The sequence below is a fragment of the Cryptomeria japonica genome, chromosome 7, assembly GCF_030272615.1.
Source record: "Cryptomeria japonica chromosome 7, Sugi_1.0, whole genome shotgun sequence".
Taxonomy (NCBI): Eukaryota; Viridiplantae; Streptophyta; class Pinopsida; order Cupressales; family Cupressaceae; genus Cryptomeria; species Cryptomeria japonica.
The window spans coordinates 112,631,488-112,703,576 of NC_081411.1; the positions used below are offsets into that span (position 1 = coordinate 112,631,488).

The 72,089-nt window shown below is 35.9% G+C and overlaps 1 protein-coding gene across 2 annotated transcripts; it reads left to right on the plus strand.

The window, feature by feature from the left end:
* Positions 1-4,084: 4,084 nt before the first annotated feature.
* LOC131061218 (uncharacterized) lies at positions 4,085-46,966 on the plus strand. Of its 2 annotated transcripts, none has more exons than XM_057994754.2 (4): positions 4,085-4,429; positions 4,760-5,687; positions 12,215-12,441; positions 46,465-46,966. In XM_057994754.2, the coding sequence occupies exons 2-4, from the start codon at positions 5,464-5,466 to the stop codon at positions 46,470-46,472; spliced, it is 459 nt and encodes a 152-aa protein (XP_057850737.1). In that variant the 5' UTR covers positions 4,085-4,429; positions 4,760-5,463; the 3' UTR covers positions 46,473-46,966. The 2 variants fall into 2 exon arrangements, with proteins under 2 accessions (XP_057850737.1, XP_057850736.1); XM_057994753.2 differs by having other exon boundaries at positions 5,079-5,687.
* Positions 46,967-72,089: the final 25,123 nt, after the last annotated feature.

The window sequence follows — 72,089 nt, forward strand, 5'->3', positions numbered from 1 at the left end:
ACTCAAATTTTTATGGAACCAAGAAAAGATCATCAATTATCCAAGTCACTACAATAATATATAGACCCATTTTAGCGTTCTTTTCATGAATGCATACAAAATTAAAGATGACATCTGCAAACCCATTTCAATTTTTTTTCATGAATATATACTCTTCTCATAAAATATTCTTTTGATGCTTTTGTGGATGGGTTGTGCTTGCAAGTCCAGAATTTGAGTAAATATCATTAAAATGATGTGCAACAATATATAGTGTATCCAATAGTTTCGGTTTGTAGCCTTTTTCCCTTAGAGAGATAGTTATTGTAGTCTTTCTTCTTCTTTCTTCCTTATGCTTGTATATGGACTATTTTGCATTTTAGAATCTGTCTCTGAAATCAAAAGTTACAAAACAAAAGGCAATTCCATCAAAACAATATATGTTGAGTTTTCTTTATTTCTTCATGCAAGTACAATATATGAGGTACATGGAATGCTATGATTAACACTTATTACAAAACGTAAACATGAGAAACCACATAAATAAATATATACACATTTTTATACATATACTTTTATGGAGGTATGTACATAGGTTTTTTACATCAAGATGTAACAATCTTTGTACATACTTGACTTCACTTACTCTTAATTAAGATACCTATGCTCTGAATTTCACAGTCGTATTTTATACATTTACATATTTTTTTTACATGAAAATATAACAATCACTATACAATCTTGACTTTACACATTTTGAAAGTAGAGGATATTGTCCTTGATTGAATATGTACATTTTGTTATTAGTCTCATAATGATTGTTTACGTTTAAGGTTGGGCCTCCTTTCCATTATACATTGATTTGATTTGTTCAAGTAAGGTATTGCTTTCTGCAACCAAACCTCATTATTATATTTATCATTGTTTCATGGTAGTCATTCCTCATTATTATATTTCTCATTCTTTCATGTTAGGCTGAAGAGGTATTGTTTGTTTAATACGAATCTTATTACTTCCTCAGTACTGCTTTCTAGATCTGGAATGGCATCTTGTGGTCTTGAGGGGTTGGTGGATTTTGAGGTAAAGCACTCAAAATTGTAATTATTTCAAGATCTTCATTAGATTGAACCATGACTTGTTACTATGTAATAGAAATATATTATATAAAAATAATTAGCATGTAATAGAATTATATTATTTAAAAAGAATTACTTAATAATAACTATATATTGGTGAATGTTTTTCATTGAAGTTATGAATTCGATAGAGATGGTCCAAACTGTTAGTTGGGGGAAGATCAATATTATTTTGATTTCAACATTATTTAGCCATAGCAATTTTGTTTCATGGTTTGAAAGAATGATGTAGGTTGAAAGATTATGATATTCATTTTCAGTTGATTTAGAATCAATCTGTGATATGTATTTTATATTCACTATTCCTTTACTCATGTTTATATAGTGGTTGTTGCATTTTTTTGTCACAGCTTGATTTTTTGTTTTCTGCAACAAACTAGCTATTTTATTGCTATGACTTTTGTGCCAACTTTTCAACCATTTTTGGTCATGAGTTAATTTGGAAAGAGGCTATTTTTGGTTTTGGTATGCATAATAATGAGATTGATGATTCTATTAGACAAGTCATTTTAAAGTACATTTGGAAAATGAGATGTAAGGTTGTGTTTTTTGGCAAGTATTATTAGAGAACTGTTATTTTGTGGCTCTATTTTGACATCTACCTTGAGGTCACTTCACTTTTTTTTGTAGCTCTAGGTTTTGTGCAAAAAATGCAGTGCAATGGATAAGCTTCAAGAATCAAAGAGCAAGTTATATGATTTCAAATTGCAAATAATATTGATCAAAATCAAGGAATTTGTGAATTTATGAAATGATTTGTATCTTTCTCTCAATTATTCCTTAACTATGTTGTACATTTGATAGTTTTCTCTCAATTATTCCTTAACTTTGTTTTACATTTGATAGTCTTATTAGTCGATAGGCTATATATGATGGGCATAGCCCACCAAAATCTAGTATCATCACATCGAAATTATGATGTCGAATTTATTTTGTCAGTCAGTTTTCATGCCTAATTTCCTTAATTTTTAAACTTGACCACCTCTTTGCAAATTGGCTTTCTCAACTAGCATGCCCCACATCCTGCAACCTGATAATTCTAGATTAGATTTTTGTGACTAGTATAAGTAGTGCCTCGCCCTTTGAGAACTTTAAGTTTCTTCCTGCTCATTTCCCCTTCTCTTCCATCAATCGACATCTTGTATCTTTCCACTATGAAAAAAAAGTTTATATTATTTGTGTACTTAATCGCCCATAAGCAAGGATGTGATTGGAGAAAAATGTGAGGCTGCTCAATGCCACTATATTCCCCTTCAAAAATTATTTCTAGACTATCACCCCACCAGTTCCCTTGCGCCTTTGAGTTTACTCGAATCTTCATTTGTAGGAGAAGTGATGGAAGACTCCTCATCCACTTAAATTAGTGTAGGAGAAGGGAGTAATTTATTTTCCCTTTTTTAGCACACAGTTGGTTGGGTCGACTAATTTAGTGGCTACAACAAAAAGCTTCAACAATATTTTATCATTAAATTACACAAGAATATATAAATTGGAAAAATTTGTTCACTCTATTGTTTGGTTAAGGATAAATATTTTTATAATATAGAATTTGCAATAAATGTTTTTTTAGAGTGATCATTGTCAAAGGTAAGATTTATATTTATATATTTTTTCGTTTAATGTCCTATTTCTTTATAAAAAGACATATTTTGAAGTAAAGGTTGAGCTCGCATAAATATAGAAAATCATCTAGGAAGGATATATAAATTAAGTTATAGATGGATTTATACGATTATGGATCTGTTTATAAATGGTTCTTCAAAGTAGATCTAGAACAAAGAAAAGTGTAATTGGTTCTCATAAAAATTTATTTCAGGCCAGTCAATAATATGATTAAGTAGTAAAAAGAGAATATTGTTGTGTTATTGAGGTCTATTTTGTTTGAATGATTCTATTCTTGATCGACATAATGCATACAAGTAGAATGACCTCAAATTAAAAACTTTATAGAATTGTCATCTTCAATAGAGAATGTCGTGGATAGATAAATGCATGCATCATTTGACCAAAATCAATGACTAGTTTATAAACAACTACCATCTTTTGTACTCTAGATCAATTAGAGTATCAACTTTGTTCGACTCTTAAATAAGAGTTAAGGTATGGATTAAACAATACAATCGCTTTACACATCTATTTGCAGTTTATCTATAATAGGATTGATATTAACAATGTCAATGTGTAAAACAATACGTATTGTGACCTGAATTATGAAGATAATAAATTTACTACAAGATCTTTATGCATAGATGCGGGATGAAGTTGTCTCAAGGTGTATCTCCAATTGCATTAAATACTCCCTTCCTTTCGGGAACTATTTGAGAATTATTCTAGATGTGAGCATTCTATTTGAAAGTAAAAATATTGTTTCAATATTTAAATGTATTAATTTCAAGAGTGCGAATGTGGAGGATATAAAAGTTTAGTTTAAGATTGTTATGGAATATAATGTTGATCCATTTCAAATTCTTTCAAATGCAAACTTACATGTGGCTTTATTGGTTGGACTATACCACTATCAAATGTTACATTTTAACATATAACTTTTGAAAATTAGAACATAGATATGTCCTATGATAGTCTTTGACGATTCATCAACAATTTTAGCAATGCAGTTCTCATTTTTCTACTCATAGTGTGTTGATCTATAAATTGAATTGATGTATCTTCTCTATACATGTAAAATCGTACTCTCTAACATTAACTTATATATAATTATCTATTGGCATAATCCTTGCACCTCCTTTCGATACAAGTGTTAATTTTTAGATAGCTTCATTGTTAAATTTATATTATTGAATAATTTAAAAAAAAACCTTCTCAACAAATCTTAGAAAGAAGAAGATTGTGGGAAACAATACAATCCAAGAGACCAGCGTTCCATGGCCCTGATTTTAGACGATTGAGGGGAAAAAGTGCCTTACATCATAAATATTATATAAATACGCATTTTGCGGTTCTATGGGCATGTGACCACGCGATTCATCCGTTAAAACCCGAATCTGTTAAGATGGTGCTTAGACGATACTTTGATTTTCCTTCATTAAAATGCGAAATATAGACGCCTGAAGAAAACGCCAGTATCGTAGCTTCTCCCGATCTGCATATTCAAAGATAGTCCGTGACGAGGGAAGAACCTCATAGATCAGACGGCTGATGCAGGTGCAAATCTGCTCGAATTTTAAGTCATCTATGCTGGAAAAATCAGAACGAGGTTTTGAGGAGAAACATGGTCCCGTAACGGTCATTCACTTTACAAATCTTTCCAGCTTTGGTCTATGAAATTTCAAATTCGAAATTCACAAATATTCACTGTAAGTATTGTATATCTGAGAAATTTTGAACTCTTAACTGCAGGATATCGATTAATTTAGAGGATTAGGGGAGGAGTCAGTCTAAATAAGAAGTCCGTTCATTATGGGAACTTGTGCTGAAAATTAGGGCTTGTTCGAAATACAGTGTAGGGTTTTAGGTGGAATTTTCTGTACATTGCTGTAGAATTTGGTTTATCTAGGAGGAAAATCGCATTTGTTTTTTCTTCGTTTCAAATTCTTTAAATTTCGCATCTTCAAGGCTAACAATAGGCGAATTGGGAAAAAAAACTGAAAATTTAAAGATTGATCCTCTCAATCGAAATTCTGCAGGCATTTCAGGGCAGGTAAGGTTAGGTCTCAAACATTAGTTGAGAAGCTGCATTATCGAGTTAAGGCTTGCATACGTAGGATTTGTTTACTTGAATTTTTGAAGGATATGAAGCGGTTTTCGTGAAAGAGGGTGGATGTCAGTCATTGGAAGAAAACAAACCGAACTATTTAGTATTTGACATTGAAACCATTGAATTTCAAACACTTGCTGGGACAGGCCTAGAAATGTCAAGCTTTTCCCGAAATTCTACGTTTTCACGTCAGAAAGGGCTAATCATTTACGGTTTACCAGACTAAGGGTTAAATTTTTTCCATGCAGTTGTCGAAAAAGTGGATTTAGGCCATTTGTGATGCTGAAAAGCTGGTTCAAGTTACTCAATCACGAGTCTTCGCACAGAAGGGACGAATATTAGAGCAGAGATTTGTTGATGCAAGCACAGAAAGCACCAGACTACATGGCAAGCTCTTTGGAAAAAAATGTGCAAGGCTAGTGCCACAGTTGTCTGACATTTTGAGCAGGTTGCTAGATTTTGTGCGCAAGCTATTCTGTACTATTCTGTTCAAAATATTCGCTGGATAAGATCAAGTCTCAACAGGATCAAAAATTGAATTTCAGAAAGGAAAGGAAGGGCCACAAGCCTTTGGGTGGCTCTAAAGGTCTCAGGATATATATTCGTGATTCAGCTCGTAAAAGATTAAACAGGATGTTCTATGGAACGGTGGTTTGGGATCCATGGCTGATAGTCTCTCAGATTGTCTGTCTACAATGCCTCTATTATCTCAGTCTTGGGCTCTTTATGTGGATTCTTGTGGGATCAAGGGTTCCAAGATTGACACTTTTCTATTTCTTCGATTTCACAGCACTGTCAGTCTCGACAGTCACTGGATGGTGCATATTGGGTGCTTTCTTTCTCAATGCTCTTGCAGGGTGAGTTTTATTTAGAAAGCTTTTTATTTATTATTTTTTTCTGATTTTGTAAAATATAGAAAGAAACATTTTGCAGTTCAATTTTTTATCTAGTCGGGAATATTGTAGAGAGATAGTTGCTAGTTACTTAAAAAATAGAATTTGTGTGGGATTCTGAGAAGAGGATAAGTAGCATATATGTATCTGCCACAATTGTTGCAGATTTTATGCCCCACATACGAAATTTGAATCATTTTAAAAAACTTAGAAATCCCTTGACGTCCTGGACAAGCTTGCTATGTATATCATATATATATATATAGATATATATATATATATTTTCTTCCACTCCAAAGTAAGAAGTATAGGACCATTCCAAAACCCTACCTAAGATGATTGGCACAAAGATGCATGAAGGCGTATTATCTTCGTGACAAGTCTATTTGCTTGATGGATTACAAATCTTTTATATGCACTTTCAGATATGGTTTAGGTGTGATGAGTTGTATAGGCCACCTTCAAGCAAATTTAATTATCACGAAGATTTGTGACCAATCAAGCAAATATAATTATCACTAAGATTTGTGATCCATCAAGCAAATAGAATTGTCACTAAGTTTTGTGACCCATCAAGCAAAATAGAAATGACCTGTTATTGTGATCCATAAGCCTGACTGCAGCCTGCAATGCCTTTGATAAGAAAAGCATTTGTTGTGTGCATATTGTAAATCCCTATAGAGGTCCTTTTATGGACTTGTTAAACTAGAGTGGGTTTTACCCCTTCATTAGTCCAGGCAAATATTAAAGAATGTTGGGATTTTACAGAAAACCTGCATTCTTCTTTCAGTCTGTCTGTGGCAAGGGATTGGGCCATACAATGCATGTTATTGTGTGACCTTGTCTGGCAAGAGTCAGGGATGTTCTTCATCATTTTTTGATCTTATTATTGAGGGGTCCTTCATGCAAATGCCTGACAGATTTGGTTCCTTTCACCTGATACATTTCTGCAGTTCTCTGTAAATTTCTGTCTCCAGTTTTTGGCAGTGTGGGGAGGATAACTAGTCTTAGATTTGCCTTCTATCACCATATCTACCTTTGGAAGCAGTGGGGGCTGCACTATTTCTAGAGGAACCTTGATCAGGGGGAGATTGTCCTCCAGTTTACATTTCTCTCTCTATTTGGAGAGATTATTTCAAAATGATTACTTCTTAAGCTTGTCAAGCATCCTGTTTCTTAGATACTAGGATTGATATTTCTGCATGAAACCGAGCTTCTCTCCTCCTTCATTTACATGGGGTTTCATCTCCTATGGATGGACTAAAAGATATAGAATTACTGAACTTCAGAAAACTAACAAAACTAGCAGAGAAAGAGCTGTTGAACAAACCAGCTAGGAATGAACATAAGCTAGCCACAAGATCATTGAATTAACCTGATAAAGTCTAAACCAGAGCCTATCGTTGAAACACATGAAAAATAGAATGCTACAGGTAAGATTGTTGTACAGGAAATGAGACTGAAAAATAATATTTCTACGCAAATTATTAACGAGGCTTTGGAATGTAAAAATTGATTGATATTGGCATTCCAAAAAGTTCTTACGACATCTGGAGTTGTTTTCAAAGAGTGATTAAATTTTCAACCCTGCCTAGGAAATATGGTTGTACAGGACAGCAGGAATTTGAGGCTGGAAAAAGGCTCTTGTGTCCAAACCATGGGGAACTTTTGGGCTATAGCTAGCACAGATGCATTGCAATATGGATCTGATACATGCCGAGACATATCTTATATTCACGGTTACAATACCTCTGTTATTATAATTTTTGCTGGACTGTATCATGTATCCATCAGGTTTTGACATAAATATATAATCAAAGTTTGATTTTAAATTTTGGCTGCATGCTTTATATTTTCCTCATTTTATTATTATTAAGAGTTACGTATCTATAAAGATGTTGGCTATCAATGTTCTGCAGACATCCATATAACCATTTGCAACACAAATCCGAGTTGCTGTAAGGTGCCTCATTTTCCATAAATTGCAATTTATTAAAGGTAAATCACTGCTCAGCCTAGTTGGCAATACAATCTGAATCAGATGGCTAATTTTTCCTCTAATTGCTGGCACAATTCCCAGGTCTAATCACAAACAAATTTTGTTTTTTGCATCTGGTTTTTCATTTTTGAATTCAGCTATAAAATCCTTTTTTTTAAATTAAGTGTCAAAACCTCATTTTTAGATTGCAGATTTGGGTTTTGCTGAAATAAATGAACATTGGACCAATCAGGGTGTGCTTGAGGGCATTCATTCATCAGTGAATAACCATTTTATTTCCATTTAGTTAGGGCCTAATTACTGCTTTATGGCCTTGACACCTGCATTTTTTTGAAGGGTTTGGAGCTTAGTAAAGTGATAAAATTATGGAAATGGTATGTGCCATGAATGTCCAAGTAGGGTTTTGGAGGCCTTAATTTAGGCTTTATGGCAGGTGCTCTGCTCCTTGACCCTGCTATATATTGCAACAAGGAACACACAAAGGGTGCCTCTTGATCTTGCAAGGGGCTGCTGCTCTCAGACTTTTTTGGTTTTCGAATGCAAAAATAAGAATTATTTTGGGCTGTGTGGAATGGAAAAGCAGCATTTTTTCCCTTGATTTGATGTGTCATTTAGAATACAGGATTTAAATAATATTGAGTTAAATTGTTCAACAATCAATTTACAGCATCATAACGATTTTCTATAATCGACACTAGCATCATCATTGACATTAGATGATATAGGAATATTTGAATAACTAAAAGCAGTATCACTGCCACTTGCACTGAAGCTCACTTTTCGAATTCAAGTGTAACATGTTGGAAAGTGGAAGCATCCAAGTCAGTTTGCATTGGCTCCATAACCCACAATTTAATGGGGGTTTGGGGGTAGTGTCTCCAGCAGGGTCAATAGGCCATGCCCCCTGCATGCTCCTTGTTGCGATATAGGGTGGGGATGAGGGGTAAAGCCCCCACCACCAAGCCCAAACAAAGACCTTCAAAACTATATAGATTTTCATAATTTTTAAGATGCAACATCAAGGTGGAAAAATAAAAATAAAAAAGCTAAATTGCCGGTACGGGCAATTTTTTTTGCCTTTGGATATGGTACATTTAGTTACGTGTGTGTGTGTGTATACATATATATATCTACAAATTTTAAAGGAATACATAATTGTAAAACTAAATACTTTTAATAGTATGACACTTCATAATTGATCAATGCCAAATGCCAAAATGGTAGTGATAAAGATAAATATTAAATGCTAATTGATAGTAAATCATTTAATAGTGTTAATTTTAGTTGTCTAAGTTCTTGATACTGGTCTCCACCCCCAAACCCCTCATTGTAATCAAATTTCTTATATGACAAGAGATCCCTATAACTAGTGTAAGTTTGGGAGTGGAGACCCTAATGGGTTTGAGGGGCAGCAATGATAAGCTGCACAAGGTGTTAGATGTGAGAAAAACCCAATGATAGAGGGGGTGTAGGGGTTTGTTCCCATGTGGGCCACAAGTGGGGGTTCAGCGGGGGCATAGCCCCTGAATTTTTTTTAAAGAAAATGAGAAAAGAGGGATCAAAATGATCTTTGTATTGGGCGAAATGAGGCTTTTAGGGTTTTTGGATGCAAAAAATGAGAGTCAAAAAATGTCTTTTTTTGTTAATTTTTGGCGCTGAGCACCTTTGGGTACACCTGGTACATACCCCGGGCAAACCTGTACCCAGATGTACCTGGTACGGGTGCAGGAGGCCTTAAGGGCATACCCTGTAACATAGAAAAAAAGGCAGAAAATGGATTGATTTGCCTGGGTTCTGTTGGATCTTGCCCATTATCCCACATGTTGACCATATTTGCAGGTGGATCAAACAGTATCACAGATCTGGTTCGAATTGGATCAGGATATGGCTGGTCTACAGGTGGATGCAGTAACATAAATTTGGAGGTTTTTTGAAGTTATATATAATTCAAACATTCTTAAGAAAAAAATGGTTGTACAGGAAAACAAAAATGTGAGACAGAAAAAAGGATCTTATTGCTAAACAATGAGGAACTTTTATGCTGTGATGATTAATTCACATTCTTTAATGTCAAGATCAATCTGCAGATCTTTTTTCATGCCATTTGATATGTTTTGAGAGGCTTGCTTAGTTTGTTATAGAACTGGCTGATACCAATATGGTGACAATTTTTTCTTTGTGGGACTTCTATTGAGATGTTCTACCATGTTTTGTTGGTTCCCATCTCTGGATTACATTAGTTTGTATTGAATTGGAGCAAACAATGATTTGCTTTGATTTAAAGGAATGCAGAATTGTAAAACTAAATACATTTGATAGTATGATACTACATCATTGATCAATGCCAAATGTCAAAATGGTAGTGATAAAGATAAATATTGAATGCCAATTGATGGTAAATTATTTAATATTCTATCTTTATCAAATGGCATTTAATAGTGATAATTTTAGTTGTCTAAGTTCTTGATTCTGGTCTCCACCCCCAAACCCCCTCACTGTAATCAAATTTCTTATATGACGAGATCCCATTGACTAGTGCAAGTTTGGGAGTGGAGACCAGGGGTTCGTAAAAACTTCTAAAAAATCATGGAGCAAAAAAAATGAGAGTACTTGGCAACTTGGTGAGTACTCGAAGAGTTTGCAAACTATGCATAGAATGATTACTAAGATATTCATTAAGGAGCAAAAGACTCCTTAAATAAGAATTACAAATGATTTATACATAAAGGATAAGAGCAACAACTACAAAGGAGAGGATAAGAACTTAAAAAAAAAAGAACAAAAATATAAAAGAATTTTCCTAAAGTCTATCCTAACGACTTAATTGACCATTATAAACTAATATTACAATATTATATTAATACAAGTATATTTAAATTTGGTATCATTTCCCTAGAGAGTTCAGAAGGGAGTAGTGGTTCTTGAATATGTTCCCTGAGATTTGTAGGTTGCTAATATTTTTGACAAAGCTCATATCAAAAGGGTATTTTGAGGTATTGGGCTTGATAGAGAATACCTCACTCACAAAGATGAGTGTTGGTTTTTTGTAACTGTTGCTTTGCAGTTGTTCTCTTACAATAAGGCACACTAACCAATTTTGATGGAGCACTCAGTTTTTTTTTCCTTTTTTCAGCTGGGCATAGTTCTATAATCTTTTAGCATGACAACACTTTCATATTTGTTGGGTTCTAATTTTGTCAACAAGCTGCTGTCTTTATTTTGTAACAAGGCGCTTTTTTTCTTTAGTTTTTTTGACAATAGGGTTTTTTGAGTTCAGATCACTGAGTGTTTTCTGTTCATATTTTTATCAGTATGTGTTTGTAAATTAGTGTATTCAGATCTTCTTTTGATTGGAGTTTTTCATTTTAAGCTACTTTGCAGTGAGGGTAAATTTTGCAGGGCAGAATCTGCTTACCATGTTTTGAAAATTTAACAATTCCCCCCCCTTCTAAGTATTTCTTAGTGGCCCTGAGACGCTCAAAAAATTGATCTGCTAAAACATGGCTTCTTTTTTGGATTATCATTTTTAGTGTAATAATTTTTGAAGGCACTTATTTGCTTTGACTGAAGTGGCACTTAATTGTTTTCCTACATGCTTAAAGGCAAATTGTCAGTATTAGACATTAGTTTCAAATACTATGAAAATTAAAACTTTGGTTTTTATCTATTTAGTTCGCCCCAACAAATTTTAGATGTGCTTCATCTTGGATTAATTGTGATGCTTAGAATATTTTTTATCCACCCACTGCTGGTTGAGAATTTTTATCAGTTTACATTAGTAGAATGAGCTTGGCTATTTATCTTTTCAGTGGAAAATTAAAGACTTCTGGCTTGTACAAATACTGATAGAAAAGTTGCCAGCAAGCACATCCATCCATATGTTTGCATGTTGGAATGGATGTTGGATGCGCTATATGAGTATTTTATTTGAATATGCTTCAAAATGGTCTAGGCTTGAAATTGTGTTATCATTCCACATTTTCTTGCCCTGAAAATTACTTATTTTGTTAAAAAATTTGTTAGTAATTTGAACACTGTACCTAAAACATAGCAAGGAGCTTGTTAAATAAGCAACAAATATGCACTGCGTCATGTTCTGTTTGGAATACCTCAGGTCTCATTTGTAATTGTCACATTGACACGCTTCAGTCCTTTTCATTACAAGTTATGTTAGTTACCAATTACATAACAGGACTGAAGAAACATTTAATCATTGTGGTTGCAAATAAAAGAGATAAATGGCAAAAACAATTTGTTTTGATTTATGTTCTTAAGTTAAATTGATAGTTGCGTGCTCGTGATTCAGATTCATATTTTATTATGTTCCAATGCATTCATACAAAAAATATTAAAGTTTATATTTTTAACTTTTGTATTTTGATTGAACATGCTTTGTGTTCGTTTTTCTAAGCAGTGAAAATGTAATGGAAAACATGTATTATACAAGACCACCCATCATCTGCTAAGATTTTCCTCTTGCCTGTTTCAACAGAGCTGGCTACATGTTTCTGTTGGTAGAGAGGGCTAAAAAGTGCCTGGATTTTTCTGCCACATTGTATATTATCCATCTTTTTTTGTGCCTTCTATATGGAGGTTGGCCATCTTCTATTACTTGGTGGGTTAGCAATGGCATTGGTCTTGCACTTATGGCTCTGCTTGGTGAATGGTTATGTATAAGGCGTGAATTGAGAGACATACCAATCCGAAGTTCTCGTGCAAGTGAGTACAGTCTTCATAGACATTCTTATTTTGTTACCTTGATTTTTGTAAGATTTTTCCAGATACAAGTCCTTGCTTTTTGATGAAATTTTTGACCACCATCAGCATAGATCTTAACTTTTCAAATAAACATTAGCCATCAGCATGTGAGACCTCTATGGCTTAGAATTCATAAGATTCATAATTTCTAGTTGTGATAGTGCTTATTTAACTTAATATAACAAATAAAAACAAACTCGAGTAACAAAAAGTTTTTTTTTCTTGCATTATCTTTATTTCGCTATTTCTGTCAACAGAAACATTGTTTGCAATTGCACAATCAAACTAGAAAGAAGGCAATGATTAAGGATATTGATTCAGAATATGTTGAATTTGGTCTTAATTATTTGAAGTTGCTGAAAGCTTTTCTATTCAATTGATAGCATGTTAAATGAAGTTGACTACAAGATTTTTTCAAGCTCTGCTAATATGCAAATTTCTTAGATGCATTTTTATCACGGGAATAGCCATGGCTTTTTCTCATGCAACCTTTTACTCATGAAGTGTCATAAAACTAGATTTTTTTTTTAGATGCATTACTTGGTTTTGTTAGAGATACACTTCGTGGAGGTAAGAGGATTAACATTAACATGCATGGCTGAGAGGTAGGCATCTGTAAATGAAATTGGAGAATTTATTTTTCCAAACTTCTGCTCTGGTTTCTCTGTTCAGTTAAAAGACCATTTACTTGTTTTAGCTATTTTGCAATAGCCATTTAATTTGGTGCTCTTACGGAATTTTAATGTGACTTTTCTTTGTTTGGTTAAAATATGTGTAAGTCAATCTAGCTGCATGACTGTTGACATTACTAAGAGTTTCAGCCAAACTGTTTAATGGTGCAGACATCTGCAAGATTTGACGCTTCTAAGAGACCATGTATGTTTTGGTTGTGGAGAATTTTCAAATTTTATTCTGAACATAGGTGGACCTTTATCTTTTAGGAATTCATTGTCCCTGTTGGTGTAGTTATACATTCATTACACCTTTGGTTATGCTTATTTAGGCAATTTATTTTAGTAGGTGTAGTTAAACTTATTTTTTTGGATAGTGAGATGTCAATTTATGGTCTTATTCCATGGAATAATCTCTCGATTTTGGAAAGTAAGTTGTCATCCTCATCTCCTTATATTTTCTATAAATATGATTTCAGTGCATTTATTGATTATACTGTATGAAAATAATAATTGAGATATGTTCATTGCATGCTAGTAAGTCCTTTTATTGGTAAAAACAAAAGATTTTATAAATCAAGTAAATCAAAGGTGGTTACAAAATCTTGAGGCTTTCTAAGCAGCCATGGAGCAGGATATCCATAGCTGAACCCAGATCCGCCGCTTATTCCACAGGTCAGCAAACATACTACCACAATTCCTAGGCAAATATAACCAAAAAGGTCCGGACCAAGAACTCGTAGAAAAGACCAAGAAATGACAAACCAAAAAGAGGTCATAAATGAAGGCCACCAGGAACATCTTCATCCCAATCTTCATCTATAGCTCCTTCTGTGTTTTTAGCCTCAATTATTAATTTGTGAAGCTGATCATTGCTTGACTGGTTGATATAATTCAAATTATCAGCAACGCTTATTTTTGCGTAAAAATCAGCAACATTTGTTTCTTCTCTAGGTATATGGGAACCATCACTTTTCAAATCTATTCAGGAGGTCCCTGATCTCTTGTAGACAGGTATTAGGATGCCAATGGTAGCAATTTTAGGGAGATCCTCACTTAGGAGTTGCACCAAAGTCATGGTCCTTTTCAACCCAAACCCATTGAATGCCATGATCCAAGGTAAATCCAGTCTGGATAGCAATTTTAGGGAGATCCTCACTTAGGAGATCATGGTAGCAATTTTAGGGAGATCCTCTCTTGTAGAAAGGTATTAGGATGTCATGGTCGCAATTTTAGGGAGATCCTCACTTAGGAGTTGCACCAAAGTCATTGTCCTTTTCAACCCAAACCCATAGAATGCCATGATCCAAGGTAAATCCATTCTGGATACCCAAACCCTCAGCTGTGTTATTAGAATGTATCCCAATATATGCAGCCCTCAAAGCTAGGCACCGTCTTCATAATTTTTGGCAATGAAACCACTCCCAGCCCTGCCTGGGTTACCTCTTGAAGCAAAATAAAAATTTATGTCAATATGAGGATGGTTGGAGTGTTTCATACACCAGACGTGTCCACACCATTAACAACTATTTCATTTGGAGAGGAAATCCAAGGGTTAATGATATCTTTAAGCAACATGGTTATTTATGAGTAGCTTCAAGTCATTTGTTTTTGGGTAGATATTTCATACAATTATCTGAAAAATTTTTAGTTGCCAGTTTGTGTACTAGTTTGAAGTTTAGGTTTGCAATACAACAGCTTTTTTTTTTTTTTCTCTTTCTCTTGGCTTTGTATTGTCAGGTAGGCTGTAGATATATATACATAATATATACATATACATACACACACAGAAACATATTGCCATGCACATGCAAGCCATTGTGGGAGGCCAAAGATCATTGTTAGGGCATAGGTGTATAGGGGTGGGGACTCAAGTGGACTTGGAGAAGTTTGTTGTTATTGTAGGGAAGGTTACATCTTCGAAGAGGAACCCAAAATATTTGTGGACAATGCCTTAGTGGAGTCCTTGCTCACATATGAGGGTAGGAAGAGCTTGAAACAAGTAAGGGGCAACCCAAGTTGAGTGATATGCAAAGTGCTAACAAGATAACTTTGTTTTGAAACCTATAGTCAAGCATGATCTTCTTGCATGCTATATGCCATTGGATAATAGCTCTTAGTTAAAATGTCGCACAAGCCAGCTTTAGCGCTTTGAGTCGAACCACGAGAGGAGAGGCTAATTCTCAAGGAAGAAGAATGAGCACCATGTTGGAATTTGTAATATAATATGTAACATAATTTTAAATAGTGAAACATAATAAATTTAAAGCATTATTTATATATTTTTTATTTGATTTATATAAAGTATAAACTTCTGTATAATCAATAATTACATTCATCCATTATATATCATTTAATGTAAACATTGCTAACACATACTATGATTTTTATTTGTGAAGTATAATAAAGATCAAATTATTTATTATTTGTTTTATTTCATTAATATAAAGTATAAACTTTCAGATATAATTAGTAGCTTGATTTTTTTTTTTACTTCATTTTTTTATAAACGTTGCTAATGCACGAGTCAACAAGGGTAATTTTGAAGATTCACTCATTGACAAATTATGATAGGATTGGTTACGGAGTGTTTTGTAGCTTTCACTTGGATAAAAGGGTTTTTTTGTGTGTGAGGATGTGCATCTCTCAGTGTTCCATATTCTTTATCTATTTGATGCTCCAATGTCTCACTTGTACCATCCATGGTACTTTTGTGTTTATCACTATTGATGATCTAGATTTCCATGATGTAACTAAAGTGGTTCATTCATCCACATTTATTTCATTAATATAAACTTCACATTGTAAGTTGAATCAGTATGCATTTTTCTTAGGTGCAGAAAAATAATTGTGGTTTCTTTGTTTTCAAAATCATGTCCACTTGGTAGGCAATTTATGTTTGGATGAGGATTTACCAATATTTTTGATTTTGACATAGGAACTCGATGGGTTTGCCTAGGTGTGGTCTACTGGATCCATAGGGAATCCATGGTGCTTGGGTTGGGTTTTGGGTTAACCTAAGGCTGGTCCATACCTGAAGTGGTGACTTCCTTTTGGAAGCATGTTGGGGAAAATGGGTCTCCCATTCTCTATGGAGTGCCTAAAGCCTAAGGATCATTTGTCACATCGTTCAAATTGAACATTTTTTCTAGAATTTGCTATTTTTTATTTTCTCTACTTCTGCTTCTATGAATTGCACATAATTAAATAGAAAAAAATGAGTTACACACAAACTTTGCTTCTATGCCACCTACTCATGCATGACTATTGTGCTACTTGTGCTTTGTTGCCACTCCACGATCATTGCTATATTGCCATTACTCAACTTGACAGAATATTTTGTCAGCAACTGACAAAATAGTTGGTCAGTTGAATGTTCTTTGCCACTTCTACAACCAATTAACAACTTGTACATCCTTTTTTATGTCGTCACTTTCTTGAGGCACATCCTACCTCTAGGGATTTGCACTTTGATCTATACTTGAGCTTGAGAAGGCCTATTCTCACTTTTATGGACTTTGATTGATGTTAAGTGTATATGGTTTTGACTTTGGCAATTTTTTGATTGTAACTCGACGATAATTTTCATTTTTGGTAAGTATCACATTTTTGGAATTTGGAAATTGGAATTTTATCATACTTGTTGAGTCGTTCTTATTTTGGGAATTTGTAGAGCTCTATTCTTGCACACAAAGGATCCTTTTTGAAATTGTGATTTTTAATGTACTTAATATTGGTGCAGTTGATTCACTTAAGCAATGTATTTTCAATTTCTTGTTCTGATTTACAAACTGTAATATTTGAGATCAAATTCATTGCATGCCTATAAGTAGTTTTTTTGAGATTGCACTATTTTTTTAAAGTGAGATTTTTTTTCATTTTTTTGGTGAGGTGGGGGGTTTGACTGGGTTGTTGGTTGTTTTAGAAGCTTTTCTTTTTGTTGTTTCTTTGTGTTTTTGTCTTCACTTGGATGAATCAAATACATATCTTTATACTCGCACCTTATAATTATTTACATGGAAAAATAAACTGACTATTATTGCAGGCCAAAAGGTTGTTGGAGTAACTTTGGCAACAAAAACAAAATATTTGACAAATTTATAGAGTTAAGCGATTTAACAAATTTGATGAAAAATATGGATTTATATGCGTAGTCTTATCTCCCATTCGTCTCTTTCATATTGAAAGTTTAGATACATCTAATTAGAAATGGAATAAATTAGAATAATTGTTTTGGAGAATAAATCTGATTGAGTATCATCAATGAGAAAATAACCTAATTATTCTTAGTGCAAGCAATTATGAGAACATTCGAGACTCCATTTCACAACTCAAGTTCCTAAGGCTACAATTAGAGATCTATAAAGAAAGATGATTCATAATTAATCATGAATCAACTTCCAAAACTGGGTCATGATTATTTAGTCTTTTTTCTACTTTCTATTCTACTTGATATGCTTTAAGATTTTATTTCACTATGCCTTCCTTTGATTGGTTCACTACAGGACTGATTAGAGAACATGACAAGTTAATTCAAATGGGTACCTTTAAGTCTTCTAAATCACATTCATTGGTTCTGTCACACCCCCCATTGTAAAAGAATAATAAATAAAATTATATAATGGATTGCCACCTTATACCTATTATAAATGTTAAGGAAAGTCCCTATGAAGAGAGAATAATAAATCATCCTGGTCGGCGATTTGTTTTTAGTGAATGATATTATTTATCTTTCATCTTTAAGTGACGGTTAATCACTACTAAGCAGTGACCCTTGAACAACAGTGACTGAAAAGAAAGGACAATGATTGCAAACAGGTGTCTCTTTTCAAGAATAAGTGTTATGACCCTTACCACAATGGAAGGTATAAAAGGAAGGAAGCTTCATTTCAAGAAGGCACTAAATGATCAAATCTGATTCTGAGTATTATTTAGAGAAAGTACAGCAACCATTATCTTTAGGAAAGTAATCGGTATGCAATATGATTGTATTTACTATTAATTTGTTTATAAATGTGTTAGAAAGCTTTAAATATATTTATTTAATCAACTTGCCAATCCATCAAGAAATATAAGATAGTGATTATTTATTTGATTTCCATCAGCAATCATATCTGGGATCAATAGAAATGTTTGGTAGGGAGATGCAGCAGTACCGATTCCCTCATCAAGTATGCCAACCCCAAGATGGATGGACGGGAGGTCCTGCCATTCTTGTGGGCCAAGGAGCCAAATGACTTGAAGGCTCATTCTGTGCCCTTGGGCTTGGTTGAGGAGGACAGTTTCCCAGCCATCATTCTTTTGCATCAGATTCCTAAAATGGTTGGCTGTTGGAAATAAGCTATGAAATGGATACATACGAATTTAGGATATTTTGTTTTCAATAGGGATTATTTGTATATGAGCATAAATCCTTGATATTAATGGTTGATGTTAATTACTAACAATTTCTTTAAATTGAATTGCATTGCAATTATGTAATTTTATTATAGAATACTATTTGTAAATTAATTGTATAGTTAAAATTGTTATTTTTGGGCAAAAATCAGATATATCCCCAAAAGGGGACATTACATGTTCTTCTAGACGTGCATCTTATTATGCAAGTAATTGGTAAAATACCAGTGTTCCACGGGCGTCAGGGACGGGGGGACGGGACGCGTCTTCGGGACGGGGGGACCAAGGGTCTAAATTTGGGGACGGCGGCGGGGGGGTGGCGGGGTGGTGGTGCTCATATACTTATACATATACATATAGTACTTGAAAAACTAGTTTTGAAAAGATGTATAACAGTATATCAGTATAAGAATTAGATTTCAAATGAAACTATAGGAAATACCAAGATTACTTAGATTAGTGATACGTAACTAATTGCTAAAAGTAAATAAAATTTGACAAATGAAATTGTCAAATTGGAGATTTCTCATTTCTATCATATGAATATCGAAAAAGGAAAACGAAAATACGAATATCTGATGCCATTGCAAAGTCTATAATAATAAAGATGATTACATGATTCATCATTACAATGAGTAGCCATATACAAATACGTGTAGCAATATCATTACAATACAAAATGACAAAACTGAAAAGTGAAAACTCAAACTGTAGCTAATGGAGGCCTCTAATCATCTGCGAACTCCTCCTCACTGGAACTGCTGGACTCTTGAGGATCAAGGTCCCTCAAGCTCACACCAACTAGCCCTGCATCTGAAGTGGTAGGATCATCCTCATCAATCTGTGAAGGCTCCTCTGGCTCTACATCCCATCGTGCCGCTGGACTCTCCTTGTACATAAGTGTCTTGCGGTCAATGAGACGCAAAGCACTGTGTACAGCCACAAGCTTCTCTGCTCTCTTAGAGGTAAGTCTGTTCCTCTTAAGAGAGTGGATGAAGCTATATGTAGACCAGTTCCTCTCAGCAGCTGAAGAACTGGAAATCTGGGATAGCAGACGGATGGCTAGAGTGGTGGTCAAAGATTTCGGGCCATGACAATTCCACCATAAAAGTGGGTCCTCCTGTGCCATGTTGTCTATATCCATCTTTGCCGCATCTGAATAACCTCTAAGAGTGGCAAATCTTCCCCACTCAGTGCGCATTGTGCTGGCATCTCTGGAATCAAACATCTTCTCTATGCACTTAAAGAAACCCGCCTTCACCTCATCATCCTGAATCGGTGTCAATCTACTCGGTCTAGCCTTGTACCACTTAGGATTCAAGGCAAAGGCAGCCATATGCAAAGGAGTGTTCAACTTGTCCCATCTACGTTGAATGATAGGCTGGATTTGCTCATTGTAGAATGCTAAAGAGGGGTCCTTCACTCACACAACAGCCCTCATTTGGTCAAGCATAGAGTCTATTATACACCTCTCCAAGGTTAGGTGCATCCCCATCCCCATATCTGATCACCTGGAATACTGGAGTAATGATAGAGACAATGTATTTCGTATCAATCCAAAACACATCACTCTTCACTATCTCCTTCACCCTTCTCCCTTGCTCTTTCTTGGCCTCAGCCCACCTATTCCACTCATTAGTCATAACCATGAGTTGCAATGCCTCTTGCAACTCAATCATTCTCTCCAAGAGAATGAAATAGGATGCATATCTAGTCTCAACTGGTTTCAAGAACTCCTTCTTCGCGAAGGTCCTGAAGAGTGCATGTGAAGTGTGGTGGTTGCAGATAAACATCTGCACATCTCTCGCATCGGTGACCACTCTTCTAATCCAGTCTATCTTCCCCATGTCCTTGAGTGCATTGTTCATGGCATGCACACAACATGGGGTCCACCAAATGTGTCTATAGGCTGCCTCAACGAGTCTCCCTGCTGCTCTACACACATGGGCTGCATCTGTCACTACTTGGACCACATTTTGTGGCCCAACCTCCTCAATAGCCTCCCTGAGGACCTGAAACTGGAAAACAACATCTTTACGATGCACTGTACAATCAACTGCTCTAAGGAAGTATGGGCCCTCTGCACATGTGACCATGACGTTGATGAGTGGACGATGGCTAATGTTCGTCCACCCATCCATAACTATGCTACTCCTCGATGCCACCCAACATGCCTTCATCTTCTCCATCAAAATATTGATCTTGGAATAGCTTTTATCCAAGATCGAGGTCCTCATTTTCGTCTCCCCTGGTGGCACATAAGATGGTCCTCCCTTGGCCACCATATCCATCATCTTCCTATAATAAGGAGACCGTGTAACATGAAATGGAATGCCATTGGCAAAGAAAAAATTGCCAATGGATTCATCTATCTCATCTCTCAGCTGCACATTAAACATATCAGTAATGGGGTTGCTCTGTGTTGTCTGCAACTTACGTTTCCCAGCCTTGGCGGCAGTAGAAGTGGAAGTGGATGGAGATCCAAACATCATTCCTCCCGTCTGCGAAGCATGAGAAGTATGAAGTGCTGCCCTAGCAGACAAAGTAGTAGGCATTGAAATATTTGTGTCATCTGGAACCCCCCAAATCCTGTTAAACTCAATTCTGTACTGTAAATTTTTGGCTTCCTCCAAAAACTTACAATGTTTCACGCCTTTTCCTCTCCAAAACAGAAAGTGTGCATTCACCCTACTAATGCTACCGAACCATTCTGTGTCACAAATATTGCACTTCCACTTCCTTGTTCCCCCACTTGAATGTGATGCAGTGCCTTGTACTGATATTCGTGAAGCAAACTGTTTTAGAGGAGACTTAGGATCAAAATGACCCCTAGCATATGGTGCCAACAACTCTGAAGGGCAACCTGTACTAGCTGGTGCACTTGCCATAGAGCTAGATTGGGCTCCAGGATCAGCCCCATGGTCACCCCCCTCATTTTCAGGTTCATATTCTGAATCATTCTCACTATGAGAATGGATTTCTATGTCATCTTCACTCATGCCTTGGGAGCTCATTGTGAAATTGACACTGCATTTCACAAAATGAAAATAAAATCAGCCTAGTTTAACAATATATTTTTAAATTTTTAAATTTTTTTTCCTATTCATTTCAAAATGAGATTTGATGTTGAATCTTGAGGGCAAAATGATGATGAATCATTTTGCCCTCAAGATTCAACATCAAATCTCATTTGAGTCTTGAGATGAATAGGGAAAAAAAATCCAAAAATGACATAGAACAATGAAAATCAGAAAATATTCAAAAAAAAAAAAAAAAAAAACAAGAAAAAGTTGAAAAACCCTACCTTGTGCTTGAAAAATCTCTCCAAAATGTAGAAGAATCTTCTTCTTCCTCTTCTTCTTCCTTCTTCTAGCTCCTATCACACTTGCAATCAGCTTTTCTCACCCCTTCAATCAGTCTTCTTCAAGTTTTTCCTCCTCTTTAGCTTGCTGGAAAAAAAAATCAGATTACCAAAATGAGAGTTAAATCTAAAAAAAACATGCTTTTGTGTTGTTTTGGGGGGTTGGGTGGGGCCCACGTCCAATTAGGGTTACCCCTTAATCCCCCCAAAAGGCAAATGTTTTTTAAAAAATTGCTTTTTTTGTTTGTTTAGGCGTAGGGACGCGGGAGACGTCTCCACGTCTCCCTGGGAGACGCGGAGACGGGGAGACGTCTCCACGTCCCGGCGGCGACTGGGTGGCGGTGGCGGGACGGCGGGGGACGTCGCGTCCCCATCCCCCCCTCCCCGAGACGTCCCTGACGGGGGGACGCGCCCAAAAAGGGGGGGGACGCGTCCCCGTGGAATGGGGTAAAATACTGAATGAATTAAATGAATGATCAAACAATCATCAAGCATTAGAAACAATCAATAGGAGGAGAAAAATTAGAAACATTTAATATTTACAATAAAATAAAAAATTGACCATTAAATAATAAATAACTAAGATATTATTCTAACACCCTCCCTTAATGGTCAATCTGTCTACTACACCAAGTTGCCCTCTGAACTTAACAAACTTATCCGGATGCAAAGACTTGGTGAGGATATCTGCAGTCTGATCCTTAGAAGGAACATACTGCAAATCCACAGATCCATCATCAACCAGCTTGCGAATGAAGTGACAATCAAGCTCAACATGCTTGGTTCGCTCATGGAAGACTGGATTTTTGGTGAGTTTGAGCACCCCTTGTTTGTCCCAGAAGAGGGGTGTAGGACTTGCTTGAGACATCTGGATGTTTGAAAGCATCCTTTGAAGCCAAACCGCCTCACAAGCTGCTTTGATTGATCCTCGATATTTAGCTTCTGTCAAGGAAATAGCTACAACCTACTGCTTCTTATTGGTCCAAGTGACAACACCTGTGCCCAAACTAAAGACATACCTGGATGTGAACTTTTTGTCATCAATAGAGCTTAATGATTTGATGTAGAAGCTGTGATGAAGTGGGACATGTAACTCACTGCATAGCTCAGATCAGGTCCAGTGGCAGTGAGATATGTTAAACTACCCACTTGTTGCCTGAAATCTGATTCATTCTCAATTGGAGAATCAGATTTGGCTAACAACTTTAGGCCTTTCTCCATAGGTGTACATGCAGGTTTGCAGTCCTGGATTCAAAACTTGTCTATTAGATCCCTGACATATTTAGACTGAGAGATGAAGATGCCATGAGACTGTTGCCAAACCTCAACACCTAGGCAGTAGAGCAAAAGGCCAAGGTCGGTCATGTGATGAACCCTTGCTGGTTCAACTCTTCAACCTGCTGTAATTTGTAGATCTTCTTGTAATTTTTTTATTATTAAGATTGTCTTTCAGAAATAGACAGAAGTTGCAGAAGAGGGCTTCTTTAATTTGCAACACATATTGAATAATATATGAATTTAATCAACTAAAACAATGAATTGGAGAATTTAGAAGCATACCCGTAGGTCATTAGCCAATTTATTGAAAAGAAAGAATAAATCAGCAATTTACAAAGTTCTGATTTTTATTCTGGAACAATTCAGATCTGCTCTTATTTAAATACTAAGACACCCAAACAGTGGAAGATGGTGCCAATTAATGAGCAAGCTGTGTGTTTGGGAAAAGAACCCTCCAAACCACAGAAGAATCAACAACAAAACAGTAAATAGGAAAACCCTACAACTAATCTGCCTTGTAAGAAGCCAAATCTGCCCCAACAGAACACTCTCTAACGTACTGAAGAACATCAGACTTGAGACCCATCCAAGAGAATCTCTCTCGTACCTGCCTATAGGTCTTAAAGTACTTTGGATGTCCAGCCATAGGTGATTCATGGAAAGTCCTCAATACTATGCATTTCACCTCTTAACCTGGAACTAAAAATATCCTCTCTTTGTAAATGATGAGGTCATCCACAAGAGAGTACTTGATGTCTTGTACTGTTCCATCAATAATACTAGATGCTCATAGATTCTTGGCATACTCTGCTATAATCAAGTGTTTCCAATCTTCGTACACCGCTGCCATGGAGCTCAATTGGGGGCGGCGAGATAAAGCATCAACAACAACGTTTTGAGTCCCTTTGACATAGGAGATGTCAAAATCATAAGATTGCAACTTGCTGACCCACTTCTGTTGACGCTCATTTAGATCCGGCTGTCCAAGAAAATGCTTCAAACTATTATGATCAGTTTTGACACAAAACTTGCTGCCAACTAAATATTGCCCAAACTTGGCCATTGCATGCATGATGGCCAACATTTCCTTATCATAAATATTATAGCTCCTCTCCGGACCTTGAAGCTTCCTGCTCTCATAAGCTATAGGATGATGATCTTGCATAATTACTGCACCAATACGCTCTCCACATGCGTCACAATGAAGCTCAAAAGGTTTGGTGAAATCGGGTAAAGCAAGAACTGGACATGTAGTCATCAATTGCTTGAACTTCTCAAAACACTCCTGTGCGAGAGGTGTCCAAACAAATGTGCCCTTCTTGGTCAAATCAGTGAGTGGTGCAGCATGCCGTGAAAAACCACTAACAAACCAATGGTAGAAGGCACATAAACCAACAAATCCCTTGAGTTGAGTCAGGGTCTCAGGGGTAGGCCAATCAACAATGGCACGAACCTTATCAGGATCCATGCGAACTCCCTCTTTGCTGATTATGTGACCCAAATACAAGAGTTCTGCCATTCCCAATGGACACTTGGACTCTTTGGCGTAGAAGGACTCCCTGTCAAGTATGCCCAAAACAGTATCCAAGTGAACCAAGTGCTCCTCCCAAGTTCTACTGTAAATCAAAATGTCATCAAAGAAAACTAGAACAAATCTCCTCAACTGAGATTGGAAGACCTTGTTCATAGTGGACTGAAAGGTAGCTGGTGCATTGGTCAACTCAAAAGGCATAACCAAAAACTCATAGTGTCCACAATGACATCTAAATGCAGTCTTCTCAATACCCTGCTCGTTGATACTGATTTGATGATAACCTGTTCTTAAATCAATCTTGGAGAAGTAACAAGCTCCATGAAGCTCATCTAACAACTCATCAATGCGAGGAATGGGATACCTATTCTTTATAGTCTTTTTATTCAGCATACGGTAATCAATGCACATTCTGAGTGTACCATCTTTCTTCTTCACCAAAACAACTGATGAAGTGAAAGGAGATTTACTTGCCCTCTTCAAGCTCAATAGTGTGTTCTATGCCTCTATCAGGAGGCCTACCAGGAGGTATGTCACTAAACACCTTTGTATGCTTAACTCTAAGCTCTCGAATATCTGAATGATAAGGTGTTTTATGCTGCTCCTCATAAGTAGGCATGAGTTTACACTCTGCTGCCCAATCCACCATTTCATGCTTGACAAGTCTCTCCATTCTTCTAAGAGTGATTAATTTCAAGTTGCTGGCTTTGATAGCTTTAAGAACATGATTAGTCCCATCAACCTTGAATTTCATCTCCATATCTCTGAGGTTGAGTGTAAATTCACCTATGGCATGAAGCCACGTCATGCCAAGAACCACATCCGTATTTCCCATGTTAACCACAAAAATCAGCTTTGAATTCATAATTATTGAGTTTCATGGGTAAGTCTGAAATCATTCTATCACAAGTCAGCACATTACCATCAACAACTTTCACCCTTATGCCTTCAAACTCTTGAGTTTGAATCCCACGCTTCTCCACCAACCGTGCATCTATGAAATTATGAGTTGCACTTGTATCAAGTAGAGAAATGACTCTTTGACCAGCCAAGAGTCCACACAACCTAAAAGAACCTTTTCCTTGCATGCTAGACATATGAGCTTCCCATAGATCGAATTCTCCTTCATTTTCAACCTCCTTTTTTGAATTTTCAGTCTTGGAGTCATTTTGATCAGCTTGCTGGTCCGTGTTATCAGTCATGTTTTCTCCCTCATAAAACCACTCCATATTCCTATTTTGACCCTTAGGCTTGAGGGGACAGTCATGGTTTTGATCATAAGGACCCTTACAATGAAAACATAGCCTCCTTCTACGCAAATCATTGAGTGTTTCCCTATCCAAAGGCACTGTAAACTTCTTCCCTTGGTCCGCATTTTCTGATTTCTTTTAATCAAACTTGCTGTCATTAAATGATGAGGATGGTTTTGAGTTGTTAGGAGTGAACTTACTACGAGGAGCGGTAAGTTCCATGCTGCGTGCCTTCCTCATGGCTTCTTGCAAGGTAGGGGGATCAAAAGCTTTAATCCAACCTTTCATAGGCTCATAAAGACCTTCAACAAAAAGAATGACCAGCCTTCTGTCTGAAATGTTAGTTACCATAACTGAAAGCTTCTGAAATTCACTAATATAAGATTCCAAGCTGCCCATTTGTTTCAGCTGAGGTAAATCCCTGAAATACAACTCTGGATCTCTTTTATCAACACGCTCAACCAATCTGTCAGTGAATTCTTGGTATGTAGTAATAAGGTCATGATGCAAAGTCACCATCCCATGGTGCCACCAATCATGGGCTACCCCATCCAAATGCAAAGCTGCAAACTTAATAGCATCTTCTTTTGACATAGGACGTAGATTCAGGAAGGTATCCAACTTGCTAATCCAAGCTCTGGCTATAACACTACCACTTCCATCAAAAGTAGAAAGTATGAGCTTGTTGATTGCATATTTGAGATCATTAGTTTTGTTCCAAGGTTTCTTATCATTCCAATTCCACTTCTTGTTGTGTTCCCTCTTTGGACTTATAAACCTATCAAAGTTAAGATGTTCCTTAACTCTCGGCGGTAATGCATCCCATTCATCATGAAGTGTGGTTACGTTAACTGTAAAGGCCACCTCATCTTCCTCCTCAGCCACATCCTCTTCTTTAGGTTCATTTCTAACAAAGGTTGGGCGTGTAGGCCTATCGTAGGTATGTGTGGGAGTCACTCTTGCCCTTGGGCGACCAGCAACACTACCATTTTCCTCTTGGTTCTGATTATGCCCCCTTGGCACAGTGATCTGCTGTATGGCTTTAGTCAACTGCTGCAACACATTTGCCACTTGTCGTTGCCCTGTTACTAAACCCCTCATAATAACTCCGGCATCTTGGTCCTCATTGTTCACAGCCTCTCTGCGTGGCTCATCATCATTCCTGTCCCCCATAATTTCCAAGGGGATTCCTTCAGTTTGATTAGGATCACCTTGTAAATCAGGTCTCCTGCGTGTGTAATACCTGTGAGGTCCAGTCTGTTGTTGATGCATAAAAAAAAAATTCTAACCCTCCAGGAAGGCATGATCAAAGCTCTGATACCACTGTGATGAACCCTCGCTAATTCAACTCTTCAACCTTCTGTAATTTGTAGATCTTCTTGTATTTTTTTTATTATTAAGATGGTCTTTCAGAAATAGACAGAAGTTGCAGAAGAGGGTTTCTTTAATTTGCAACACATATTGAATAATATATGAATTTAATCAACTAAAACAATGAATTGGAGAATTTAGAAGCATACCCGTAGGTCCTTAGCCAATTTATCGAAAAGAAAGAATAAATCAGCAATTTACAAAGTTCTGATTTTTATTCTGGAACAATTCAGATCTGCTCTTATTTAAATACTAAGACACCCAAACAGTGGAAGATGGTGCCAATTAATGAGCAAGCTGTGTGTTTGGGAAAAGAACCCTCCAAACCACAGAAGAATCAACAACAAAACAGTAAATAGGAAAACCCTACAACAAATCTGCCTTGTAAGAAGCCAAATCTGCCCCAATTCAATTCTATTTGACTTCTGAATGAAGCCAACCATGCTGCAACAATTCGATTGATTTTTCACAATTTCAAAGCTACTGAATTCTGAAGAATGCAGGCTCTCCAAAACAGGTCCAAACCCTAGCCGCCATAGCCAAGTGCTTAGAAGAAAATGTCAAATGCTCAATATCAAGAAATGAGGTTTAATTTCCATCTTGGCTGCCTAAATACCCAAAAGGTGCGATTTTTGGCAATTAGGGATTTAAAAATAAGAACTTGCTTTTAGGGTTCCCAACTTAACCCTAAAAGCCACACCTAGCTTAGGAGATAATAAATCTTCACTTAAATAAATTTAAGTGATGCACTTTATGATTTTATATTAATATTTCATTAAAATATTAATTGCCTGTGGAACCACTACAAAATTCATATCTCGCTCATTATTGCTCAGAAATTGAATCTGTCAGAAGCTAGGGTCACAGTTCACCATGCCAATGAAAATAGGACCATGTCTATTTTTAGCAAATTTTCCCTAAAAAGTAGGAAATCCTCATAAAGTGTCAGAAACTGATGAAACGAAGACTAGAACTGAACTCAACACTGAACTAGAACAAATAGACAGACCACTCCTCAAGATACTGCATTACTGACCCCTTTATCCATACTCTGTTAGCCTACAAGGGTCCAAAAATAAGCTAACTCCTTAATCCCAAGTCCCTGACTAGAATGGGGACATTACAGGTCATGTCAAAACACTGGCATAAATTCTGCTTGATTCCTTGAATCAAAGATGCCAAACTGCCAGTGATGATTAGATCATCAACATATATAACCAAAAGGATGATATAACTGCAAGTAGTCTTGACTCTTGACATATAGATTTGAGTCAGAAGGACTCCTTTGGAAACCTTGATCTGTGATGTACTTATCAATTTTCATGTACCATACCTGAGGAGGTTTTAGGCCATATAGTGCTTTCACCAGTTTGAGCACTTGGTGTTCTTTGTCGGCAACCTTGAATCTAGGAGGTTGCATCATGTAGACCTCTTCCTGTAACTCACTATTCAGGAAGGCACTCTTGACGCCCATTTGATGGACCTTCCAACCACATTGAGCTGCCATGGCTAGGACTAATCTAATGGTACTCATCTTTGCTGTCGGAGAAAAGGTCCCCTCATAATCATTTCCTTCATGCTGAGGAAAGCCTTTGGGAACGAGACGAGCCTTGTACTTATCCACAGTACCATCAGCCTTGTATTTGACATTATAGACCTGTAGAACTCAATAGTGCTACTGAGAGGGAGGCTGAAATTGAAAGATGTAAAACATGAAGCAACTGAGACTAGAAAAGGAACAACAGCAAAACCACAAGGCACAAGATTTTATGTGGAAACTCAATGTGGGAAAACCACAGTGAGAAATGCCACTAGGATCTACTGTCTTAATCTAGCCTCACAGTTGAAATGATTACAATCTTTTGGGCACCAACCAAACAGAAACCTCATGAGAGCACCAACACTCCAACCTTACACTGCTTGAGCACCAACTCAAGAAACAACTCCAACCAAGAACCTTATAGAAGCACCAATATTTCAGTTTTACAATAAAAGAACTTGAGTATTAACTCAATCTTAAGAAACAATTTTCAGAAATATTTCAGTTATACAACAAGTTTGAAATCGGATTTATAAACTTTGATGACTTGAAACAATTATCTGATGCAAAAACTGAAGCAAACTGGATTGACCAAAAAAATAACACCCAATGCTACATGTCCCTGTATCTCTGCAATCTGTATAAAACACCCTGTGCCTCTGTAATCTGTATAAGACTGAGAATAGGTGTAAGATCTGATAATAACCCTCAGAAAACCATTTACACAGTCATTAATTAACTTGTGAATCTTTCTCAGAACTCTATGAATATTCCCTTTGACTCAATCTGAAGAAATTCGGATTCTGGAATAAAAAATGTTCAGAAAAAGAACTTAAACAAAAATATGAATTTCATCACCTGAGACCAGCGATCTAAAAGTGAGTTTGTATTCAACTCCAATTTATGCTGTCTTGTAAACTTCAGTGTTCTAGTTATGATCTTTTATTTATCATCACAGCATCAATAACTATTATCATAATTTTGCCCAGCAAATTCAAAGAACATTGTTCTCTTATACATCCTCTTCTCTCTCACTATCACCAGATTTCACAATAAAATATTCAGTTCAATCAATCTGCATATGTCGAATTCGAACTTGTAAAGAACTATCCTTAAGTTAGGAATTGGTTTGTAATTGTTTTGTTTAACAAACTAACCTCCAAACCAATTTAGAAACCATCGATGTTAACCAACCAAAACCAATTTTAGAGACCATCAACTAGTGATTATTTAATGATTGTTATTAAAACAACACAACCAACTACCGGTTCTAACTTATTCCACTACAAAGTTATATCTATATGATTTGACATATGTGGAAGATAGGAACAAATACATAGGAAAAACCTTCAAAGAAGTGGTGGTGGAACTTCAGGGCACACCGAAAGGTGCAAGATTCGTGACGTGTCGAGCAGCTTTTGACGAGGGGTGCCCTGGTATTGGAGGAACAAGAGGTAAACTTTTTCCTAACACTACTTTCGTCATTAAACCAAACTTTGGAATGACCATAGCGTTGAATGGAGAGAAGGATAGGCTAAGAGATGTTGCGATTTTTCTTGCTATCCTTGACTCTAGCAAACTCCCTTCTCACAAATATATGAATAATTGGTTACAAAATGTTTGGATAAAAAAAATTAGGGTTGCAGTACTCGTTTTGCAGAATGATTCAGCAAGGTCTCTTTTTTTCAAAGATGCAAAGAATCAAAAGGAAGTTGTTAAAAAGGAATTCTGGTCCGTTGGTTGGACACTAGAGGCCATCAATGAAGAAATTTTAGCGTTATCGTGCCCTAGATGGGTCACGATACGGAATATACCCTCATTCCTATAGAAATGGGTTCCTAAAACTCTTGAATTTGTTGCCAATGTGCTGAGGATGGATGCTACCCCATCCCTTGTGCCACATATGTTCGCAAGATTGTTGTTGTCTATTAAACTTGGGATGGATCTATCGAAAGAATTGAAGGTTGAACTTTAAAAGGAGACAATTTTGTGCCCTATTGAATTTTTGGGAGGCATGAATGCTTGTTTTCTGTGTAGAAAAGAAGGGCCCATAAGGAAACAATGCCCCCTCTTAAGATCTAATAAACAGTCTTTTAAACCCTCTTCGAAGGGTAATATCTTGGTTAAGTCTAACCCTAATGGAAAGGGTAATGCATCAATTGGCTCCTTGGGCTTGGAAAAAACACCAGACTTTATTCCTCCTCGAAGGATCTAAGAAAGTCTGTTAAACCCTGTTTGAAGGGTAATACCTTGGTTAAATCTAACCCTAATGGAAAGGGTAATGCAACAGTTGGCTCCTCGGGCCTGGATAAAACTCCAGACTTTATTCATCTATCAAAACTTAACCCTAAAACGACCTCTGGCCACTCTACTATTCTGCCTATTGAACCTGCACCAGAGAGTTCTGACTGTGGCTTCAAGGTTTCCATTATTGAGGAACTGGATACCCTCCATAAAGTTGTCAAAGGGGCAACCCGTCCGAAGCCCCTCACTCCCTCCAATGGTCTTGACTCCTTGCCTCTTAAGACTCAACCCCAGACCTATCTCCCTAAACACAAATTCTTGAATGCTCAACAAATTATCCTTGAAAAATTCAAGCAAATCTTGGATACTAGAAAAAGAATTGAGACTCAAATTAATTTTGGGATAAATAGAGGCAATGAACTGGTTAAAAGTGACAGTTCTAAGGAGAATTCAGTCCTCACGACCTCTCCTATCAGGGATGAGATCAGGATCGTGGGTAGTGAGACTTCTGACCTCAATTCCAACTAGATGTGTCTAGTAGAAAGGGGAAGCATTGTAAACAGCCTGATGATTTGGATTAGGAAACCAATACTCAAAGTTGTGAGCCAAAGGAGAAATCTAGTGAGGTTATTAAGACCTTTGAAAAAGTTGAACTGCAGAATAATCTCCCCCCCTCTCCTAGCCACACCTAGGAGGCTATTGAAGGAAGTGACCTTGTTAGCTAGGGTTGTGAGCTTGTCCCTGTAGATGGAGATCATGAGGAGGATGGAGATGAACATAAGATGGATGGGATTGAAGTTTGTACCTTAGAGGATTGTAAGGGGGTAAGTTTGGCCATTGTCCCATTCAAAGGGGGTTCTAGGGCAGATTTAATTGAGGTAGCCATGAAGGAGTTCAGTGAAAAAAAAGCCAAAGAGAGGATTGGCTCTAAGAAGAAAAATAAGGTTAGAAAGAAGACAATTCCATCCCCTTAGGGGCAGAGAAAATGTTTGAGTTTGAGAGGAAGAGAGGTAGACCTAGTGGTTCTATAGATAGCATGGCAGAGAGAAGGGTGTCCAAAAGCACGCTGCCCAAATGCTACAAAACATTTAGGGCACCCATGGATACTGCTGCATAGTCTGTCATGGAATTAAATTGCATCTCATGGAATATTAGGGGACTTGAGTCCCCATATGGGAAGTATGTTGTCAAGAGATTTTTAAAATTGTATAAGAATGTGGACATACTCCTTTGCAAGAGATAAAGGCAGTTCAGTTCTTTTTAGATATTATTATTAAAATATTCGATGTTGTTATTAGAATTTGCAGAACTTCTGGATATCACCAAAAATCATCAGAAATCATCCAACTTGATGCTGGGTAACAAAGGTAACACTCCTTGTAGCCAGAGACACCGAGATGAAGATGAAACTGAAACCATGATTATGAGGAAAAATCGGCAAACCCTCAACAAACTTTTGCAGATGAGCACGACGCCCCAAAATAGATTGCAAGAAACCACGATTTTTGAGGAAAAAATCGCCAAACCCAAAAACTGAAGATTACAAAGCGTCGTTTCTTCAGAAAAAATGGTAAAAACCCTAAGACAGGAACACCTGTAAACCCATAATTTTTAAGGATAAAATTAGGGAAAACCCAAAATCCCATGTGAACATTGTGAATCAGAGATGATCAAACACAATTTTTGAGGAGAAAAATCGATCAAAACCCACATTAAAAAATAACAGAAATCCGAGGCACGGATCAGAATACAAAACTTCATTTTTGAAGTAAAATGGTAAAACGGTAAAACCCAACAAAATTTTGTGAAGGATAAAAATTATTATAACCCTACCAAAATTTTTTAAGGTAAAAAATTTATGAAAACCATTGGAATAATTTTTGTGGACAAAATTATTAAAACCCACGAAGTAATTTTTTTGAAGGGCCAAAAATCACTAAAAACCGAAAAATTTATAAACCCACCAAATAATTTTTTTATGGTAAAAAATTAAAAAAACCCTTCTAGCACCGTGGCAGAAAAACCTTGTCGCACGAGCTAAAATCTATCCGCAGATTTGCAGAAGCCCGACACAGAAAACATAGGGTCGTGAAACAAATCACCACCCAACGCAGGAAAACGCGACCCAAAAACTCAAAATCCTGTAGATAAAAAACATGGCCAGAAAACCTTTGACAGCAGGATGCACGGTCGCAAAACACAGGCGCCAAAAACAGAAGATAAGCAGACGCGGGCACGAAGCGTCAAACCCGTCGAAGAAGGTAGAAGGGGCGAACACAAAACTACGAAAAAACAAAGAACCCTAGTCGCCAGCAGAAACACAGTCGCTGGGCGAAAAAAAAAAATCGCCGAAACCCTTTAGTTGCTTAAACCTGCAAATGAAAATCGCGAAAAATCCTTTCGCGTGGGCAGGAGACCCTAGCAAACTGCACACAGACCAAAACTTCGTGTATAGAAACCCGCGAAAATCACGATACACTGAAAATCACATTGCTAAACTTGTAGCTGCTGCCGAACCACGAAAAGCACAGAGTTGCACCAGAAAAACCCACGGACAAAAACGCGGGCTAATAAAACCACGAAATCTGCAATTTTTAAGACACAAAAATCTCATCGGAAAACACAGAAAAGGATGCGAAGTCTGCAGAAAATTTGCAGAAAACCCAGAGAAAAAAAAAAAACTTGCACTGTGGAGGCATGGAGGAAAACAAAACTGCAGAGAAACAAACTGCCCAAAAATGCCCTTGAAAATGCAAACTCTCATTTAACCAAGCGCACAGAATTCAGGAAGAAATCTCACGTGAAAAAACTCACGAATTACAGACTTCAAAGGTGCCCTCCCAAAATCCTTGGCCTCCCATGAGGGAGTCAGACCCAAACCCGCTTTGATACCTTATTATTAAAATATTCGATGTTGTTATTAAACAATGGAGACAAAGTCTCTTTATATAGAAAAGTACAAGACGATGTTTCTAAAAGAAACAATTGTAAACTGAAGCCAGAATAGAAACTACCTAAAGATGACTAAAATGACCATTAAAGAAACAATACATTATTGATTATTCTAACAGATATTAACTTGAGATGCATTTGGAGGGATGCTAGTCACTTTACTACTAAGCATTTTAGAGGAAAGGGAGGTGCTTCTATTTTGATTAGTTACAAGTGGAGTAAGTGTGTCTCTAGCTGTGGATGCTCACCTTGGAATAGGCTAGTGTGGGTGATTTTGAAACACAAGGACAAGGAGATGGAGATTTGTTCAATATATGCATCTAATGACTTCAAGGAAAGGATAGGACTTTGGAATTGGATGGTGCAATTGGAGGATGTCCCTTGGGTGATTGGGGGTGATTTCAATATGATTGAATGCCCCCCTCCCCCCCGCCCACCCTCAATAAGGCAGGTGGCAAGAAGTTTGAATGGAAGGGAGAGGCAAAATTCTATTGGAGCAAAATGGTTAACAAGTTAAGACTATTTGATCCGATGGCTGGGAGAAAGAATGAAGTCAAGGATATCTGGTTTACTTGGTGCAATTACCAGCAGGGAGGTAGGAGAATATACAACAAACTAGATAGATTTTATGCCGACAAGGAGGCAGTACAATTTAGGAAGAATAGCAATGGAGGCAGTGTGAAGGTTATCCCCTACACACTGTCTGATCTTCACCCCATACATACTGTGATTTCACTTTCCAATTTATCTTTGATTCCCCCTAAAAAAAGGGGGGATTCGCTCTGAATACTAGATTATTGATGGATGAAGATGTGGCCCATGCTGTCTTTATCATTAGGTAGTTCAAAAGGGGGAATAAGGATTTGCTTGATCCCAGGGACAGGTGGAATCAGAATGTAAAAAGTAGGAGTCGTCTTTTTTCAGATAGTGGGGAGAAATAAGGCTAAGGATTGTAGGAAAGTGGAAACAGAGTTGCATGAAAAGCCTATAAAAGCTAAGGGATGCCTACAGAATAATCCTTCTAACCATGAAGCCAAAGAGGCCCTCAGCTAGGCCAAAGATGCCTTGAGAAATATTTAAAATGTCAGGATTCAAGGCCTCAAGACAAGGGCCAAAATGAAATGGTTAGAGTATGGGGATAAGGCTTCCAAATTCTTCTTCCATGTTCTGAAAAGCAAGGAGGCAAAGGAAAGAATTGAATGTATTTGGGAAGGAGACAGGAACATTACTGATCAGACAAACATTCAGAATGCATTCATGCAGTTTTACAGCAAGCTTTTCACTTCTAAGGATGATGAACAAGGCAAGAAGAGAGCTAGAGACAGAATTAGGAACATCATTCCCAAAAATTATACCATGAAATGATAATTCAATGTTGTAATTAATTAAGGAGAGGAATACTCCTTATATAGAAAATTACAAGATGATCTTTCCATAAACGATCGAGAATAGAAACACAATAGACAGAAAGGAAACTTCCTAGAACTAACCAAAGAGGAAAGACATAAACAAAGTTTCCAAATACTAACTATATGACTAAGATGACCATTGTATCAATATTACAATGTTATTTTAATACACGATAGGTCTGATATAACTAACTTGGGTCTCTTGTGCTCTTTCGGATTGAGATCCTATAATTTGATTTGGGATAAGTATTGCACAACTTAAGTTTTCTCTTGATCTCTTGGCTAGTTTTCACATGGCTGTTTGTAAGCTTGTTGCCACCCCCTTTTTGGTGTCAAACTTGAGCCCTAATGTTCTACTTCTTCAGTTGATGGTACACCTATTTGACCCACATGCATTGACATTTCTGATGTCATTGGTATTCTTACTTTATGCAAGAGCCACATTTGCTTTTTTGACTCTCAAAAGCACACCTCCATTCCTCTAGAAGAGATGCTTGCCATGATTGAAAGTGGACAAGACTACAATGGTGATGACTTTGGATGTAGGAATTGTTGGCAAGGAATGGACAATTGTGATATGAAGTGATATGTTATGGCAGCCCTTTGTCTACTTCAAGCACCACAAAATCTAGTAGGGTGATCTTTGAGGCCTTTATAGAACACCAAAAGGCAAAAAGAAATGGAGCAAAAACCAAGCCTTATTACCTTGTTGGAACATGTTTGCTATTGTGCCAAAAGATCGACTTCTTATTGCACGATACAAATGCCAGAGATAATTGGATCCATTGGAGGCCGTTAGTCCATGTCCCGAATCTGAAGGGGGACACTGGTGATTAGTCCAACAATCCCCCCCTCAGTGTCACCCGAGGGGAAGTGAATCCGTGACCTAGCTTTGATACCAATTGTTGGAACACGTTTGTTGTTGTGCAAAAAGATCGACTTGTTATTGCACGATACGATGCCAGAGATAATCGGATCTATAGGAGGCGGTTAGTCCATGTCTCGAATCCAAAGGGGGGACATTGGTGATTAGTCCAACATAGTTGACCATACCCTTATGGCAGCCATGAATAAGCGTACTACACCTCACAATGAGAAAATGTAAGGGAAATATGCATATCGGAAGAGTTGCTATGCCATGACTTCTCCATTATTGCAAGTACTTTTTAGGCAATGCAGGACATGTGTTGAATGGCAACTCAACAAAGCATGGCATTGTTTGGAATGGCCCATGTATTTGCAGCCAACTAAGCATTGATATAGATCAGGTTTGGTGTAAAGAAGTGCTCAGTCAGGTCATTCCTTGCTTTTCTCTCGTTTTTTTTTGGGAAGGGGCCATTATTCTTCTTTACATGGGCATTTGATGGAACATTGTTTTTCATGGACCAACCTAAGCTGCACATTGGAGATGTTGGTGTAGTTATGCTTTTATTACATGTTATGTTAAACTTACTTAGGTGTAGTTATGTGTCTCTTTGGACAGTGAGGTGTCACCTTATTCCTTAGGAGAATCGTTTTTTTTGGAAAGTGAGTTTTCATTCCCATCTCATCGTATTTTCTGTAAATGCAACTTCATTGTATTTTTTTTATTTACACTTAATGATTATAATAGCTGAGATTTGTCCGTTGCATACTGAATCTATGTTAATTATTTCAGCAACCAGGTTATTTGTCAGTAGCTTTGAGTTTTTTTTGTTTTGGGTAAGGATTTCATGCAATTATATATAGTCCTAATAGTCTCTTTCTTGAAATTGCTTACTTTTGAACACCTTATTGTGGTTGGAAGAGAGCTTGTACTTTTCTGCTTGAGGGTGTGTTGTGATGTTTTCACACATCACCCCATTGCAAATGGGGACCCCCACTTTTTCGCTTTTTAGCATAGTTGTTTTTCTTAGGTTGCCTTAGTTTAGCAGTAATTTCCTAGTATTTGCCTTTGCTTATGAGAGGGTGTCATTGTCAAAATGCAAAAAGGCCTTAAAATTGCAAGGAAATGATCCTAAGTGTCAAGTTGCCTTAGCTTGTTTGTTTATTTTTCTAAGCGCTGAGTTTCATTTTGTCTTAAAATTCGAACGAAAAATGATGAAAATGTTGCAAATTTTGTGCGAAAATCTTAAAAGTCCCTAAAGGAGTCGTTTTTCCACTCCTAGGAGGTGAAATAAGTAAAAAATGCACAAAGTCCTGATGGACTTAGATTTTCCACCCTCCAAATCTTGGGAAAATGTTAAAAGTCCCAATGGAAACAGAATTTCCATTGCATAAATGGATGAAATTGGGTAAGTTTGGGCTTTAAATGTGTGAAAATTAATTTAGTCCCAATGGAAAATGGTTTTCCACCAAGCAGTTAAGGCATAAAATACAAAGTCTCGATGGGAGCCATTTTTCCACTGAGCAATAAAGATGAAATTTCATAGAGTCCTGATGGAGGTCATTTTTTCACTCCGTTTTGAGCATGAAGGTACCAATTTGATTCTTAAAGACAAGAAAAGCCCTAATGGAGGTCGAGTTTCCACTATAGGACTAAGTTTGCAAGTGATATTGTGGAAAGTCCCCGTGACTAGAGAATTTCCACTTAGGACAAAACAAAGGACAATGTAAGTCTCGATGGAGGTTGTTTTTCCACCAGGCTTACAAGAGTGAAAATGCATAAGGAAACCGAGTCCCAATGACCCACGTTTTTCCACTTCAAGGTAAAATGATCAAGGTAAGGTCAAATTTAAGTGTCCCGATGAGGTTTAATTTTCCACTTGAGGGGAAAATCGGTTTAAGTAATGCAAAAACAACTAAATTAATGAGTCTTGATGAAGGTCAATTTTCCACTTGGGGTTGGTTTGCAAGATTTGAATGAATTTAGTGTCCAGATGACTATCTATTTTCTACCAAGAGGTATTGGACTTAGTTTTGTGAAGATTTTTCAAGGACAATCAGTCCCGATGTAAGGCGAATTTCCACTCAGGAGAAAATATGTAAAGGAAACTGAATTAATGATGAATTTAAAATGTCCAAATAGCCATCAATTTTCCACTAAGGGGCTGGAAATTAACATTATTTGAGAATTTTTGGAGACAAATCAGTCCCAATGGGGATCGATTTCCACCATTGCATTTGCTGGACAAGTGAGGTAAAATCAAGTCAAAATGAAGTGTTCATATGCATCGATTTTCCTATGTGGCTGATTTGATATTTCATTTATCCCACATTCATTTTGTGGTGAAAGTTAAAGGTGAAAAGTGACTGATTGAACTCAAGTGAGCTGGAAGAAGTAAGATTGAGGATCGCCATAGCTGGGAGGAGTGTGATGTTTGCTTAAGGCATGAATTGTGCCACCATTGGAAGTACTTGCAGCATTGTCAAAGGTGCCATTCTGGCTGAGACCACCATTACTAGCCACCACTTCAGACTGAAACACATCATTTTCAGCCAAGTGAATACAAATCGCATCAACTACATGAATTGCGCCATGAAGGGGATGATTTCCAGCTGAGAAAATACGATTTTCAGAGATATTTTCAGACCTTTGCACTCAGAAATCAGACTCGAGATAGTGAATTGGGTTGAAATATCGTTCATTTTCTGAGTTTTGAAGGGCATTTTCAGACTTACACATTGAAATTAGACCTTTACTAGGTCTGAAAATCAGGTTTATTTAAGGAGAAATTTCCAGATTTTGATAAAATTGTTTGTATCTTTCAGAATTATGTTTCATAACTTTGAATTTCTGATTTTAGAAAGCTCATAAGTCTGAAAATCATTTAAAATCTAGCTTGCCGGTTCAGGTTCGGGCACCGGTTCGGGTTTGAAGAACCGATACGCTTGTATGGCAAAATTTTGAAAAGGGGTTTGGGTTTGTTAGTACAATAACATATATATATATATATATATATATATATATATATATATATATATATATATATATATATATGTGCATGCAGCCTATAAGCATGAATTAAGATTAGCATGTCTCATAGCATCATATAAACAACAAAACCAACATAAACTTGTAATAATAGCATCATGATCACACCATAACAGCATCATATACATCAAGTTTAATATCAAAGTGATAAAATATTCAAGTACCATTGTTTCAACTTTCAACAATTTAAAGTTTGATCATCAAATGGATTCTCTAATTCATCATCCTCATTCTCCTCCTCATCATTGACATTGACATTGACATTAGATGAATCAATGCCAATGTCAATGCCACTTACACTTGCACTTGCACTTTAAGTTTGCTCGCTATCTGAGTCATCAAATGCAACAAGCTAAGAAGTGAAAGCATCCAAATCAGTATGTTCTGGCTCTATATCCTACATCTTCATTTCCCCTTGCTTGTAGTCATGTTGCTTGTGTGAAATGAGCCAAGTTAATGTTTTAAAACTCACTTTTAGGGTTATATTTTAATTTTTTATGTGGTGGAATTCAAAAAAAAAAAAATTTGCAAAAGAAAAACCATTTTTGGGCTGTCAGACCCCTGGGTTCAACCTGGGTCCTCTTGGGTTCAACCTGGTCCAAACTAGCCCTGTGAATCACGAACCTTGTCTAGACCATAGGCGAATCTGACCAGAACCCCGAACTGGGACCAAACCAGACTAGTACCAGGGGTCTAGGGGGCCGAACCCGGTAACTCAGCTTAAAATCAGAACCTAAGTTAATTCTGGAAAATTAATTGTTCTAATTACCTATCATAAGCTGGGACAAGAGTTGAGAGCAAAAAGTCCCTATGAGGTTCGATTTTCCACTTAGGAATAACAATCAACTTACCCATCAGGAATGAGGACAAAGTAAGGAACATTGAAGTGTCCTGATGGGGTTCGAATTTCCACTCCATCAAATGGTGATCAAATCAACACAAAATTTTCAAGGACAATGAGTCCCCATGGGAATCAGATTTCCACTTGAGGGCAGAATTAAAAAGAAAGAGCATAAGTCATGAGGAATGGGGAGTCCCTATGGAGATCGAATCTCCACTCCAAGGGTAGGGCATCAAAATGAAGTGAAATTTGTTTAGAGCAAGGAGTCCCTATGACCTTCGAATTTCCATCTTGAGAAAATGATCACGAAGGACTGAATTAGTCCCTATAAGGATCGATTGCCCACCAAGGTTGAAACAAGGGTTATCCCATAGGTGTTTGATTCAATATTTGTTTGTTTTGCAGGTCATCTACAAGGAAGGGAAGCACAATGATTAAGGGTTGAGGTGAAAGAGGATGCAGCTTGCAAGGATACCAAGGGCTCAACACTTCAAAGCTATAAATGAGGAAGAATCAGCTCCATGAGGACTCTACAAGCATATTACAAGGACAATATCACAAATGTAAATGAGGAAGATCAACATTTCAAGGATGGGAAGAGGATTTCAAGACAAGGATTTCAAAAATCAAAGATGAGGACTAGCTCAAGCATGAAGAAAAATTCACCATGATAATGAACAAGTGAGGGAAAGACAAATCCAAGACATGAGCATAGGGGATTCCACATTATGAAGTAGGAACTACATCAAGGGATCTCAAAATCAAAGAACAAATAGTTCAAAGGGAATTCCCTGACACAAGGATAAAATGTAAAGTATCACGAGGAATTCCAAACATTGTGAAGAATATTCAATGCAAATTGATTAGCTTTACAATGCAAGCTGAGGTGGCTTCCCAGTCACCATTCGTCCAATCAAAGGGTTCCAAGTCAACATTCATTCAAGGATGGAACAAGTGACATGTGGGACTACATCAAATATTATTTATCTTACCTATCCTCATCTCTTATTGGCCAATGTAATGGTGGTTGTAACAAACCCTAATTAGTGTTTCTATCTTTCAATCTTGGCTTTTGATTGTGAATCAGTCTTAGCCATTCATTGTAATGAGACCTCTATAAAAGGGCTCAACTCTCTCATTTGTAAGGAGTTAATAGTTGAAGAGCTAGAAATTAGGAGATTAGAAGTTAGGAGTAGAGTAGAGTAGGAGAAGAAGAAATTGTTGCTGAGGCTTGTAAATAAATATACTCTTCATTGAAGATATGGTATGTGTTGTTTCATCAAGTTACATGGTTTCCATTTCTCATTTTCTTTAATGTTGATTAGATGAATGGAAGATTTAATGGGTGCTTAATGGTGAAATTGACATATCCATACCACTAGCAGTTTGCTGGTTGTAAACTTGCCTTGCATGGTCAATTGGAATCCTTATTCAAGCTTAACTTCAATTGCTATTCACACATTGATATGCATTGTCTTAATGGTGTCTTTGTTAGTGGTAATTTGAACATCATATATTTACCTTAGAAGATTGCACTAGCTTTGTGGAGTTGTTCATTGATGTCAAACCAAAGTCTAGTAGAGTCTCACCAAGTCATCCACGACATCCTACATTCTAGGAGTAGATTAGTCTTCCTAAACCCTTTATTCTTTTGCTCTTTTTTTCAAGTAAAGTTAATTTTTCATGTTCCAGTAACTATTCAAACATTCTAGCATTAATGTACAACGTAAGTCCCCTTGTGATTCCAGCATTATCACATCAAACCATTGAGCTTATCCACATGTCAAGACCTGACATTTTGGAACCTTGGAGTCTTCCAATTGATCACATAGTTTAGCATTTGGCAAGATTTTGTTCAAGAGAGGATAAGATACCATGGTATTTTATTCTGTGTTTGAGGTACATAAAAAATACATCAACAGGGTGCTTATTGATTTATTGATATTGGCGACAATCGCTTGACTGTTTTGAGTTACTAGTGCAGAATTAATATGCAAATAAATTGTTATTGTAATTCCTTCAAACCAGCATTATTGTCATCATGATGGCAGTCTGCAGCTTCTCTATTTACCTTTAACCAATATTACTGTAATTCCTCTTAATAGTTTGAGGGAAGATGCTGGCTTCTTAAACCTTTTAACATGTTAAAGAAATTTGTGGTTGTTTTTGTAGTCAGGCTGTATTCTGTAGTTCGCATGCTTTGATTTCCTTGCAGAAGGGTATCTATTGAATGTTAGTTCTTTTTAATTCCTAACGCATTTTCTGTTTTTAATGGTCATGCTTGTTTCCTCTTCTGCATTAATTTGTTTCTCTTGGGATTATAAAGATTAGTTGTCTTGTTTGCCTCTGGTATACATTTACTGTTTTGTATTTGACTGACTGACTGTACAATTTATATAAAATTTCTATATCTTTCTCAAATTTCGTAAATAAATGTGAAATATCAGTTAAATTCTTGGAGAAGCTTGAAGAAGAATAATCATGTTTTGCCTCATCTTGAGAAGTCACTAGAAATGGTTACCAGTTTCTTCTAATGGGCGATTGTCTTACTAGCAACCCCTTTACACCTAAAACATGTACAGGTTTAGTTTTGTATATTTATTCTATTGCCTGCTTTGCCTCTGCCATGTTTCAAATCATCACTTTTAGTTTTGTTATTTGTAAGTCTATCTTCCCAATTAGTTTCTGATATTACTTGTATATAGCTTTGGTCATTGCCAAACTGTTTCCAATTTCCATCTGTCTTGCATACTATATAAATAGGATCTGTTAGCTCATTTAGCGTAATGGTCATATTCAGCCATGTTATACAAATAGTTGTCACTGGCTTGTGTCATTTGATTAAGGTGCTTGTTAAATTAATGGTCATTTAGTAGCTTGGTAGATTGGGTCTTTTGTTCATAGTTGTGGTGGTTAACAGTAAGGTTTGGCTATAGCTAAAAAGAATCAGGTCAGAAATAATTGGTAGAAAATGTCTCCTCAAGAAAATGAAAGTTAGTTTGCGATCAGACCATATGAGATTTATCATTAATTTGTAGAAGATAAAATCCTTATTGTATACCGTGTGTTAAATAGGATAATTCTAGTATTGTGTAAAAGGCGAGCCATTTGAGTTATGTTCTCTTTTACGTTCTTATGTTTTTATGCTAAGTTGCTGGTTCAGGTTCAAACAACCGGTACACCGGTACAGCAAAATTTTGAAAAGGGGTTTGGGTTCGTTATAGTACAAAAACACACACACACACACACACACACACATATATATATATATATATATATATGCAGCCTATAAGCATGAATTAAAGATTTAGCATGTCACATAGTATCATATAAACAACAAAACCAACATAAACATATAAACAACAAGACCAACATAAACTTGTAATCATAGCATCATGATCATACCATAACAGCATCATATACATCAAGTTTAATATCAAAATGATAAAATATTCAAGTATCATTGTTTCAACTTTCAACAATTTAAAGTTTGATCATCAAATGGATTCTCTAATTCATCATCCTCATTCTCCTCCTCCTCATCATTGACATTGACATTAGATGAACCAATGCCACTTGCACTATAAGTTTTCTCGCTATCTGAGTCATCAAATGCAACAAGCTGAGAAGTGAAAGCATCCAAATCAATATGCTTTGGCTCTATATCCCACATCTTCGTTTCTCCTTGCTTGTAGTCATGTTGCTTGTGTGAAATGAGCCAAGTTAATGTTTTAAAACTCACTTTTAGGGTTATATTTTAATTTTTTGTGGTGGATTTCAAAAAAAATTAAATTTTGCAAAAAAAAACACCATTTTTGGGCCGTCAGACCCCCGGGTTCGACCTGGGTCCTCTTGGGTTTGACCTGGTCCGGCCCAGGCCTGTGAATCACGGACCCTATCCAGACCACAGGCGGACCGGACCAGAACCCCGAACCAGGACAGGACCGGACCAGTACCAGGGGTCTAGGGGGGTAAACCTTGGAACTTAGTTTTTATGCTATAAGTCTTTTGAGAACTGAAGCAACAATTAGTGGGTGGACCTCCTTTTGTGGCTTGAATATTTGAATGTTCTGTTACAATTTTAAAACAATGCTTTTGCTTTATACAATTATTTATTGTAAACGTGGGAGGTTAGGGAACATATTCTTGGTATGTGTCATTGAGAACTATGTCTGTGAAATAGTCCTGCCAATAAAAGAAGAAAGCACAAACAGAATTTCACCTCTCCTCCATGTAAAAAGCCAAGAGGTACAGGAATTGCCACATTCCTTAAAATAAATAAAAAGGAGAATGATTAAATACAAGTGTCTATAAAAAGGCCACTAGGTTGATAACCTAAGTAATTGATCCATAAGCCACTGGGTTGATAACCTTAGTGATTCACCAACTATGGAATTCAACGTCAGCATTCCTGTACACTCTTAACAATCTATCTAATAGTATTTATCATGCATTTAGTATCAATAAGACAACTGAAAAACAAGCAATAAACCAAGCAAACACACAAGAATCAAACAAATTGCACTGTAGTTTCCCTTGGAAGAAAACCCATAAGGGCAAAAGGAACTTCAGCAAGAGTATGCCTGTATCATCTCATTCACTACATGGTGCTATTACATGGAGATAATTCCATATTAATGGTCATTTTGGGTTTGTACTACAACAAATATAAGTACCTTGTTCTTGTAAAGCTCCTTGTACTCTCCAAAACTCTGCAGCTTGCTGTTTGTCTTTGATTGCAGCATTAAGAGTTTTTTTTATTCCAACTGAATCCCCAAATAGAGTATTTGATCCTCTTTATACACCCTTGCATTTGCAACAATGGGAAATGAATTGGCTTCTCTAGAATGGTGATAGTCAGACTCATAATTGCTCCACTGTCTAACCATTCCTATGGAATCCCAATCATTGTGTACCAGATCGAACAACCTTCAGCTGAAAAATTGCCTACAATGCATCCATATACAGGGAAACTAATGATAGTAGTTGCTTATGAACAATCACCCACATCATATGCATTTGCTGCCCTATCACTGTTCACATGGGTAAAAATGCCATATCACTGCCCACCTAGGCACAAAGTCAACAAACACCATCTCTTCCCAAGTCCAAGGAAAAATTTGTTCTCACATATTTATTGTTCTGCCCTAAATGGTTTCCAGCACAATGCTACTATCAAAACTTCCTACAAGAAGTGATGGAAAGATTCTTTGCCCCTACAAATCTCGTGGCAATGTTCCAGACCACAGCCAATATTCTCTTAGAACTTTTATCTAATCATGAACTCATGGCGTTTTTATTCCGACATTCATTGTACTGCTGAAAGCAATGGAAATTGCTTTAAAAAATGACACCCAGTAGCAGCGTATAGCTTACCTGTAGGAAAGTGGTAGTTGCTCCAATAATAACTCCCTGTAGCAACCTGTAGTTTACCTGTAGCAAGCAACGGTAATTGCTCAAACAATTACTTCCTGTGGCAACCTATGGCTAGTCTAAAGCTCAACCAATTTTGTACCGTACTTTAGAACCTTCCTGATTGGAACCACTTAATCAATTCTGGATTGGTCACTGACTAGGCTCTGGAAACTACCCTTTTAGATGGTGGTGGATCTCAGTCGTGTCATTGTAGCACCATCTGTCACCATGAGCCTTGGGGTTGGGGCTTTTTACTCCTAGCCACTGCAATTCTGGATGCTATAAGGCAGACGATGTAATGTTGTCAGTTTTGTTTTTAGTCAATGCAAATTATTATTTGTGAACATTTTAAAATCATTTCAGAAGCTTACTGGATTTTTTAGGCATGCAACATTACAAATTCTAATTTAACATTGCATAGTTTGAAGGATGTTTTTCACCCATGTTACATCTCTGGTGTGATTATGTGATGCCTTGTTTGAACCACATTCTTAAGCTTTGTAAATATGGTTCATGCTTGAGTGTACCTCATAAACCTTTACACCACAACTTTGTCATGCGTCCTCGATTTGAACCTGGGCAATACGTCAATCCCTTGGATATAGTCTGAAAGATGTAAACACTATTTGACTAAGTATTGCACTTTAAAATTTTTTTATAGCATGTCTGGAGTGAGAGATTCTTATATATGACCCACTTGTAACATTTTATGGAATTTGAAAGTGAATAATATTTAAGGATCGAGAAAACCTTTGCAAAACATATGATAACTATTGGAACAATGTTCTTAATGAAGCAAATTTTGATGCAGGTGTCTGAAGAATGTGCTTCAGGATCGTATGCCTTTCTTCTAAATGGAGCATTCATGGAGAGAGCAATAGGTTGCTAAAAGTTCCAGGTGCTTGACTGGCTTCAGCTGCAACTTATGGTTTGATTTTTTTTTGATAATGGGAAAAAGAAAACATTTAGAAGGAATTCTTGGCAAGAAAGCCTAGGATACTAACCTGTTATGTCCAAATGCCATAACTCCACTTCATTAAACAGTCGGCATTTTTGTAACCTTCTGGCTTCTCATGCTGCAATATTGGTCCGGTACTCAATTCACCATGATAGGAGTGGTGCTAATTCTTGTTAATTTCCGTAGCCCATTGAGGAAAATATTTAGAAGCAGCTCAAGATTCAAATTTGGCAGATGGCCTATAGAGCATCTTGCTCAACATTTCTCATAAACTTAGTGCTTATTTGTGTTTATTAGATTGTGGGAGTGAGTATGCTATTCCTTTAATCTTCCGCTCTATTATGCATTGTGCCAAGCTTTGTTTAAAGCGATATGAAATGGAAATGGCAAAGCAAATGCTCTCTTGTGTGAGTGGAAAAGGGTAAAAAGAAAATCATGATATCTCAGCATAGAAAATCCTCAACATAGCCAAGGTTGGTTTCATTTTTATCCTACTCATTGTTCATGTAGAAGATACGAATGTTTGATATGACCTTTACTTAAGTGCAATTAGCATTATAGATTGAGGAATAGAGTTTCAACGTTGATATTCAAGCATTTAAATAAATCATTTAAAATCTACCCCTCGTGAGAACTTCACATTTTTTTTCATAGGGAGCAGTCATGTTATTGACATGATCTTCAAAGTCTGATTTGTTTTTATTGAAATACTACGTATCTTTTTATCAGTTCAATGTGAGATAGTACGGTAACAGAATGAACATATGGTTGAATATAAAAAGACCAGAATTTTACTTTGATTTTGCACCGATACTTATAGTAGATATCCAGCCACAGAAGCTTAGTTATTAGATTTGTTAATGATGAGTAATGTACGAATTGTGTAATCCAGTTGTACTCTAGATTAATGGGTGTGTGATATTACAGAATTCTCTTTGATAGATCTAGTGTCTGCAACACTGTTTTTCTAACTTCAGCTTGAGAACTTCATGTGAGTCATTAATACCTTTTTAATTCTATTTTATAAGTTTTCTTCCTTTTCATTCAAGGTCTTTTCACATTTTATAATCTTCTTACATCTAAATGCTGATAACATAGGTAAATTTGTAATAAACAAGACCAATTCATGGCATTCCAGAAATAAAGGCACAGTCTTCATCTGTGACATTGCTATCTATTTTTGATCGTGGGAGGTGGGTCATCTTTAATCTTTATTCAAGCATCATGTGTCTTGTGTTGTGTACTCTTCAATTTGTTTTTAATCTTGACTTTATGTTGGCTGTGAAGGTTTGAGTTGACACGGGGCCTAAAAAATTCTTAGATATAGCCTAGAATTGTGACTTCAGTTGGTGATTCACCTTATCCATTCGTGGGTCAAAGCTCCAAGAAGTTTTGTCAAGGCCTCCTTTTGAGATGACATAAAGTAGTGGAAGACAAGCTTCCACAAAGGGGTTTTCCATAACCCAGATTTGTCTCTTGCTTGGCGATTATGGACCCCCTACCTAAGTTGCAAAAACTAAAATGCAAAAGATGAAACCCAAAAGCCCAAATAAAAGTTCACATTTGAGATGGAGTGAATTTTGAGATGAAAGACAATGCAAATTGAAACTAAAAAGTACTAAATCTCAATTGTTGTTTTGCACATGGTTTGCGATGTTGAAACGCAGGTTACCCATTGAATTAGTAGCATGTAACCACATATCAATTATTTGCATATTCGAAAATGAAGGATGAAGGGGTTGATTTATAGGATTTTGGGTGAGAAATGAAGTGTGAGGATTCAATCTTGAATGGGCAATTGAGATCGAAGGATAGTACTAGAGAATTCTTATTGACTAAGAATAGTTAGGAGTTATGAAGGCTCGTTAGTAGATGAGGATAAATAACTCTTTTTATTATTTGTTTTATATAAATAGTTGTGCATAGAATAAAAATAGATGAGAATAAGGGGAGGCAAGGTTACAATGGAATATCTGGGTTTTAATTATTTAGAGGATAAATGGATAATGGAAACAGATTTATATGATTGTTTTAGATTATTTAATTTTTTAATGTTGGAAAATGAAAAATGGGGAATTAGAAGGGCACTAGGAAATGGGAATTGGAAAGGGTTGTGATATAATGTTAGGTGATGGCATGAAATAAGGATAATTTTGTCCCCCTTTGAATGTGAAATAATAGTGTTTCTAAGAAAGTAGGTATAGCCACTCAATAAGAAAGAACATTCCTCGAGCATTGACATTTTGATTTTAGGATTAACTGGATAATTTTTAAGGGATGCACCCTCGAGAGGACAAGTGAGGTAGAAGAACATGGACATGTTTTTGAAATGGATGGAAAAAGGCTAGATGTTTAGGAATAAATGGAAATGATAGATTTGGATAGGTTTAGAATTAGTTTAAGGGTTGGATGTTGAGGAAGAAAATATTTGTGGTTAAGGGATGGGAGAAGTTTGGAGAAGAATGATCAACAAGGTACATGGCATGAATCTTGATTTTGAACAACCTAATATTTTCTATATCATGTGATTTGATGCACCGCGATATGGAAAACCATGATGAACTTTTTGCGTGTTGCATGATTGATTCAAAGCCAAACAAAGTCATAAGAAGACATTTGACAAATGACATAATGATATGGAAGAGAAGATATTTTTTGTAAGATGCCCCAAGGACCAACAAATGCAAATCAAAACAATATGCACAAGCAAGCAAATAGAGAAAATTTGCAGAATAAACAAGTTTTTGTCCTTAGTCAAGCTAAAAGCCAAAGATAAAAGATGATAACAACGTTGTCAATGTATGAATGATATGTCCCAAGACCAATGCAAGGATTGAGAATAATATTTTGTGATAACGATGTGAGTATTGGTTTAGAATTGAACTAGTCTTGTAGCAAAATGAGGAGCAAAGGGTTGTTTGGTGAGATCTGTTTGGATTGTTTATGCTTTTCTGCCATGTTTGGATGGCTAGGAGATTTGGATTTTAGGTTAGTCATGTTGATTTAATTTGCATGCATTGCTTTCTTCATAGTCTTGTGCTTTTTTTTCATGGGATTACTATTTCAGTGGTATAACTAATGACAAGGGAAAACAAGTCTAAAGGTAAGAATAAAGGGCAGATTGGATGGAATGACAAAGGGATTTGGGATGGTATGGATGCAGGATTTAGGAATTCAAGATGTGATCTCCAAGGACTACGTCACATAGGAGTAACATTCTCTTACTCTAGATATGTTGTTCATGATAATGTACTGTGATGTTTGTTGAAGGACTTTTTATTGTAATAGATGAGATATGTTAAGAAGTGTCCAAAGCATATTTCACAATCATGCTCTTGTCTTTATCAAAATAAAAAAGCAAAAATGATGGATGGGTACAATTAAATGAGATGTCAATATGATGGACGCGCATGATGGGATGGTATGGATGGTTGGATAAGAACTTTAAAGGATGGATAATGTAGGTAGATGAAGCAACTAGCTCCCAAGTGTTAGGAACACATTGATAGCTGATTTACACACGATTCTTGTGAATAAGTATTCATCATGGTACGTACCCAAGGTGCCATATGAATAGTTTTCATCATTGGACATTTTTTCTCTTCAGTTTTTGATTTGTGCTGTATAAAGAATTTTGAAAATAATTTTCATTAGGTCTTCTATCTTTGGACCATCATTTTCTATGGTAGATCAATAATACACCGCTTTGAGAATTGCTAAACATCGACCATGTAGTTAGTTGAGAAAAAAAGGGTTGGATGGAAGGATGGGGTTATGAAGGTATGAGTAAAAGCCATTGTACCAAGGAAAATCAGGATGAAGTTTCACATACCATGGCACATATTTGGATTGGATGATGGATTTTTGACAATGAGATTTTGGATTTTAGACTTCTAGATTTAAAATTTTTGGGATTTAGAGATCTAGCTTGATTTTGGACTTTTGGATTTTAAATTTTAGAAATTAGGGGCCTAGATGGATTTTGTCCCTTTTGATTTCGTATTTTGGTATTTAAGGATCCAAATAGATTTAATGATTTAGGGATCCAAATGGATTTTGGACTTTTGGATTTCATATTTTAAGATTTAGGAATTCTAATAGATATTGTATTTCTGGATATCAGATTTAGGGATTTAGGGACTTAGATAGATTTATACTTTTATATTTTAGATTCTAGGCTTTAGGGATCTAGATGGTCTTTTGAATTTCTTGGTTAGCATTGGGATATGAGAAATCAAATGAAGGATTTTGGAATTGAATTTTGAGTGGGGGATGCGGATTTGAAGATGGGATTGGGGTTTGGAGGTGTGGATTTGGATGCTTCAATTTGCTTTATTGCTTTTCCTTGCTTTGGGATACATTGTCATTTTCCTTCCCTTTTTATTGTTATACGATCCTTGTGGCCCTTTAAAACAATTTTGATTGCATGTCAATGCTTTGTGATTCCTTGGAGAAATATCATATTGGAATTCCATGAATTTATTATAGTCTCATCATTTTGAAATAAGTCAAATGATGTGTGATTTTGTTGGTTTTGATTGATGAATATAGATGATGAAAGATTAATGTGGGTGATGGGGCTAAGGGAATTGATAAAAGAGTTGGTGCCATCAAGTTTATTGATAGAGCAATAAGAGGGGTTCATTCGTATGTTGGAAGAAGTTTCCTTAGAATCTACAAGAGGGGTTAATTTGTATCTAGATAAATAAAATTGGGAGGTGATCAATTAAAATTAGGGATGACACTTTCAATGATTTTTTATGTGTACCTCATTTGTCAAACGATCTTCTTTCCTTTAATTAGATTACCTATTGTGGAGCAAGGAATACTGTGAAATTTGCTCTTGATTTAGTTATCATTACAGACTTGCAGAGTAAAGAGATTATTACTCCTAAGGTGGTTGATCATGCATCTTGATTGCACACTTTTAAAGTTTTTTTCTCTTTATGATGACTTTGGTCATTTGGGTGTTGATAGTACTTCTAGTGTGGACTATGAGTCTAGGTATTCTCACATGTCCAATCCTTGAGACTTACATTCAACCTCCTCCATTGATGATACTCGCTTTACTACATTCATGGCTACTTGTGATTTAGTGTATCAAGATATACATTGTCTTCCAAATATGCCTACTTGGGGACGAATAAGTGATAGACATTGCAAGTTTGTTTATAGAGTCCCATATTTCAGATATGGGAGACGCCATCGATTGCATTGAGCTTCTCTTTGATGGAGATGATTCTTCTTCATTAATGTGAGTGAACATTGAAAACCTCTTGTTCATTCTCCACATGATCATTCATCATATTTTGATATGAGTATGAATACTTTTGAGCAACATTTGGAGGATGCATCTTTGTTTTACCACATGATCATTCATCATATTTTGAGATACTTGAGTCTGGATCTTGTTCTTCATTCATCTCCACTAGATTCTATATTGTCCACATCATCATTGTGGCATGGCATATGATTTGAAAGGGACAAGTTTCAACATTGACATGTGGACGTTTGAGTAGTTTTTGAATACTTCATACATCTTGAGTTTTCTTCATACATATTTATTTTAGGAATGAGAAGAAATCATCCATGTACACCTTTGGTGTTGTTTCTTCCTAAAGGAACATTGTTTAATGACTGTGAACCATCTTGTACATCCAATTTTGAGCATCTACCATTGATATAGATCCTATAATGAGGGGGGCTTCATTGCCTCTATTCTTCTCTTTTATGGGGGAAATTTTGATCACGTGGTTTTGTTCTTTAGATACTTCTTTGAAATAATTTTTTATTTTCTCTCTTTTGGAGAGGATTTTGTTCTAGAGGGTTTTCTCCTTTCCTTTGTTTGTGAGAAATTGCATTTTTACATAGGTACCTATCATGCCCTTGTAGTCAAGACCTATCCTTGCATCATTTGCATTTGTTCATCATTTTTCCTAAGTTGCACTTAAGTGGGGTGTTGGTGTGGAAAAGAGTTTTCCCTATCCAATTTCCTCCCTTGTAGTGTGAACAAGGCACATTATCTAACTAGTTCTTAGTTAGACCCTATTGACACATGCCATTTCCCCTTTTGTTTAAAATTGGATTTTTATCAATATTAACCCATTTCTTCTTTCGTGGATTCATAGGGTAAGCATAGGAAGGATGATTTATTTACTGTTTATAGTTGTCCATACATTTCCAATACCACAAAGAAAATTAAATATTAAATTAATTTTTCATGAGGGTCAATTGGGATTTTAGAATTTGTGTCCTTTAGGTTATGTAGCAAGAAGTTCAAGAAAAAGTGACCATTACAAATGTAAGGGTCTTTGGGGCAACTCAACAAGCATTTTGGGTGTACAACTCTTGTTGAATAGTTATAAATATGGTTATTTTGGTCATTTGTAGGCATATTGATTATCTATTCTTCTCTACACGTAGATTTGTAGAAGCCCTCTTCAACGGACAAAATCCCATCGAAAAAGGCTTGTGGATAAAAACCCATTTAAGCATTTCTTCTCTACACTTGTAGATTTGTAGAAGGCTTCTTCAGTGGGCAAACTCTCATTGAAAAAGGCTTGTGGATAAAAACCCATTTAAGAATTTGGTGATTAGAGGATGAAATCTGTTTTTTCACAAAGAGTATTCTCACTCAAAGATTGCATTTCACATGAAGGAAATTTATAAGATTGTTATTTTCTTCTTTTCTAGTGTGTAGGTGTTCTTCGATTGTGTTTTGTGAGTTCTTCAAAACATAGTTATGTTGATTGTTTTAAGTCTTGTAGCTATGTCACATCTATTATTGAGTCTATAATTAGATCACTATGCTAGTATTTTCATTTGGAAATTAAACTATTTCAATTTATGGCGAATATATTAAATTCGGTGGTCTAATTTTGTCATTGTCTTGAGGATTTGGTGTGGATTCGTGATGTGTGAAAAATGAAGCTATATTGTGTAGTTGCTATAATAAATTAGTTTCAGAGTTGTTCAAATGTTATTTGATATTGTGTGTCAGAAAAAGTGATTTGAAATAGAGTAGAATTAGCAATAAAAATGAGTCAAAATCACAAAACCAAACAACAATCAAGATTAGGCTAAAAGAGGCTCAAACCATAGTGAAATCCTTTGCAAATGAAGTATGGTGTGCTCCTCCTTGTGCATATTTGCCTAGGATGCTCGATTTTGATGTTTGCTCACAAGATTTTGGCAACATAAAGGTGCTCAAAGGATTTGAATGTATGATATGAAAAAAATGGCTATGTTTTTCATAGTATCAATGAAGGGAGTGTTGAACCCAAGGTAGGATGGAGAGTTTGGTGGGGGGGGGGGGGGGGGGCGCTAAATCAATTTTGATTAAAATTTAATACAACACAACAAATTAAACAACAATAAAAAATTAACACATCAACACCAAGATTTATACATGGAAAACCCAAACAGGGAAAAACCATAGTGAGCACTTGCCCACACAATATATCCACTATGTATATTTGATTACAATGAATGATCTCATTTCTCTAGACTTGCAAACCAAGGCTAACTACTCTTGGGGAAAGATATAGAAATAAGTTGCAAACTTGATGCTAACTACAACATGGCAAGATACAACGAATGGATTGAAAAGAAGGATCTCTTGATCATGAAGTTGTCCTTGAATTCTACATCAAGCAACCAACATCAACATACACAAATCAAACCTCATCTGTCAACACTCTGTCTCATACTTCTGCCACAGTCTCAAACAACATGCATATCATTCAAACACAACTCTTCTTCTATGTTTTTCACCAAATTTCATTGATTGTCTTCACATCACACACTTCCTCTTAATCTCTCTACACTTCTACAACTCTTTCTTACATTCTTTATATACAAGATGGATTATCAAAGATTGAACCAAATCGACCTGAAACAAAAGGTACCTTTTGGACAAAAAACACACACGTAGATCCACTCCAGGAGAAAGAGGGGACCAAAATACATTTTCCTAAGATCAATCCACCAATCCACAATCACCAGAATATAACTCACAACATTCCAACATGAAACATGTCCATATAAACAATTAATAGCCAAAACATACTCTCCAATACAAATTACTCTTATTTGGATCTCTACATGCTATGGTGAGATCCATGACACATCAAATTACCTTCCACAAATCATATTTGGACCAAAAGATAGGATTAACATAGAATATCACAATCGGGTATGAAGTATACCACAACACCCGAAGAACCCAAAGATATTTCTGGACCACAACACTAACACACCCATAATGCCAGAAATATAACCAAAGAAGATAACAATACCAAACAACATCAACAACACTTCCTGGATCTAAACACTTCCATAACAACCAATAGAATAATTGCAACACCAAAACAACAAAATATCTTTGTACCATAGAATTTCCGAACCAACAACTATCTGGAACAAGAAGTTTGACATCAATGACAACCACAACGACACATACTTTCAACAATCTCCCCCTTTGTCATTGATGACAACACCTGACCAAACTGAACACTCGACTAATCTGCAAAACAATATTGCTCTATCAGAAACACTACATTGTCTTTCACTTTGAAGTAAATTTCTATTTTCTCTCAATTCTTCTCTCTCTCTCTCTCTCTCTCTCTCTCCCCCAAACTGCTCTTTCTCTTCCCCTTTCCCATCAAAGACAAAGGTCATAACACCAATACACACTCCACTATCCCCCTTGAGAGAAGCCACAACATCAATCTAGGAAAAGAAAATAGGCATGAAAGCTCCCCCTGAAAAGATACACCTCCATAATGCACCTAGCTAGAAGGAGGGGCAATAACCCCAAGCTTCTCTCAAAGAAATTCAAATGTATCCTTTGCCAATGCCTTAGTGAAAATATCCACAACTTGTTCTTTTGTAGCAATATATTCCAACTAAACTTCCTTCTCAACAACCGTGTCCCTTAAGTGGTGATATCTGACTGAAATGTGCTTTGTTCTTGAATGCATAACTAGATTTTTTGAAATGTTTATTGCACTTGTATTGTCACAAGTAACAGGAATTGCTTCATCATATGTTACTTTGATATTTTTAAGCATCTATCTCATCAACATTACCTAAGTACAACAAGATTCTGTTGCAATATACCCTGCGTCAACATTACCTAAATTTTTTTCTTCATTCATTAGGGGTTTGAGCTTTAGTGGGAACTTGAACTCATTTCTATTCTTATTGGAATTTTGGGTTTCATCAGAAACTTGAAATATTTTCCTTCGTTGTTGAGAGTTGAAGTAGGATGGGAACCATCAAAGGTTCATGGGCTTCTTAGAAACAACTAAACCTTTGACCCAATGTACATGGAGACTCATAAAGAAAATAGGAACTCATCTAAACAAACTAAGTTCTTAAATTTTTTCCCCTTAAAATTTCACTTGCCTTTATATGGTATCTTCTATTAAATCTTTTAATGGGAACCAAAACCCATTGGTAGTTCTTAGGGTTCTCTAACCCCGTTGTTCCTTTGACTCATCACAATTTAGTCAAATTTTTACCGATTTCTACAAAACATAGACCATAGATACCCTTTTGGCTTTTCTACAAGGTGAATTCCTTACTTGGTGAAAAATAAGAATGAGTCTATTGGTGATTTCAATGGGAAATGGAATAATTGATAGCTCCATTAGTTCTAGGAACAACACAAATATTTGATTAGTTCCTAATGATTCTTAAATCTCAATCAACCATAACCTAACTAAATTTCCTCAAAAAATTTGAATAGAAGGTACTTAGTATGACTTTAACAAGATGAACTCTTTACTTGTCTAAAATTCAAACAAAACTTCATCCAATAACTACTCACCAAAAAATCAACAACAAAAGAAAGGAAAATTAGAACTTGTAGTGTCATAAATATTACACCTTAATAATTTCTCCCCATGACACTTACTTTAGTATGATTTCCCCTAAATCATTTTCGGCCCATTTATGCTCTATGCTACCCTAAAACTTCAAAATTAATCCCACAACTTAATCCTCATCAATTACCATAATTAGGACTAGATCCTATGTCACAAGCCTCAACACTTGTGTTTCCCTTTCAAATAACTCATTTTGGGTAGACTAGGGTGTCTAACTCCTTAGTTTCAACAAAATATTTTTAAAAAGTTTCCACTTCAAGTGTCAACCTTTGCATTTTAGAATTTGGTCTCGATTTTTATATTTGATCATTTTGTGTTCACCTATTTTTGAAATTAACCTTGTAATCCCTATGAAGAAAACCTTTTATAATTCATAAGGTCTAACTAATGGATCTATATAGAAAGCACTACAAATTTCTAGAGCAGTTGTACAAGGAGCAAAAAACTACCAACATTCTAAATTCAACTATGAATTAATGTTTACCATTCATTATTATTGTGCTATTTCATTAACACTTTAAAGAGTTCCAAAGAGAATTGCATCACCACCTTTATATAGAAATCCTTGAGAGGATATCATACCTAAGGTAATCTTGTCACTTTATCATTGATTTTGCCTCTATCCTTGCAAGGGAATGCATTCTACCACTCATCATTGTTGTTGTGGAGGTGGGAACACCAAGACAAGGTTTGGCTTAGGCAAGCCCCTATATGTCACAACCATCTTTCCCATTTTTTTCTATGTTTGTGGGTTCATATCTAATGACAAGACAAGTATAGATGAGTAGAATAGATAGTGAGAGACATTTCTGGATTTTGAACAAATAAAAAAATCATAGAATAATTCACCCATTAACCCTGTCCTACTATTTTGAGCTGAATTTATGGGAGACAGTAGCATAGAGCTTCCAACTGCATTCTTGATCACCTTTCTTAGTTTCAGACACCTTTAGACTAGGGTGCCCAGTATCCATGCTTGAAAGATTCTACTCAAGATTTTCAATCCAAGTTCCTCTATGTATCTCCCTTTTAGATTTGTACCTTTCCTCTACAATTTTGTTTTCTATTTTTTGTATTATATTAGTATTTCTTGATTTAGCCTTCTCTTTGTTGGCATTGTGTTGTCATTGATGTCAACCGGTATGGGATGTTGGCATATTGGCATAACTAATAATGTGAATGGATATTGGCATAACTGTTGATAATATTGATGAACCAATATATGGACTGTTGGTGATGATATAGTCAAGATGTTTGATGAATTGATGATTAATTTGTGTTGTCATTGATGGCAACTATGGATATATTGTTTTATCATGTTATCTAAGTCGTCTATGATTGACTAGGAAGCTATTGAATGGATTTGACAATTAACTGGCAAATATGACTTTAACCGGTAATGTGAAACTGTGTTATGCTTAAGTAATTGGATCTAGAGATTGATGAGGAATTTGGTTTGTGGTTTGAAATATATGTTTGTAACATTGTAATGAGGTTATGATCGGAACCGCATCATGTTTTGGTTACCAAAAGTCATTTTTGAGATTGACTGATGTATTTTTTGTAGGGTTTTAGTGGGCTTTAAGAACCGGTATTCAAATCTTATAACCGGTAATGATTTTGAGTTCGACGGTGTATTTCATTATGTTTATAAGTTGGTGATGACATGGCTGAATCTGCGTGAAGTGTTAAATTGTTGTTTTCGCGCGATTAAAAAATGGTATCTCTTGGGAAATAACAAAGAACATAGAAGAATGTTTTAAGGGCATGATTACTTATTAGATCGAAGTGCGGTGATGATTTATGATCATTTAACGACTATAATTGATTTGTAATTTATTGTAATGATCCATATGATGATCTGTAATGATTTGTAAAGATCTATGATGTAAATCTTAGCATGTGATTAGGGTTTTGTAACCGACTAAGTTGTAAAGTCTAGTTAGAGTAAGTATGTGATGATTTATTGTGTCAGTGATCAAAAGAAGAGTGTGTGATAAGAGTGAAGCATATTAGAGCTCAGAAGGACCTGTATAAGAAAACAAAGAGTTCTATTTTCAGATCATACATCTATTGTTTCCTAACAGTTGTAGCAGACTCAAAATCCCTTATCCGGGTAGGTCCTGATAGGCTTGATTGTATAAATCCCTTCACTGGATGACTCATTAGCTTGCATTCTAAATTCTTTTACAAGGTTACTCCTAATAGAGCAAAGCTCCTAATAGGGCTGAGGTAAATCCCTTAACTGGGGGACTCCTAATAGGGTCTGCTACTAACCAAACATATTTGTAATCTCCTAACTAGGTTAGGGTCCTCACAGGGCGCATTTCAAAAGTGCAAAAATCTTGTGGGTACCAATTCCCATCGTGGTTTTTCCCATTTGGATTTACACGTGAAAATATTGGTGTTCATGTGTTGATTTATTTCTTATGTGTTGAGTTGATATCTTTCTATTATGTGCATGTTGATGAGCACTTAGAATAATAGTTTGATAAATCTGATTATCAGTATGATTTTAGTTATTACGGGTAAACTTTATGAGTTGTTTTGAAATAAGTTTTTGGTGGTTGTTAAAGTTTTAAAGTTTACCATAATTACTGATTCACCCCCCCTCTCAGTAATTACCAGATTCTCACAAATAACAATTGGTATTAGAGATTTGGTCCTTTGTGTGTAGAAGCTTAACCGCTTGAGGAAAAGATTCAAAAGAAAATGATGAAGAAGGAAAGTCCGAAGTTTAAGAAGGACAACTACACAATATGGAAAGACAATGGAGATTTATATCAAAGGTATGGGTTCTTAGTCTTGGCAACATCTTACTACTAAATATGTACCTCCTACCGGTCCTTTGACTCTTGATAAGCTTAAAGAACAACAAGAGAACAATCAATCACTCGAAGCTATTGTAAGTGCACTGTCTGATACTAAATACATTGATGTGTATGGATTAGAAACTGAATTTGAAGTTTGAGAGAAATTAGAACTAATCTATGGTGGTGACAAACATGTTCAAAAAGCTAAGGAAGAAAGTCTTAGAGGTAAATTTGATGATATGAGAATGGTAGAAGGAGAGAATATAGCTCAGTATGGACAGAGAATCAAAGAGGCTGTCGGTGGTATTAAAAGTGCTAGAGGAAAGATTGAAGATGACACTGTTATAAGTAAGATGATTAGAACTCTTTTACCTACCTATGCTATAAGAGTTTCTGCTATTCAAGAGTTAAGGTTAATATGTAGTGGTAAAGTTACTGTTGATTCTCTTATTGGTAAACTGACTACATTTGAATTAAATAGTTTTGATAATAGTGTTTCTAAGACATCTGAATCATCTTTTAAGACATTTGTAATCGGTACACCTATGAGAAAAGGAAAAGATGTATGTCATAGTTATGATTGTAGATCTAGTCACGATGGTAGCCGAGGAGATAATGATGATGAAGACCATCTGATGGAGTTTGAAGCTCTTCTGGCTAAGAGACTTCCAATAGGCACTGGTAAATATAAAGGTAAACTACCACTTCAGTGTTTCTCTTTCAATAAGATTGGACATATTGCTGCAAATTGCCCTAACAATGATAGAAATGAGAAGATTAGGAAATTTAAAGGAAAAGGGAAGAAACAATGCTATGTTGCAGTTGATGAAGGAGTGATAGATGAGAGATCTGAGGAAGATGACAATGAGGAGATTATATTTGTTGCTGTGAAGGAAGATTTGACTGATGAAAAGGCCCTGATATCTCATACTGACTCTAGTGATGAGTGGATTATAGATAGTGGGTGTTCACATCATCTGACCGCTGATAAGAAAAAATTCACGTCCCTTGAAGAGTTTGATGGCAATGTGGTAAGATTTGGTAATAACTCACCCTGCATGGTAAAAGGTAAAGGATCTATTTCACTAAATGGTAAGAGTAATGCGAATGATGTTTATTGGGTTGAAGGTTTAAAACACAACTTGCTGAGTGTTGGACAACTAAATGATAAAGGATATCACCTTGAGTTTAAAAATGGAATGTGCAGGATTATGGGATGCAATGGAGATTTGATAGCTATTGGTAAATAGACCAGAGGTAATCTTTTTCATCTAAATGCTAATGTGAATAGTTGTTTGGGGGCTAAAATTGAATATAGCTGGTTGTGGCACAAAAGGTTATGTCATGTCAACTTTGATAATTTGATAAAGGTCAGCAAATCAAGTATGGTGAGATGTATGCCCCAACTTGTTAAACCAAATAATGTGTTATGCAAGGATTGTCAGATGGGTAAGATGACTTCGACATCTTTTAAGAGTAAATATTTTTCTTCAGAGCATATTCTTGATTTAGTACATACTGATCTATGTGGTCCTATGAGAACTAGAAGTTTCTTTGGTGATAAGTATTTTATGATTTTCACTGATGATTTTTCAAGGATGATGTGGGTAACTTTCTTGAAGGAGAAATTAGAGGCATTCAACAAATTCAAGATCTTTAAAGCCCTGGTTGAAAAGGAAACTGACAAGAATCTGAAGTGCTTAAGATCTGACCGGGGTGGAGAATTTACTTCTGATGAGTTTACTAGGTATTGTGAAAAACATAGAATAAAGAGATAGATGTCAGCACCTAGGACACCACAACATAATGACATTGCAGAGAGAAGAAACATAACAATAGTTGAAGCTGCTAGAACAATGTTGATACAAGTAGATGTTCTAATTTTTTTTTGGAGAGAAGCAGTAAGCACTGCTGTTTATACTTTGAACTGAGTTCTTGTGAAGAAAGGTAATGATAAAACACCTTATAAAATTTGGCATGGTAAGACTCCTAATGTTAGCTACTTTAATGTTTTTGGTAGTAGATGTTTTATTAAGAGAGATGATTTTACTGGAAAGTTTGATGCGAAGAGTGATGAAGCGATATTTCTTGGATATTCTACCAAGAGTAAAGCATTCAAATGTTATAATAAAAGGACAAAGAAAATAGTTGAGAGTGTGAATGTTAAAATTGATGAATTTTTTGACAAATTTGATGAGTCTAGCATATCTGAGCCTGCTGATGATAAAGAAAAACTTATGTATATTGAACCGGAAGTACAAAAGGAAGATGAGAAGAACAATGCAGAAATAAGAGCTCAACCGGTAAGTGATGAAGAAGATGATGAACATGAAGAAAAAAACATTACACCAAAATCGACAATCCCAAGATATGTAAGGCTAAATCATTAAGAAGACTGGATTATAGGTGAAAGAATGCTGTGTGCAGACAAGAAGGAAAATTAGAGAGAATTCTTGTTTGATTTCAACTATTGAACCGAAGATAGTTAAAGAAGCTTTGAAAGATGAAGACTTATTGAATGCAATGAATGAAGAACTTGACCAGATTGAGAAAAAAAATACATGGTCTCTTGTTCGTAGACCAGAAGACAAAAATGTTATTAGGACAAAATGGGTATTTAGAAACAAACTTAATGAGGATGGTAATGTTGTTAGAAACAAAGCCAGGTTGGTTTGCAAAGGGTATGCACATGAAGAAGGCAAAGAATATGGTGAAACCTTTGCATCAATGGAAAGACTTGAAGGTGTTAGAATCTTTCTTGCCTTTGCTGTTTTAAAGGATTTAAGGTATATCAGATGGACATTAAATCAACTTTTCTGAATGGTATCGTAGAGGAAGAAGTATATATAGAACAACCAAATGGTTTTGCATTGAGTGAAGATAAAAATATGGTTTGAAAACTACACAAGGCACTGTATGGATTGAAGCAAGCTTCCAGAGCATGGTTTGAAAGATTACGTGCACATTTGATCAAGATAGGGTTCCAGAGAACCAGTGAAGACAATAACATATAGTTGAAGACTAATGGAGACAAAATGTTAATTGCTGAAGTTTTTGTTGATGATATAATATTTGGTGGAGATGATGACATGTGTATGTCTTTTGTAGATGAAATTAAGAAAGAATTTGAGATGTCTCTTATCGGTGAGATAAAATTATTTATTGGTTTACACATTCAACAACAGGAGAATGGAATATTTATCTGTCAGACTAAGTATATAAAAGAAGTTTTGAAGACTTTTGGCGTGGAATATTGTAAACCAATTGGTACTCTAATGATGACAGGTTATTAATTGCAAAACAAGATGATTCACTGTCTGTTGATGAGAAAGAATACAGGTGTATGATTGGAAAGTTGCATTATGTTGTTCATAGTAGACCAAACATTGCATATGCTATTGGATTGGTTGCAAGATCTCAAAAAGATCCTAAGGAGACACACATGGTAGTGGTGAAACGGATAATTAGGTATTTGAAAGGAACAATTGATTATGGTTTATGGTATCCTTATAATAATTTTTCTTTAAAAGTTTTCATAGATGCAGACTGGGCTGGAAATGTTGATGACTGGAAAAACACAACCAGTGGAGATTTATTTTTAGGAGAAATATTGGTGTCCTGGATAACCAAGAAATAATCTTCTTTTTTATAGTCTACAACTGAAGTAGAATATGTGGCAACATCAATGAGTTGTACTCAGGCTATATGGATGAGGCATATTTTGGAAGGTTTTAAGGAAGACATGTATGAACCAGTGACTATTTATCATGATAACACTAGTGCGATTGATATTTCAAAAAATCCCGTGTTACATGCAAGAACTAAGCACATTGAGTTGAAGTATCACTTTCTAAGGGAAAGAGTACAAGAGAAGAAAGTAAGAATGGAGTATGTGTCTATCAAAGAGCAGTTAGCAGATATATTCAATAAACCTTTGCCTAAGACAACCTTTGAATATCTCAGAGGTAGATTAGGGGTTGTACCCTTGCACACGATCAACTAAGATGCTGGTGATGCATCAATTCAGTGAATTCATTAAATATATTTCAGTTTTGGATTGATGTGTAGTGGGCTACTCCTCAGGGGGAGCAACTATGATGAGACAAACATAAATTGAAGACAACAAAGATATTTGCACCTTTGACCTTTCTATCAAAGGGGAGAAGAATTAGTTGAAGATCAACCATGAGAAGAAGAACCAGATAACCGATAGAAGAAATACAAAGGAGGAGAAGAGAAGAAAAGCAAGTACATAACATATTAGTTCAATTCAACATGATGAGGTTTTCAGTGTTGCCATCAATGCCAAAGGGGAGAACATTGGCATATTGGCATAACTGATAATGTGAATGGATATTGGCATAATTGTTGATAATATTGATGAACCAGTGTAAGGACTGTTGGTGATGATATAGTTGAGAAGTTGTTTGATGATTTGATGATTAGTTTGTGTTTTCATTGGTGGAAACTATGACAACTATGGATATATTGTTCTATCATGTTATCTAAGTCATTTATGATTGACCAAAAAACTATGGAATGGATTTGACAATTAACTTGCAAATAGGACTTTAACCGGTAAATGTGAAACTATGTTATGCTTAAGTAATTGGATCTAGAGATTGATGAGGAATTTGGTGTTGTGGTTTGAAATATGTGTTTGTAACATTGTAATGAGGTTATATGACTGGAACTGCATCATGTTTTGGTTACCAAAAGTCATGTTTGAGATTGATTGATGTCTTTTTTGTAGGGTTTTAGTAGGCTTTAAGAACTGGTATTCAAATCTTATAACGAGTAATGATTTTGAGTTCAACGGTGTATTTAATTATGCTTATAAGTTGGTGATGACGTATGTAATGCCCCGCTAGGAAACCCTGAAGAGATAAAACTAAAACACAAGAATAGAGTGCAAATAATTTTAAAAAAAAAACGTTAAAACAATATAATGATACATTGAGTTAACCTTAAGTTTAGATTACACAACAAAAGACTTAACTAACACCTAAATGGTTTCCCACCATGATTACTTTTTTCAACACTAACTCAACAAATGCTAATTACTCCAATTAAGTTGAGTAACTTAATAACATAATTATACTTAAACAATGGTTAAATTTATTCGATAGGTTAAACTATAGATAACATGATTAAGTTCATTTGTTGCAATTTAACCATACATTACATCCAACCTTAAATTAAAACATATGCCATACTTTTAATTTCCATACATACTTTATTTGCTTGAAAAGATAATGAATACTTTGCATTTCACTAAACCTACATTCTTCATGATCCATAATACTGCATTTAATAACTTTTGCATGCATTTAAGATTAATATCATCTAATATACATTATACATTTTAACCATAATGCCATTCATACATGCAAAATAAAAAGGAACCAGATCAACACATACACCACACAACACCAAATTGATATAGGAGTTCACCCCTAATGGGCTACATCTCTAGGTCTGCTTAACTGCAAGACCCCTCTAATAAATAATAGGGTGAAGAATACATAAGGTTCACATCAATTACATCCGACCAATAAGGCATATATAAACAAATAATACATATGACCACATCGGTCCAAAAGATACATGAATGATCCAAGAAGAAGAAAGAGGATCCATCTAAAACATGATACCAAGCAAATACAAAAGAGCAACTGGAGCACCAACAAAACTAAGCCCTTGCAACCCATCAAAAGTATCCCATGGTCTAACATGAATATCAGGTACTCTCAAAGGCATAACCAATCGGATATGACTCCACAATAGTGCACCTAGCAAAAACAACACAACTGCACACTAGTGAATATAAGGGATGAGTGTCATCATATAGGTTGGTATGGTTACCCTGGTAGGTTTCCATAGGTCCCAGTCCCATCCACTGGGTTACCCATAAAACCTTTCGTGAACCTCCGACCCATCCAAGTCTCTTGTGGACCCAACACATCCTTTTGTGGAGACAAGGTTGTTGGTTTTCCATTTTAGGCCTTCTCACTGCATCCTGAGTTTGTATTAGCACTCATCCCATGCGTGAGGCACAATTATCTTACTTAGTGTTTTCATCTACTAAACTGCCTAATAATCTATTAAGTTATCACTTATTTAGACACACTTCCGATGGGTTACCCTGCTACCACTTTGGGCACGTCCCACACTCGAAAGCCACTCTCCCATATGACACTTGACCACAAAATAGACGAACTCCCAAAACCAAGGTAAACACAAGGAATAGCATACAGAGTTCAATACGATAGGAAAACCCACTTGGCCAAACAAGGCCTCATATGAGGTGTACTAACTGACGATTCTCTGACTAGAGGCATGACCAACTACAGTCAACCACATAACAACATCCAACACTCGTATTTAAAAACATGACCAGTTACAACTCAATCACATGAAAACAATCAATACTCGAGATCAAGGACATAACTAGTTACAAATTAACCACATGACAATATCCAAAACTCGCAATCAAGGACTTGCCATTTTTGAAATCAAATGCTAATACATAAAATTAAACATGCATTAACACTAATCTACAATGACAATCATTTTTCCATATCGCTAAAAATACAAATCGATCAAAGTTTTCTAATTGATCTAAAATGATTACAATTTGTCTACCTCGTTAAGATACATGTCGCCCACGGTTTTCTGGTTCAACTATAATTCCATTTACATGATAAAATAAATATCCATACTTCACAATAAATTTAAACCAGAAACTCATTTATACAATTATATTTATATGTTATACATATTTATATGTTATACATAGAAAAATATAATTTAATTTATATATTACTTAACTAAAATTGATATTTATTTTTCAAAATAAAATAATCAATTTTCATTTTTTTTTTAACAAAACTTATCCATTCTAATCTATCCAGACTCATCTTTTCCAAATCAACTATATACTTTCCAATATATGAAAATATAAATTTAAAAACTAAAATCGAGAATTATTTTTCCAAATAAAATAATACTTTTCCTTTTCCAAAATTAAAATATCGACTCTAATTTTTTTTCAAATCAGAATATATTTCCTTGAATGTATTTAAAAAAAAATATACAAATGAAATATTAATTAATATATATATATATATTAATTATTAATTAATAATATATAAATTAATTAATAATTAATAATTAAAAATTACCATTTAAATGTTTTTAATAAAAAATAATATTAAAAACTTATTAAAAAAATATAATTTACAAACTGCGTTTATATATATATATATTTTTGCTTGAAAACATAGCCACCCTTGTGGGCTTCCCTTCCAAAGGGATGGCTGCTATGGGGACCATGATGTGGTCTCCCAACAACCTGGGCTGTGTGGAGACCACGCCATGGTCTCCATAGCCATGGCCCCTCCCCATGGTTTGGGGAAGCCACAACTGTCCCCAACCATGGGTCGAGGGCCATGGTCCCCCAATCAACTCCCTCCACAATTTTTTTTTTTTTTTTTAATAAATATTTGATATTTAAAAGAAAAATCCCCATTTCTTGTTGTCCCAGACTCAGAGAAAATTCTGAGAAAGAAAAAGATTTACCAGAAACATAATGGTTTCTATAAATTATTATTTTATTTTAAAGAGAAGACAAACCCCCAAACCAACAAGATAAACTTAGAAAAAAGCCAAGGACTACATTTTTTTTTGTTTTGCAAATTACTAGCATGCCAAACAACTCAAATTGGCAAAATTTTACCAGCAAATTTCAAACATTTTCCACTCCCATTAAACCAAACACAAACAAATTTCTCAGTTTAAAACCCATACCCAATTTCAATTAAGAAATCAATTTGAGCAAACCACAAGTTGATTTGGAAATGGAAATGAAATTAGGGAGGGATAGACTCAAAACCTCATTGCTACTCTTCCTTATTTCACAAATCTAAGAGATTTTTCAACAAACAAACACAAATTTTTTCCAAAATAAATTAGTAATTTTCTTTAAAACAAAGGAAATTAACTAGAATCCTACCTCCATATGCAATCTTGGTAGTGACTTGATGAAGAGCCCAACCTACAAACTCAAGAATTTCTTCCAACCAAAGATGCCCCAAGATTTTTCCATCCAAAAACAACTCTCCCAATAATTTTTGAGAACCTAGGTTAAAAAGAAAATTTTGACCAAAAATTTATTTTTTGGTTGAAATTATTTTCAACCAAATAAAAATCATTTCCCAACAATTTAATATCCAAATTTTCTTTTCTTCCCAGAATTGGTTTTCTCAAATTATAAATTAAAACTAACATTTTTTTCCAAAATGTCAATGAGGGTAAGATATTAATTTTCCAATTCTATTTAACCTTTCTTGCAACAATAGCATATAAATAATTTAATTCACCATTTAAAAAAAAAAAATCATTAACCAAACTTGCTACCAATATGAATTAAGCAATCTAATCATTGATTAATCACACAAAGGGGTCATATTTAATTTAGTCCCTTTAATTTACGAATGTGTAAAAACACATTTAATCTAATTAAATACTTTGGATTTTGTTGGCAATACATATAAAAATTTCCATTCTATATGTTGCCTTATTGAGTCATGTCCCTAACTGGTCCTTTGGTTGCGTAGTGTGCTTTGAATTCTCCATGTAATCCAGTCTTCGTTGTTTTCTTTAAGTTTCACTATGTTGAACTTGAACCTTGAACTTGAACCTTTTTGGTTCAAGGTTCAAAGTTCAATGGGCGTCGTGTTAAAGTTTATTTTCCCGCACGACTTTATAAGTCTTCTTTAGTTTTTGTTGGTGTTTAGCATTGGTAAAACCTTGAACTTGAACCTTTTTGGTTCCAGGTTCAAAGTTCAATATTTGTGATGTTTATGTTTTTGCATTGCGGTTGTTCCTCAAGGTTCAAAGTTCGATGTTTGATTTCTTGGGAATCATGTGACTTTTCATGAGGTGACGGCGCGGATTTTAAGATTTGGTTGACGGCGGCAGAAAAAGGGAATTTTCTTTCTTAATAATTTGAAAGTTGTCATTTATAGCAAGTATGGAATGGGAATCCGTGTTTTCAGATATGAAGTGACTTGTTATTAATTGCATGCTCATTTGCGATCATTTCAGAGTGATGTCACACAGGTGAAGAGTAATGACGATAATTTGTGGTAATCATGGGTAAGATTTTCTTGGCTATTTTAAAGTAAGCAGTTGTCTTGTTGAGATTATCATTTGTGAATAAGTTTTAAGAAGAGTTTTTGGAGCGGGAGGAAAATAGATTGCGACGAGGGTTTTGTAGATGATAGAGGAAGGTATGTTCAATGACTTTCCTAATTGCTACAGTTTTTAAAAGATCTGGGTATATTGAATAGCTGCTTGTTTCCGTTTTACCAATTTTCTTCTTTGTTTGGGTTGATTGGGGAAAGATTACGGGTTAAGCATGAGGCCTCTTTGCCTAAATTAATGAACTCTTCTTCCCTTGTAAGTTCCTTACTAGAGCTGGTTGATACAACTCTAGTTCAACTAGATTTAGATGTTTTCTTAGAAAGAGTAAGGAACCCAGCTGCTGATTCTATGATGAAAGACATTGCACAGAGTGGTTTATTGGAAGCGGCCACATTTCCCATAGTTGCCCCTTGTCCGGAGTTGGTTTTAGACTGTATGAATCATTATGATAAAGTTAACAGATGCATCAAGAAAAAATAATGGAGAGTTCCTGTTGTCTATTGGTAGAGAGATAGTAATGGCTGCCATGGGTATCCCAAATTGCAAATCCTATGAGGATTGGACTGTTGGTAAGTCTTATGGGGTTTATTATGAGAAAAAGCAGTATTACAAAACTGTTATTGCACGGAATTGGCTTTTGAAGTTTCAAAAGGGCGGTTCAAGGTTGCCAAGGCCGTTAACCCGAGAGCATTTGATTCCTGGAATCAGGGAATTGGTAATAATGTTGACCAGAGTTAGGGAAAATTCACACTCCTTCTATTGGGAAGATTGGATGTATTTCTTCATCCAGGTCACTCTCGACAAAAACTGGTTCATTGATTGGGGCACCGTTATGATAACTCAATGATGAATAATAAGAACCAAACTATTATTGAGAGGGGGGGGGGGGTGAATCAGTATAGTCACAAAATATTTTCTCAAACCGGTTTGACTGCAAACACTGCAAATGTCTGATAGACAGTAACACTGGTCTGAAATAGAATGCAACCGGTAAGGCTAGGAATGACTGTGACAAGCATTAACCGGTTAATCACTTAGTTTTCCACTCATCTTAATACTACAATTCCATTTCACCTTTATGCATGAATAGGTAATCTATCATCAGAAATATAATAACAACTAGCTCAACATGTTTTACCTTCAGACACAAATCACTTAAATCATCACATGAAAAATACTACACATGACATACAGATTTTTCACGTGGAAACCCAACTAGGAAAAACCATAGTGGGGATGAATACCCACAAGCTGCTTTTGAACTCTTTAGAAGCTTGCTCTATTAGGAGCCTAGTTCGGTTAAAGACTGTTACAACAGGTTCTGCTAGGAACCGATCCTATTAGAGATCACTCGGTTAAGGGATGGCTAAATACCCGGTTAAGGGTTAAACCCTGTTAGAGGTTGCCTTGTTAGAGGATTTCAAGAACTCACTTAGTTTGAGTCACCTTGTTAAAGGATTTACAAAAAGCTGATTAAAGCTACCCGGTTAAGGGATTTTCCAACTGTTGAAGTGGTTAAAGATCAACAGGTATTACAATGATCTGATAATAGCACTCAATGCCTAATGCATATCTGCTTAAGTTCCTTCCTTCTGCACACACACAATGCAAGAATCAATCCTCTTATCTCGTCTGGTCTGGCAAGAATCACGTATCTCTTCACTTAGATACACACACACCATTTGCCAACAACCTCAGCATCAAACACAACATCAACCTTATAGGAAACAAATAGGTCGGTAGCATAAACCATAAACCCTAAACATTTAGGTTAAGCAATTCAGGCGGTTCAATCCTGGCCATTGAACACTTTGCATTTGAATACAATGGTCTTGAATAGATCTTGAGACATTCTCCATTGCTCGTTCTTCACCGCTTTATGGAAGCGATAACCCATCACGCGTTCTCCACTGTTTACAGGGACTTCACACATTCCCGAGGTAGATAGGATCAATCTCCTTCATGCAAGATCCTTTATGCGCACAAGGCTAACATGGCACCATGATCTGATCTTCATTATAATTCTAACTCATCATACGATGTCATCAGTTGAATCACACAGACTTGGAACACTTCAATCGGAAACCCTTAAGCTAAGACTACCAACCGGTAGTCATATCATGTTAAGTCTTCATAGAGAACATTCCATATACGGGTTCACATTTCATCATACCGGTTCTCTTGGACAAACATACCACTTCACCTATTGCTCAATATATCAGTTTATACCACTATACCGGTTCACTTTGCCAACTTTTAGCTTCAATATACCTATTCACTTCTTTGCACATATATTGGTTCACCGCATTGTACCGGTTCACATTTTAGCATATTGCCGGTTCACTCTCCAACATATTGACATCAATGACAATATAATATCATCATGTCGACATACTTAGCACAAATGCCAACACGTTATTGTAGAAAGGTTGCATGAGGGTTTGAGAAATTACCTTGGGATGTCAAATTTCTATATGTCTTCATATCTTTTATATATGCTAGCTTGTGTGAGGGAGTGGCCTGACCTGTTCCATGCAAAATGGGTTCAAGGTATAAAAAATTATGAATACCACCCCCATTTGACCCAAAAAGGACATGTTGATAATTACCTTCGCTGGAATGACATTTTTGTTGGGAGGTTGACTTTTGAGTTACAAGATAATTTGCATAGGAGAATGTCTGCAGAAGCGGTTGAACTAATTAACATCTATGGTAGCTTCTTTAGTCAATTCAATCACTTCACTTACATAAGGGTTGGAGGTTTTAAAGGTGAACCCTTTAGGCTACCTAGATATGTTTTAGACTACTATGTTTTGATTGAAGTTTCCAGGCAGTTAGCCTATGTTGTAAAGGATTATGGTGAATATTTTGGTACAAGTGGAATTTTTCCTATCGATTTAGGCCATTACAGTTGTAGGTCTGTTTCTGATGCACTAAATCATGAGTTAGAATTTGAGAGATTTCATTTGAAACCTTTGTGAAAAGAGATAATTTTGACAGTATAGGTTTTATTGCTCATTATGTAAAAAAGATAATTCCTGATCAACATGTGCCCCAGTTGGAGGATTATTGGGAAGACTGCTCAGATGAGTTTGAAGTGAGAAAAAGGAGTTGGTCCAGGTTAACTCTGAAACAGATTCTTGACATGAAATTGCAAATGGATACCTCTGGTGCCACTATTGATAATGAAGATGTACTGGATCCATAATTCATGAGATGGGTACATAATGAACCCCTTCCAGAAGTTGACTGGAGTAGAAAGATGGAAGATAGTGTACATGCACACACTTTCAGTATAATTTGCAGAACAGAATTGGCTTAGGAGTTGCAGGTTTCATCCCACAAAGGCAACCAGTTCAAGAAACAAGAATGGAAAAAGGAAGATTGTAAGCAAAACCACTGTTTTAACTAACATCCCTGTTTCTGTTGCAGGAAAGAAGCAAGCTAAGATTAAAGAAGGAAAACTTGACTCTGAAGCTGCACATTCCATTGGTGGCCGAGTGACCAGGTCAAGATACAAGAAGAATTTTCAGCCACCTACCGCTCATCTCATTCTTGTTTTGGATGC

What these genes read in the sequence shown, in the direction of transcription:
- LOC131061218 (XM_057994754.2), top strand. Translation starts at nt 5,464, where the DNA reads ATGTTCTATGGAACGGTGGTTTGGGATCCATGGCTGATAGTCTCTCAG. An exon ending in TTTCTCAATGCTCTTGCAGG is followed by an intron (nt 5,688 to 12,214) that starts GTGAGTTTTATT and finishes CTGTTTCAACAG; the next exon opens with AGCTGGCTACATGTTTCTGT.